Genomic DNA, 72,089 nt, shown 5'->3' with positions numbered 1-72,089 from the left:
ACATATCAATGTAGTCTTTAATTTTTTAGTCCATACATCAATTTTGTCCCCCTCCTCCTCGCATACGGCCAAACAAACACTATGTATTTGCAATAACAATTTCCAAAAATCGACAATCTGGATGCAACTGCCGACCACTGGCTTGTATACTTCCTTCTTCCTTCAAACATAGTGAGCCAAGCTCCAAACCACCCTGACATCACATTGAGCAAATTTTCATAACAATTAATTGTGCATTTGTAGGATAAAGTTCTATTAATCAAACCCTCTTGATGTGATTTTACATTGCTAAAGAATATAAGTCAAATATTGGAAACTAAATGAAATATAATAAATAATGAATGACACCACTCCTAATAACATCGAGGCCGTTTGGAATAAAATTTAATACTTAGTGGGCTTTGTAGGTGGTTAAGTTAGCGACAATATCTGTATTGCTGGTAGTGGGTCGCTAGCCCGACTCCTTGAAATTTAACATGGTATCAGAGCAGTTTGATTGACTGGGCCTGAATTACTGGGTATTTACCCTTACCCCTTCCCAACATATGGTGTTCATGTATTGGCTAATATCTGTTTTGTTAGTAGTAGGCAGTTGACCTATCTCTTTGAAATTTAACACACATATCATCTTACTTGCTAATGTTTTTGCAAAAGATTTTATTGTCCACAAAAAATTTAGACAATTGATCTAATAGTTTTATTGGTGGTTCGTTACTTTCGTTTTTCTTAAATCTCCATGTTAGAGACCGTTTAACAATGTCTTTAACTTAAGGTGAAGGTTGAAGCTCATCAAAAGGAACCAAACAAAATGAAGCTTGAAAGCTCATGAAGTCTGCTGATGTCCAAAATTAGATTCAACTTAGATAAAAGAAATATGGAGTTTTCAGCAGGATTAGGGGGTTGTGGACCTTTGGCAAAGAGATCTTCGGTCACAAAGTGATCCTGCAGAAGAAGGATGGAAGAAACAATAGTCAAGCTTTGGATACCATGTAATACTTGTCAAAGGCTCTCTGATGCTTAAGTCAGCGAGTATGGGGTACATAATAATTTTGATAGAATAACAATAAATGTGAAAAGTAGTTACCTTTTTACGTGGGCACTATTCCTCTCTTATAGAGAAATGAAAGTAGGGGTTTGCACAAAGTTTCAATGTGAGACTTTGTGCAAATCACCGTGGTAGCGACACGTGTCCAAGGCTTAGGGTCTATAGTTGAGGGCTTCGGCAAGCAATTGCCACATCGGAGGAAAGTGTCTTCGGTAGCTAAGATCATGACGGTTTCATCATGTTTGGGGATTCCCAGAAGTGTGTTTACCTTCGACAGGCTATGGGTATGTCTGCATGGTGGTCTCCCAATGCCAAATGTGCTCTGTTGATTATGGTACAAACAAAGTCTTAGCAAGTAAGCTATAAATGGTATAGCGAGGGGCTTGTAGTTTAAGTAGTTAAGAGTTATTCCCATGCATCTGAAGTCTTGTATTCAAATTCTTCTCCCTCAATAGCTCTTGTATTAAAAAAGGCATAAATGGTATAAATGATAAGCAAACAACGTGTATTTGATGAACCAAAAAAATTAATTAGAGTTACTTTATTGGTACCAATAAAAATTTATGTAGTTACTAGCCCCCAAAATTATGTAGTAATAGTTCTTGTTGGATTTTCTCAGCAAATAAATCTACAAAATAATTAATGACAATAGAATGCATCCACGTTTGGTTTTTCAGAAATGGTTTTAGAATGATCTTGAGGCACAATTTTAACCATTGGATCTCTCAAATGATCATGATTGATAATTTGTTGTGTTGAGAAAAAGTAACTGACAGAGGATCCAGCTCCTTGAGAACAAACACAACAACAAATATAAAAAAATAATAATACTAACAACAAAATCTGTTCATGAATACGTTAGAACAAGATGGTTCTCCAGCTTCTGCGCTCCTAAATTTTATACCCACACCGGCCCTGGGATTCTCATATATATCCTACTCCCATTCATTCATTGCATCACATAACCAAATAGTTACTAATAAAAACAAGACTTCAATAATTTAGCCCTTTGGTCTACCTTGGTCAATGGACTCCCAACTTTCTTATGTCTTGTTCTTTGCTTTCTTCCTCGTGTTCCTCTCTTCTTCTCCTGCACCCGCAGACGCAAGAGCCTCTCCATTACTTAGAAGTGTTTGTAAGCAAACCCGAGACTCATTCCATCAAAACTACACCGAATGCGTAAAAACTCTTTGGTCAGATGCTCGAATTCGATCCTCTGCATCCAACGATCTCAAAGATGTTGCTATAAGTGTTCTTGAGATAGCTGCAGAAACTGCTACAGATACGCAAGAGTTGTTTAACAGTTATCTGCAGATGGAGACCGGCACCAAAGCTATTCAACAGTGTGCACAATCGTACGGATCAGTGGCATCGGCTTTCCAAGGCACACTAGAGGGGGTGAAGGAGGAAGATGATATGGTCAGCAATATGGCGTCACGCATCGTTGATTCGATTGTGGTTTGCGAAAAAGCATTGAGTTCTGATGGGGTTGAGCTTCCTCAAACAATATCTAACAGAGTCCATTTGGTGAGTTTGTATAAGGACATTGGATGCACTGTCACTTCTCAGTTGGTAAGCATCTGGCTTAGGGCTCGTAAGCATTGAACCCTACATTCTAAGCCTATAACTTGGGATCTCCCTTCATCCTTGGCCACCCTTGTAAACCAAACAAAAAAAGAGAAGAATGTAGTGCCGAATGTATATGTGATTGATAAAATCACAAAGTGAATAAAGTTAAATAATGTGTCAAAATAAGAATATTAATCTCGATCAAGCAAGTTTACGAAGAAAATTCAAACTCGGGTGCAGAGTGAGGAGCACATCCGTTCTAGCCAACTTGACTAAACTCATGTTTATACTACGTGTTTCCCCTTTAATTAATTGTAAAAACATGTAAATCTTCACCAATCTCTTCGGAGGCAAGATATTTTTCTTGAAATAAATAAAAATGAAAAGTATATAGACCTTCCTATAGGAAAAAAGAAACCTCATCTATCCATCTCTGTCTTTACTTGTCTTGACACCCATACCCACCCAAACAATCCAAGCCTAATGGGTTAATCGAACTAACCTATTGGATCTCCCTAATTAGGCCTATATCAAGAGTGTAAGCTTATAGCTATCCATAATCTCTCATTTTAGTTCAACAAGAAGACAAGAGATTGAATAACTGCACACTATTTGGTGGTTCGGTACAGTCTATTTCAATTAAATTAAATGCATCTCTTGGGCCGTTGTTTGATTAACTTATAGACGTTGGGGTTGAGCTTATTAAATTTGACAACAATTCATTGTCTTACATCACACTACTACATTTTACACTTTGCGCGATGAATAACAAAACGTCGCGCAAAGTCTCATTTAGTCGCCCCAATTTCAGCGCGACAAAAAAGTCGTCGCGCATATTCCGTCGCGCGAAGATCGTGAAGAAAGCCTTTGCGCGACTAGGTACAACCCTTCGTCGCGCAAAAGTGTGCGACGGGTAAACCATCGTTGCACCAACGGTGTGGAGACGAAACAACTGTTCGTCGCAAAAGTATTTGCGCGACGATCAAGTATGCGGCGCACGTATATTTGCGCGACGACGGGAATTGCGCGACGAAACATTATTCGTCGCGCAAAATATGTTAGGGAGACGTATATGTTCGTCGCAGAACAATTCGCGCGATGAGAAAGTTTTCGTCGCACATATAATTGCGCGACGAACAATTATTTTGTCGCCCAAATATTTTGCGCGACGAAACATTTCGTCGCGCAAAACGTGTTTGCGAGATGTATGTGTTCGTCGCGCATGAATTAAAAGTGATAAAAAAAATTTGATTTTTTTTTTGTTACATGTTGGTTTGCGCGACGAAATATTTTCCGTCGCGCAAAAATAATATTACAATTTTTTTTTATATTTTTTATTTTAAATAAAATTGGTTTCTTTTTATTCATTAAACAATGAAATTGCAATAAAAATAAATTAGAATAAAATTTTGTTATAAAATAAAATAAATACACTAATCAAATAATGAATCAAAATCAACGAGTCGTCGCCAGTATGCGGCTCGGAGGGCGGGGCGTTCACCGGGGCAGTGGTCTGGTGGGGATGCCCGGGATGGACGGGCTCGGAGGTCGGCGCATCAAAATGCGGCACTGGAATGCCGGACCGTGCGAGGGACTGCAGAATGACCGACATCTGGCTCTGAAGAGTGGCCACCTGTGCTGTCAAAGCAGTGACCTGACTGTTTGACTGCGCCGATGAACGAGGTCGAGGTTCCCTCTGCCGGGCATTCCCCATCCCTCGACAATATGTCCCCGGCCTCCTCCCGAGAGTCTGATCCAACGTCTCCGTCAAGATCTGAAATCCAGCATCCTGTGGAGGAGCCACAGACTCGACCGGAGTCTCGGGAGGAAGCTGGGAGGCGGACTCCTGAAGAACCAACTGGCTCCTCTCCACCATCGTCGTCTGTTGAACATAACATAAAATATAAATTAAAACATGCATATAAATTGAATGCGTAACATAAGAATTAAAATTAAATAATACTTACATGAAGGGACTCGGCCAACTCATTCCCGGGTCGAACATAAACGTCACCAAAGACGTCGATCTCTGAGAACTTGGACCCCTCCTAAATTGAACAAGAGAAGAAAAATATTAGTATGAAAAAAATAAATTAATTAAAATGACATTAAAAATGAAATAAAAATTTTGTGATTATTACCCGACGCCGTGCATCCATCCTATACGAAAAGGGTCTGGAGCCGGAATGGTGGAGAAGGGTCTTCTTCTTCCTATTACCCTTATTCACTTGGGCTTTATTCTGTTATACAAAAAATGAAACGTATTAGTTAAAAAATAAAAAATTAAATAATAATGAAATAAAAAAATAAAATAAACATTAATAAGTAATAAGTAATAAGTAATAATTAAACAAATATAATTAAAAAAATACCGCAAATTCGGGCGCTTGAAAATGAGCGCAGAGCCACTCCCAACTATCCTCCCGCCCCTCAAGCTCCTTCGGGCAACCCTCCTGAAGAGCGACTTGCGGATCATCATAGGCCTGAAAATGGTGGTGCAAGTCGCTCTTCCACTGCTTGTACCTCTCAGCGAAGAGTCTGTTGACGTACGTCAACGACTCTTCGTCGAGATCCTCTAAGTTATAGTTCGTCTGCAATCAATTAATTAGATACGTTAAGTAATAGAAATATACACAATTTTAAAGAAAAATAATGAAAATGTAAGGTACATACCGACAACTGGCCGCGAACCTCCGCCTTGATCTCGTCAGGCATGACCCTCCAAGACTTCCATTGCATCGGCCAATGGGTCCGCACGACGTGGCCAATGTCGTGGGCCAAGGAGCTATGCAACTCCGCCGTCGGTGCAGCCCGATGGCGCTCGTCGTATCCGATGCTGATACGACTGTTGGTCACCCGGGTGACCTTCGCCGTCTTCAGCTGACGACACGGTCCTCGGGTGTTCTTCTTCGCTGCAAAGAAATAAGGTATTAATGTTAAATAAAAAAACATTGTCAAATTTCAATATAAAATTAACAATACAAAAGTGTAGTTATACCTGGCTGTGATCCCGAGGTACCAGTACCGTCGGTCGATGTCGTGTCGATGGTGTCGGTGGGCCAGTGCCGCCGCCTAGCACTAGCTGGCTGCGCCACGGATGACGCAGATGACACAGGCGCCTGGGACGCCCCGGGACCAACCACCACGTGGTCCAGCAAAGCAGGACCAGTGGCAGCAGAGGCCGACTGAGCCGGGGGATCCGAACTCGGTGCAGTCGTCATCGACCTACCACGTCTAATCAAGTCTGATATCTGCACATATAATTTCATTCAAAATTTAAACTAATTAATTAAAAGCATAGCCTGACCTAGGGTTTGGAATTTCGGAGTATCCGGGACTCCGATCAACGATCGGTCGAATCCTAAACGATCCTAGAAACACAAAGGTACAACTACGTGAGTTTCAGTTCGATCCAACGGTCCGAACATATGAAACCTGGAAATCGCACAATAGGCGAAATCCGATCAAGACTCAAACGGTAACCAAATTCAAATCCGAGCAAACCTACGCGCTCGTGACAAACAGGGGATTGCTCTGGGACACAATGCCCCACTGCCACAGCATCCCACGCGCCACCACACGCGCCGGCAGCACGTGGGTGTCCTAAGCGATAACATTCGCCGGAAAATTCTAAAAACTAGAGGCCAAGGTTCCTACCCTAGGTTGAAAACATTAATTGGAGCCACTTTTGTTCTCGGACCTACCCCGAAAAATGGCCGGAAGTGGCCGGATTTGAAATTCCCAAACCGGCCAAAACCTAGGGTTTTAATTCCTATTTCCTATAGCGAAAATTCAACAAATCCTAACCAACCATCAGCTAGAGCACAAAAAATAGTCCAGAAAGCATACCTCAGGCGTCGGAAATGGTGGCCGGAGGAGAGAGAAATCGGACGGCGAAGAATCGGAAAAAAACCGGCAGGCTCGACGGCGAAGGCAGGGGAGGCTACGGCAGGAGCGGCGGTGGCTGAGGTGACGGCGGAGAGAGACGGCTGAGCTGACGGCAGAGAGAGAGGGAAACGGAGGAAAAAACCAGAAATGGGGAAGAAGGAGGCTTCGGGCCGTTTCTGCAAATTTTTACGACTTTGCGCGACGAAGAACACCATCCGTCGCGCAAAATGAAATTAATGAATCTTGCGCGACGAAATATCCGTCGCGCAAGCTCTTCCAGAACGACAAATTTTGCATGGGGATTAGGTCTGTGACTTTTGCGCGACGAAACTGACATAGTTCGTCGCGCAAAAGGCTGTCATTCCGCCAAATTTTTGGGATTTAGGGTTTAGCGGGAGGCTGAAACTGAAGGGTTTGTGGATTTTGCGCGACGAACAAAGTTAACGTCGCGCAATAGGTACATTGCGTGACGAAAAAGTCATATTTCGTCGCGCAAAACGCTGTCTTTCGGCCAAATTTTTGGGATTTAAGATTTAGCGGGAGGCTGAAACTGAAGAGTTTGAGGCTTTTGCGCGACGAAGAGAGTTAACGTCGCTCAATAGGTACATTGCGCGACGAAGAGAAGTAACGTCGCGCAATGGGCCCCCGTGCGCGACGGAAGATAGTTTATTCGTCGCTCAAAACGCTGTCGTTCCGCCAAATTTTTGGGATTTAGGGTTTAGCGGGAAATGAAGGTCTGTGGATTTTGCGCGACGAAGAGAGTAAACGTCGCGCAATGGGAAACATGGTTCATCGCAATCTATTTCACTTTCACTTTGCGCGACGCATTACTCTCTTCGTCGCGCGAGTTCAAGATTGTGATTGAAATTTTTACTAAGTGTTCAAAGGGGATGGATGTGTGAAAACGGTCGCCCTGATTGCGCGACGAACATACTATGTTTCCGTCGCGCAATCTATTTTAATTTCACTTTGCGCGACGGTTATAAATATTCGTCGCGCAAAACCTACACCCTAAACCCTTGTAAACCCTAACCCCTAAACCCTAAACCCTAAAATAGTTTCAATGATCCAACCGGCAAACTTATTTTTTGATACTTGGAGATCATATACGCCAAAAATCAAAAAGACCAAACATTCAGATATCAGGGAACGGGACTAAATATTTCGACGGTTATAAATGAAAAGTCATGATTTAACGGTTATTTTAACTCCGATTTTGATCATTTTTTACAGCAACATTTGTTGACCCTATATGAATACAATGACTGAATTTGATCTTCAATTTCAGATTTTTACACTAGGGGATACCACATAAACGTTTAAGTTACATTTTGCAAATGTATGAACAAATTTTAGGGTTTTTGGTGAATATATGATTTTGATAGCACACGCATTCTACGAAACAAGTTTCAGTCATCCAGCCGTCAAATTTGGTTTTTTAGACTTCGAGATCATAGACAGCAAAAATCGGACAAAAAAAACATTCAGAGATTAACGGGGCAAAACTTTTTGACGGTTGTAAATAAAAAGTGATGATTGAACGGTTATTTTAACTCCGATGTTGATGATTTTTTCCAGCTACAGTCCTACAGTCCATATGAATACAATGAACTACTTCGATCGCCAATTTTAAATATATATGTGTGTATATACAATACTATAACGTTACCTAATATATATTTGCGCGACGAAGGTCTCCTTGTCGTCGCGCAAAAATACCATACGCGACGCATATATATGCGTCGCGGAAACTATGGGCGACGACGTGTATTCGTCGCGCAAACTTTACGCGACGCATATATATGCGTCGCATATGGTATTTTTGCGCGACGATGAGGATCCCTTCGTCGCGCAAGGATTTGGCGCCATAAATCCTCATTTAATTCAAATGGTGTATGCTTTGTATTTTTTGGAAAGGTTTTGTATTCATCATTTTTTATGCTTTGTATTTTTTGGAAAGGCTTTGTATTTCTTCATCAAAACTAAACTAAATTGATAATTAAGATTTGAATCGACCGATTTTATCGGTTTGACTAGATTGATGCCACTAATCATGAACCAAAGTGAAGAAAAATAAGTGGCACACAGATACTATTGGAGAAATAACTTATATTTTTTGTTTAAACATGAAGAAATAACTATATGGAGAATTAAAAAAATAATAATTGAAGAGTTAAAGACATGAATAAATAAATAAATAAAAACCAATCCACAAGCATGGGGTCGTAATAAGTACTGACTAAAGTATTGACATTCCAATGAAGTTTGTGATGAAATATGGAGAATGAATACACAACTACATATGGACAACTACATATATTCAAAGATTTGTATTACACAAAATGAATACACTAACATAATAAATTTACAAATAAATTCATTATTCATCATCTGAACTATAATAACTTTCGTTATCGTCGCTATCATCACTCTCGGTCTCCCAATCTTCTTCCTCCTCCTCCTCTATAACTGCATCATTGGTGTTGCTAGGGCCCACTGCAACATCGTATCGGGGAAGATCACCGAGGTCAATTGTAATTGACTGAATCGGTATTTCGACTGAAGCCACTCCTTCTATTTGAAACGGTTCTTGTATAACATTTGTATCTCGAAGTGTTTCCGCATCATTTTCCATTGAAGATTCCAAACGTTGGTCAGCCACATTGTCGACGTCGTTGTCACTTGGGTCTAGTTCTGGTATATCATACACGTTCCTATGATCCATCTTCTGCACAACGTTCCACCCGTTCCCGGCTTTAGGGTCATCTAGATACACAATTTGGGACGCCATGTTTGCCAAAATGTACGGGTCGTCATCATACCAAGTTCTGTTAATGTTCACAGACAGTACTCCATGGTCGATTTTAACACTTCCCGCCCTATTTGGGTTGGTATCGAACCATCGACACTTAAACATGATGACTTGGTATCGATCTTTGTAAAGCAATTGCACGACAGTTGTCAGTTTCCCATAGAAATCAATGTCCGTTCTTTCGCCTCCACCTGGGACATGGACATCGCTGTTTTGCGTACACAACTTGTCATCTCGTGCGGCCCCCAAAAATTTGACGCCGTTAACATTACAACCCGAGAACAATTTAGCGCGAATTGGGCCGAATGCCAAGTTAAATAACTCATCACTGTAAGTGGGGGAATTCGATGATTTCAATTTATTCACCTAATAGTATACAACACCAATTACATGTTAGTCTGACAAAATTAAATACTACAATTTATATTTGTCAATGACAAAACACTTATAACTTACAGAATCCAAAAACCATTGTGGAAATAATTCACGGTGTTTCCGGGCAACCAAATGTGATGGATGTTCTCGCTTCATCATCTGTTCATGCTCATCTAAGTAGGCCATATCTCATCACAATTGTTTAGTACGAACCAATGCGCTACCTCCATGTCATTTCTAGAAAACGACTCTCCTCGTCCAGGATCTCCAAATGGTCGTGCGCTTTGGGCAAAAACAGAAAGTTTTTCATTTCTCATACCTTCGTCATTATTGCGTTGAGGACGATTGAAAACTGTCTCCACATCTTTTAAATACATTCCACAGAAAGTAAGCGACTCATATTGAACCCAAGCCTCTATAATTGATCCTTCGAGCTTTGCCCTGTTGCGTACACTTTTTTTCAGCTCTCCGAGAAGCCTGCCAAAATAAAACGATATGATACAAATTAGCAAACTGTCGATAATGATGCATACACAAATGATAAAGATTATATACCTTTCTATTGAATATATCCATCGATAGTTGACAGGACCAGCAAGCAATGCCTCTTCTGGCAAGTGAACCATCACGTGCATCATACTTGTAAAGAAAGCTGGAGGAAATATCATCTCAAACTTGCATAGGACTTGGACAATGTCATGGCGCAACTGAAACATGTCTGTCATTCGCAATGTTTTTGCCGTCAGTTGGGAAAAAAATCTGGATAACAACATGATTGGCTTCACCACATCTTCCGGCAGTAGGTGTCGAATACCCACAGGAAGTAGGCGTTGCATGAACACATGGCAGTCATGGCTCTTAAGTCCAGTAAATTTACCCCCATCGACATTCACGCAACGTGCGATATTAGAAGCATACCCATCGGGAAATTTAACAGACGATACAAACTTTAGAAACTCCTTTTTGTCATTCGGTTTCATAGAAAAGAATGCAAGATCCCTTCTAGCTTTATCACTGTCCCTATTCATCCATAAACCCCTTCGTATGCCCATTCTTTCCAAATCAAAACGAGCTTTGATCGTGTCCTTCGTCTTCCCCTCGATATCTAGAATCGTGCCCACCAATGTGTCGAATACATTTTTCTCAACATGCATCACATCTAGATTGTGCCTTAATTTCAGTTTCGACCAATATGGGAGCTCAAAAAACATAGGCTTGTGCGTCCAGTTCAAATGTGTAGAAGGTCTGGTCCGACTAACTGTTTTCCCGAACGGAGCAAAATCCAAACGGTTCAGCTGTTCCAAGATCTCATCACCGGACCATTCTCTAGGTCTGAGGCGACGCTCTGTGTTCCCGTCAAACTCTTTATCTTTTTCTCGCCACTCGTGGTCCCATGGCAACCATCTCCGATGACCAAGGTAACAAACTTTTCCCGCGTGCCAACCAGAAGTTACATCTTCCTTGCATACAGGACATGCCATATAACCCTTTGTGCTTCACCCAGAAACCATTGCATATGCTGGAAAATCATTCACAGTCCACATAACTGCTGCTCGCAAAGTGAACATCCTCCCAGTTGATTTATCGTACGTGCGAACACCGTTTGTCCATAAATCCTTCAGCTCATCAACCAGAGGCCTTAAGTACACATCAATGGACCTGCCAGGATCCTCAGTTATCAAAACAGCCATCATCATGTATTCTTTTTTCATGCATTTTCAAGGCGGCAAATTATATGGGAATGCGAAAATCGGCCAAGTGCTGTGGTGTTGGTTTAGAACCCCATACGGATTGAATCCGTCAGTGGCAAGTCCCAATCTTACATTTCGGGGATCAGCAGCAAACTCGGGGAACGTTCGATCGAACTCTTTCCATGCCTCCCCATCTGCAGGATGCCGCATCACATCATCGTCTACCCGTTTTTCCTTATGCCATCTCATGTCTGTGGCAGTATGCGTCGACATATACAATCGCTGCAACCTAGGTTTAAGGGGCAGATAACGCATGACTTTTTGTGGTATCTTAGTCGTTCTATTCTGGGATGTCATTTTGAACCTCGACTCATTGCATATAGGGCATGTATCCAACGTTTCATGCTCTTTGTAGAATAACATGCAATTGTTTTTGCAAGCGTGGATTTTTTCATAACCCAATCCAAGACCGTGCAACACCTTCTGTGCATGTTTATGGTCTTTCGGCAAACAATTGTCCGTCGGAAGCATTCTCTTGAAACCCCCAAAAAGTAATCGAAACACAAGTTCGACATACGATACTTTATTTTTCCGTGCATTAGCTCCACAATGGCAGTGAGAACGGAAAAGCTCTCGCACCCCGGGTATAACTCTTGGTTGGCATTTTTTAACAGTTTTTCATACTGTTCACACTCTGCACTGTCTATTGGTGTAGGCACGTCATCTTCCCCTTCCTGATTGATGTTGGTCGATGCGAATGGAAAAGCATCCTGTATAATACCCATGACTTGATCATTAGGATCCACAATAGGTTCAACATTGTCCACTCTTGGGGCATTTGAAGACGAAGCATGGTCTACTTGTTCGCCGTGAAGGTTCCAAATGCTATATATTTCAATCATTCCATTCCTTACTAAATGAAATCTAACATTTTCAATTGTCTCCCACAACGTGTTGTTACACCTCCTACAAGGACAACTGATTCTAGTTGCACCCGAGTTGTGTCTACGTGCAAACTCAATAAAATCCTCGATTCCATCCAAGTATTCGTCTGCGCATCTATTCGGGTTCTGTATCCACCTTCTGTCCATAATTCCTGAAACCACAATCACGACACAACAGTCACAACAACTTCATACGAAGTTATAATGTCACCTTATGCCTCCGGTAAGGGCCCTATCCCATTCGGGAATGCATAGTCCTGTCACGTAACCTACGGCTACATGAGATTAGATTTCGACGTGGATTAATTTCGACAGCATCTCGACACAGTTCTTGAAGTGGGCATAGGTATAAATACCTACGTACCACCCGAAAAACGTACCGAGATGACACCGAAATCTCCACAATCGAAACCTAATCCTGTAGCCGAAGATTATGTGACAACACTATGCATTACCAAACTGTCCAAATAATGGGACAATTCAAGAATTAATTGGACCGCAGTCATGCATTACGCATCCATGCACGAAATCCAACTAATCTCGAACGGGAAACTACATGTTACTAAACATAAAAATAAAAGTACGAAGTTAATTTCAATTAACTTCGTACATCACAACACATTGTGCTATGTCACGCACAATTTCACAACATTATACACATATAACTTCACAAAAAAATTACAAACATAACAAACAAACTTACAATAACATACCTTCTCAATCGTTCTCCACCAATCACCAATCACAAATATCCCTAACGATAACAAAATTAATAGCGTTACTACGAATTTACATTAATACATTTAAACTAACGACAAAAAATACATACCCAATGAACGTACTGAATTCACAGCAGAGCAACGGCAGGGAGAGTGAGAGAGAGGCAAAATGCAGTGGGAGAGTGAGAGAGAGAGGCAGAATGCAGAAACTGCATTCTGCCTCTGCAATGGCAGATACTAAAATGAAGAAGAAGGACTTTGCGCGACGAACAACCCACTCCGTCGCGCAAAATGCCGTCGCGAAAACCCACTTTTCCGTCGCACAAAACAACATTTCCGTTCCACAATTACCTGCCGACATCAGGTTTTTTGCGCGACGAAAAAAATTTTCCGTCGCACAAACATTCGTCGCGCAAATAACATTATTCGTCGCGCAAGGTTTAAATTACGTCGCTCAAATTATTTATTTCGTCGCCCAAGAAATCACACTTTACGCGACAAAGGTAATTCCGTCGCGCAAAAAAAGTTTTATCCACCCTGCATTTTGCCGCCAAAAATAAGTAACCCTCGTTTTCTTACGCGACGGTACATATTTCCGTCGCGCTAAGTTGTATTTTGCGACGAACAATTTCGTCGCGCAAAGGGTTTTACAGCAACAAAAATTAGACAATTTTCTGTCCATCTTTACGCGACGAAACATTTCGATTGTCGCGCAATATTGTCATGCGCGACGATTGTTGTCGTCGCGCAAGATTCTGGCGCCAAAAAAAAAACCGGGTTTTTTCCCCCACCTTTGCTCGACGAAATTAGTGTTGGTCGCGCATAGATTGTTTGCGCGACGAAGATTTTTCTTCGTCGCGCTAGTGTTCTGCTGTTTGCGCTCCGGTATTTTTTTTCATCGCAATAGTGATTTTTGCGCGACGAAAACATGTTCGTCGCGCAAATAGTAAATCGTAGTAGTGTCATTACATGTCTGAATTAGAGGAATCGAACTCATAAGAACTAAATTCAACTCAACTCCAATCTAGTCTGAGTCGAGCCACCAACACGTCCATAATTTGCAGTTCTCAATTTAAAAAGCCTAAAAATTGTTCGCAAAATTTAAATCAAAAAAAAATTTCATCTTTGTTATTCTTCAATCTTCAACTGTACGTAAATGAACTTTGTTTTAGTTGAAAATTGAACTTCACTATAGAGACAAAATACAGTGTGTGATAGAAGGGATTAATAAGCTAGGCTTGATATTGATAGGAGGCCCATCCTAAGACCGAAGATTACAACAACCCAGCCTAAACAAAAATAGGATCATTAGCTCAACACAGAGAGGGAGGCCCAAAACAGTTCAATCATTATGTATGTCTCTCTCGTCTCATCACATTACGTAACGTATCACACAAAATGAAAAAGACGGATATAAAAAAACTCACGTCGCATGTCCTTATGAGATTCACACATATGTAACTGGTTACTTTCAAATGATGCGTGGCTGAAGTGCCAAACATCTCGTTGAGGAGCTATCAAGCATGTCCCGCTAAACCCTAACTCCTTTTGCAAATTTTCCCACAAAGCGTAATGGTAGGTGAACTACCAAAAGTACCAATCATGATTCATCCCAAACCGTGAAACACAACGCACATTTTCGGGTCTTTCTTTTTTAGGTCATTTTCAATTATAGAAAGAGTCCCAGAACCCAGAATTGTAGCACGTGTCTAAATATGTGGTTACCAAACGCTGGGTCTGCTCCCTTTTGTTCACCAAACAAGACACGTCTTGGTCATTGGATGTCTCTCCTCCTCTCGCTATGTGCATGCATTGTGTCATCAGCCGTTGCTCCATCGGGTTGCTTCACACGTGGTACGTGGGACCCACTCATATCATATTTTTGAGTTTTGACCTACTTTATTCGTGTCTCTGTCGAGTGTGCTATCCCACGCGGACATTGCCTTCCTAATCGTATTAAAGGGATTCGTTTTTTTATTTTTTTACTTTTTTTTTTAATACATTCTAGAGGAAAGAAAGCGACCTTGACTTGGATCATACGGAAACTTCTATTTCAAAATAACCATGTTTTGTGAAATAAACTATGAAATAATGATTTAACATAAACATATAATATGGAGGAATGGAACCTTTCAGAAGCGAATATTTCTTTTTGAGAGGGAGGAAGGGAGGGAGGGGACGATTATTTAGAATCGTTTCGAAATGTAGTTCAATGATTCAAATTTTATATATATATATATATATATATATTTTTAAGCTCGTACTAGACTTTCTTCTTTAAATAAATATAAAATTATTACTTAATATAGGTACGATTTTATTTTATGACTAGCTTATAACATATAAAAATAAAAAGGAGGACACTGTTCTTGGTACGTTTCTGATGAAAATAATAAAAATGTCTTTAGATTTAATTTGTTTATTTTTCACCTACTTGTACCAAGATACTTGAACATCCCCTCAAATTGTTTTTTTCTTTTTCTTTTATTTACCTTCAACTTGTTTTTTAATGGTGAAAAAAATGTCTAAGATTTTGTTCATGGGTGGCCTACTATGTGACACTTACCCATAGCCTTCTAAAATCTAATGATTGGGTCGTGCTAGGGAGACCAACTTTAGATACTAACTTGTGTACCAACTCTCTAATAGAGGTGGAGCCCACCAATACAATGGGTCCCACACTCTATTAGAGAGTTGGTACACAAGTTGGTATCTAAAGTTGGTCTCCCTAGCATTTTCCTTTGTTTTATAAAGAAAACTTATAGATTATATAGTTTTTTATAAATAAAAGTATATACAAAATCAATAAACTAAAAACCAAATACGTTTAACATAAAATAAATACATATTAAATGTAATAAATAATATATATTATAAAAATGAATATTCAACAACATAATTGAAAGTGTACCTATTCAAGTTGTGCCCTGCAATCTTTGAGAGAATACAAACAGACTTGAGAAAAATAATATTTCTCTAACATTGTAATTTATGGTGGTCGCATACATTTTCTTTTTTCTTCAAAAACTTTTCATTAAAATAAGATTTCATATTTCCCTCATGTATCGTAGTTACTAGTGGGCCATATATATGAGTTTTTTTTTCTTCAAAAACTACCCTCGGTTATAGCCCACCATAGCCTTGTTGGTGGTTTCGCCAGTGGACATGAGGCTTATTCATAGTTGTAGGGTTCTTTCGACTCTCTTTTTGGTCTCACCGATTTATACCATTTTCAGTCTTTTTAAACAAGAAGAGAGATGTCAATAGAGTCTAGCCCAGTGAAAAAGGACCTTGATTTGTAGACTAATGGAGGTTCGAACCTCCATGGCATTTGGTAGTGTGAGTGAGAACCCCTCTCCCCTTACAGTTTAGATTATCGATTGTACTAAAAATAAAAATAAAAGATTATCATTCATACCAATGGATGCTATTGTTATTAGCCTTTTTGTTTTTTGTTTTTATTTTGCTTGTGTGCCCACAGAGAAAGAAAAAAAGAAACTTCACTACTAAAAACTATTAAGGGGATTTCATTACGAATGGTCCTGAGCGTTTCAAAAGTTCTCATTTGAGTTCTTGAATTTTCAAATCAATCAATGTACTCCTTACTATTTTGGTCCACACATCAATTTGTTCATTCTCATCGCATTGTGTCAAATCTCCATTTAAATTGGTCATTGTGACCAACATTAAAGGTGTCGTTTCGTCCACATACAAACTTTTTCATGCATAACACAAAGCAATAGTTCACGTCTTTTGCTCAACAATATTATCTACTGCCCTCGATGCAAGCTAAATGTGAAATCCTAAATAGAGAGCAGATTACCTTACTAAGTAAAAAACATGAATTGTAGGACTAAAATCAGCTACATATATTAATGAAGATTTCCCTTAAAGTTAGTCACATAATGATACATCACCTTCTACTATAAAGAACAATTTTTTTTTACCATTGGCTCGTCAATTTCACGTGCCAACACTAAAAAAAATTTGATTTCACTTCGCTGACGTCACGCATGACGCTAGCCCTGACAGCTCCCAACGGGAAGACTCCACGTGGCGCTTCCCGGAAGCTCCGATCGATTTTTGTCCAGAAATCTGACTATCTTGAGTTTTTTGGCTTAAAAAATTCAAAATTTGTTTTAAAAAATACCAAAAATTTCTAGATTTTTTTCCCTATAAATACCTAAACATTTTATTCACTTTCCACACCAAATCTTCATATAACTCTTCTCCTTCCAACATTTTTTACTCTCGACTCATATTTTTCTACTACTTTCCATTTGTATCAAAAAAACAAATGGCCACTTCTGTCAAAGCTGGAGGCGCATAGACAACTCAGGAAGATATTGTGTTGTGTGAGTATTGGGTGAAAGTTAGTCATTGCCCGATCACGGACAATGAGATGAAGTTCTGTCCTATGTGAAGAAAAATTCATGGAGAATTTACTGAAAGACCGGGTTCGCCTTGGACGAAAATGGCCTTGGCCAGTACGTGGAAAATTTTAAATAAAGAGTTAGGGAAATGGAGAGATTCCTTGGCAAAAGCGAGGGACAACATTCGAAGCAGTCAAAATCTTGCCGACGAGGTAAAATATTTATAATTGCCGTTTTATTCAATTTAATGTTTTTTTTTCTTGCGTTTCCAATTTGTTTATATTTTCTTGCTTAATCATTTTTTTTTCTTGCATTTCCAATTATTTATTTTTAATAGATCCTACAAGCACAAATGTGGTTTGGTGCCACGGTGCAAGGCAAAAAAAGTTTCTTGGGTCACCAATGTTGGAAAGTTGGGAAGAATTGTTCAAGATTCAAAATTATTTCCAACGGCTCGCCGGTTCTGTTGAATAAGACGCCGCTTCACGATTCACCAGAAATCAATTCGCCATTGGACTCCCCAATGGATCAAGACTCACCACTCCCAACTGTGCCAAGACCTATTGGGAGAAAGGTGGCAAAGGCCAAGAGAGGGAGCACTTCAAACAATGAATGTGCACAGTTTTTGGAGCAAATAACTAAGAACGGAGCATTGAGAATTGAGAGAGACTTGAAAAGAGAATAAGCGGACAAGGAACGACATAAAGCATTTGCAATTCAAAGACCACAGACACAAGAACAAGACATGGAGGACAGAGAAATGAAAATCATGGCCATGGATACGAGCCATATGTCTCCTGAAACGAAGGGATATGATGAAAAGAAAACTTTTCCCTGACGACGGACCTAGCAATACGAATTGGTTCAATGATCAAAACCATTAGGTTGTATTGAAAGATTTGTCATATGTATTAATTTGTTGTATTGTTTCTCTTTCATTCAATGAAGAAAGCATTAAATAATATGACTATTTATTAAAAACATTTGCACATCAAAACAAAGTTTAATTTAAAAAAAACCTTAATTTATTGCAAACAATACACAAAACAAAGCATAATTAAAAGCATAATTTCAAACACACCACACACAAAATAAAGCATAATTCCAAACAAACCATTTGACTTCATCCATTGTGATTGCCTGTCATCTCCCACAAGTACTTGATCAAGTCAACTTGACGTCTCTCGTGAACATATGAAGATTGCATTTCCTAATAACGATCAATCATGGGGTTGTTGTATTGACCATCCTGAATTAATGGTTCATGCTCCATTGGTTGTCCATTTAGTCTCATCGGCCTTTCATAAATTCTTGTCAATGCCGTGTTCGTGGGATCGGGTTCGAACACCTCTGGAGCATCATAATCATACTTATCCACCACAATCATGTTATGGAGGATGATGCAAGTCATCATAATGCTCCGTAGCACCTCCTCATCAAGCATCTAAGCAGCACCCCTAATAATTGCCCAACGAGCTTGCAAGATACCGAAACACCCTTCCACGTCTTTCCTATAACCTTCTTGAAAGGCAATAAAGCTTTTTTCCTTCTCGGATTAAGGATTCGGAATTGTTTTCACGAATATCATCCACCTAGTATAAATTCCGTTGGCTAGTTAGTACGCACCCGAGTATACGGTATTGTTGATATGGTATATGATCTGTGGGGAATGACATCGCAATACATCGTTGAACATCGGGGATTGACCAAGCACATTGAGGTCATTCTGAGATCCGACAACTCCGAAGAAGGCATGCTAAAGCCAAGTGTCGAATGAAGCTGCGGCCTCCAGAATTATACTTTTTTGGCCCTTTCGATTCCCATAATCTCCTTGCCAAGAAGTTGGGCAATTCTTCAACTGCCAGTGCATGCAATCAATGCTTCCAATCATTCAAGGGAAACCTCGAGCCTCAACTTTTTGTACAAGCCTTCGGAGGTCCCTACCCATATGTTTGCGAAGGTACTCCCTCTTGTATAGATTTTCTATTGCATCACAGAATCTCACCAAGCACTCTAGGATAGTTGATTTTTCCATCCGAGAAATCTCATCAACCTGCTCTGCAGATGCCTCATAAGCAAGCATCCTCAAAGCAGCTGTAAATTTTTGCTCCGAAAGAAGACCCAAAACCCCAACACCATCATACTTCTAAACGAAGTATGTGTCGTAATTATAAATATCATGCATGATTTTTTTGGAACAAATGAGGTTGCATTCTATATCTCTCTCAAAAATGAGAAACAGGATACAACGAATTTGGGATAAAGTAATATTCCAAGAGATTCTTATCCCGAGACTATCTATGTATGTCCACATTCAGGCCACGACGACGGTGGTGTTGCCTTGATTCATTGAGCATAAACACCGTTACAACCATTTCTTCCTCCTCTTCATCGGCCTCACGATCTTCTTCAGCACATCTGCACTTGATTTCTTCCTCTTCTTGCTCTTGCCTCTCTAACACCCTCCTCAAGTTAGACATTGAGAGTAGAATGTGTTTTGTAAAATCTGAGAAATGAAAGAATAGAAAGGATATGGTGTGAGATGTATGAGTTGAGGGTGTAGTTTTATAGAGGGATTTAGAAGATAGAGATGACACGTGGCACGATTTTAGAGGGTGAAAATCTTATCTGAAATCTGATATTATAATTTTTTTTTAATAAATATCCGAAAATCTTATATGAAATAAAACACGTGGCAACCGAGAATCTCATCTGAAAATCTTATCTGAAATTTGATGGACACGTGGCAACCGAAATTCTTATCCAAAAATTTAATTCAAAAATTGTATCCGAAAATGTTATCTGAAATTTTAGGTGAGAATTTTATAATAAATAATGACACGTGGCAACCGAAAATATTATCTGAAAAGCTTATAAAAATTAATGGTTAAGTATAAAAAAAATAAGAAATAAAGTAAAGTGCATAGTATTTTCCCTTGCCCTTGCCCTTGCCCTTTAAGGTCGAACAAAAAAAGGCAAGGCTAACAGTATTCATGTGAATAGTGTCAAACCTTGCCTTGCCTTTGCCTTGCCCTTACCTTTTGGGGTGGAGGTGCTCTAACATTGTAATTTATGGTGGCCATATACATTTTCTTTTTTCTTCAAAAAATTTCATTAAAACAAGATCTCATATTTCCCTAATGTATCGTAGTTACTAGTGGGCCATATATATGAGTTTTTTTTTTTCTTCAAAAACTACCCTGGGCTATAGCCCACCATAGCCTTGTTGGTGGTTCCGCCAGTGGACATAGGGCTTATTCATAGTTGTAGGGTTCTTTCGACTATCTTTTTGGTCTCACCGATTTATACAATTTTCTGTCTTTTTAAACAAGAAGAGAGATGCCAACAAGCTCTAGCCCAGTGAAAAATGGTCTTGATTGGTAGACTAGTGGAGGTTCGAACCTCCATGGCATTTGGTAGTGTGAGTGAGAACCCCCTCTCCCCTTACAATTTAGATTATCGGTTGTACTAAAATAAAAAATAAAAAATAGATTATCATTCATACCAATAGATGCTATTGTTATTAGCCTTTGTTTTTTGTTTTTATTTTGCTTGTGTGCCCATGGAAAAAGAAAAAGAAGAAACTTCACCACACAAAAAAAAAAAAAAAAAAAACTATTAAGGGGTTTTTATTATGAATGGTCTTGAGCTTTTCAAAAGTTCTCATTTGAGTTCTTAAATTTTCAAATCAATCAATGTACTCCTTACTATTTTGGTCCACACATCAATTTGTTCATTCTCATCGCATTGTGTCAAATCTCCATTTAAATTGGTCATTGTGACCAACATTAAATGTGTCGTTTTGTCCACAAACAAACATTTTCACGCGTAACACAAAGCAATAGTTCACGTCTTTTGCTCAACAAGATTATCTGCTCCCCTTGATGCAAGCTAAATGTAAAATCCTAAATAGAGAGCAGATTACCTTACTAAGTAAAAATATGAATTGTAGGACTAAAATGAGCTATATATAATAATGAAAATATCCCTTAAAGTTAGTCACATAATGATACGTGATCTTCTACTATAAAGAACAATTTCTAATCATTCGGAAAACTAAATAGAAAAACAATAAGATTTATAGAGATTTTTCCTCATTATCATAATTATATAGACTAAGGGCAAGCACTCTTTCCATAAAATAATGAAGAAAAAAGGGTTGTTGAAGCTTGCTCTACATGTTAATTGAAATTTAGGCTTTGAATCGTCAATTCATAGGAAGCTTATGGCATGGATGACCTATTGTGATCGTATTTCTAAAAAACTTCTAAGACAAATTAAACCATATCCAATGGTCAAATGAGGGACTGATTCAAGTGTTCCAATATTCTAATTCCCCTTTTCATGTTCATGTCTTGCCCTACTATAAAATATTACACATTTTTATCTCTTACATAATCTTATTAGGCTCGCAAGAGGTTTATAACTCAAGTATTTAAGAGTATTTATTAATGCATATGAGGTTCTAGATTCGATTTCCTCCTCCTTCAAATATCACTTGTATCAAAAAGAGAAAAAAAATCTTGTTAGGCTTGAGTCGGACTCGTAATGACCTGAACCTAACCTAAAATTGGTTGTAAGATGTGATAACAGAAAAAAAAAAAAATTTTAAAACCCACCATAAATCTTGGTGGGTTTCAGTCTCATTCATATCCCTTCATTTTTTGGATAGGATCCATCATGAACAAATTATATGCTATTCTAGTTTCATCCGATCGTCATCCACAGTTTTAGGTGTGAAGATCAACACAAACAGGGTATATTGGTAAATTCACAAAGGAGCACAAGATGAATTCCCATAACGCAAAGGATAACCACGACGAATCAAGATCAACATCAGCACAAAAAATTATTTTATTTACAAACAAAATGGCAAAAGGCATTCTTTAATTGATCTCTGGATGTAAAGCAAAATGCAGACAGGTTAAAAAAAATATTTCTACATTTTTCCATAGATAGTCGCTGAGAAAAGAATGTAGACATCAAATCTTCTGAGAACAAACTACACCTAAATCCTAAGTGCTGCCTTGTTTCTATCTCTTTGCTTTATCATTTATATATTCTATTTGCTCTGTGTTTCGCTCTACAGTACTAGGATGACATAAACAACTAGAACAAAACTACGTGCAAAATACTGGGGTATATTTATATAATATATTAAAAATAAAAACCTAGTGACAAGAAAATGCTCTAATTAATAAAATAAAGGAAAAAAAACAAAAAAAATTGTTCATGAAAGTGTTAACCGGAAGAGGATGGGTTGTTGCCGGACTGTGACCAAGATGGTGCTGGGAAATCAGAAGAACCACCAGGATTAATCTGATTTCGCGGCGGGCGGAAGAAACCAAGTTGCTGATTCTGATCAGAGAAGAACAGAGGAAATGAAGCAGAGGCAGAAGCAGAGGATGGCAATGTAGAAGAGGAACTGGAGGATGATGGTGGATTTAACAAGGAAGATTGAAGTGAAGCCAGTTGGGAATTGTAGTACATTTGCTGTAGCAAATTTGTAGGCTGCTGTTGTTGTTGTTGCTGCTGTGCATGGAAGTCAGTGGAGCTCTGAAGCAACTGAGAGTAGTCAAAGTAGTCTCTGAGAAAGTCAGAGGAGCCATGAAAGGGTTGGGGCTGGTAAAGTTGTGGTGGTGGTTGTGGTGGTAGCTGCAATGGCTGAGCAGATAAGATTGGAGCTAAATGGGTTGGCGCAGAATCTGAATTGAAGTTTTGGAGATTTGGTGGCTGTGGTTGGGGATGTACAAGCCTGACATTTTCTGGGAAGTTGAGTTTGGCTCTGTTTCCTCTGAATCTTAAAGCAGCTTCATCGTAGGCTCGAGCGGCGGCCTCCGCCGTGTCGAATGTGCGAGCAGACTCTGCAGCCTGTGTGGATCACGTATCTCAGCTGCCATTCCCATGGCCTTTGTCTCCACTCCCCTGTATCTCCTCCTCCTTTCTGCGGGTTCTTCAAATGAAACAGTTTCTGAGCTTGATGGTGTGGATGGTACGGCAGAAGCTGCGGTGGCGGCGGAGGCGGTGGTCGTGGTGGTGACAGCATTTGTAGCTTCTTCTGTCATTGTATGTAAAAATATGTTGATAATTAGTATTGGAATAAGAAGATTTATATATACAAGTTATACCATATTGAGATGGTAAGCTTACATGGTGGAAGACACTGTTTCATTGTTTTTTTTTTTTTTTTTTTTTAAGAATAATTTTGAAGGTGGATTGTAATATTATTCTCTAGAAAGTTGATAGATTAGAAGTTCTAATCTTCCTTACTTATGCTATGTTTACAACAAACTCTATGCAGCATGCAATATCAGAAACATATATTAGCATGTTATCATATCAGAAAGAACTTAGGGAAAAAAATAATATTTACTGTTATTTTATGTAGAAGAACTCTCTTCAAATCTTAACAAAAAAGAAAAAAAAAAAAAAAAGGATGAGGAAGAAATTGTCTAGGATTAAAGATTGTTTAGATAAATAAGTTCAGAACAAGCTAGAGTTTAAGATGAACTTGAAGAACAAAATATTTTGCTTCGAACTTTTTGCAAAAGCATTGATGTTTTTAGAAGATAAAATCAAAGAAAAAGCAAGTTCAGATTAGGAAAAGAAATAGAAGAAGTGAATGAAAGTTGATGCTTTGGATGATTGAAAACAGACCTGTTGCACCAGATGAAGACTCAGATTGTGTTGTTGCTCTGAAATCACCATAGCTTCCTCTGTAAACTCTGTTAGCAGATTCCATGAATTGGGCCTGAGCAGCAGCAGCAGCTAAATCTTCTTCACGCCCTCGTTTTTGGCCAACCCAATTATGAGAACCAGAGGCAGAGGGACCAGAAGTAGATGAAAAAGCTGACAAAGGAGAAGCAGAAGGAGAAGCAGAAGAAGAAGAAGAAGAAGAATAAAGTTGTCCAAAACTAGACGTAACTCCACCGCTTCCAATATGTCCCCAGCTGTCACTGCCTCTCTGTCCAGAAACGACATGCGTTAAAGCAGATACCATTGCCGACATCTCCGTTGGCCGACTGTACCCCAAAAACATTGTCGGCGAAACGTTCTGGTGAGGTAATTGGTTCATTAATTCATGATTAATAGCAGCAGCTTGTGGCTGTTCTTCGTATGTGTAGGCTTCTTCGCCATGGTCATCGTCGTTTGAAGATTCAAACCTGTCGTATTGACCGCCTGAGCTCCTCTGGTTCGCCACCTTCAGCAAGCACATGTAAAACCCAGCTACTCTCAGCTAATTCAATCTGAAATGATGGCGATGATTGATGATGATATTCGAGGAAATTTAGGATGACCCAGATCGAGTTTTGACAAATTATGAAGACCCTTTTGAGAACAACGGCTATATATATATGGTGATGCACAATTCAAACTTGACGAGCCGCCATTAAAATAGTGCAGCTGGCTATTCCTATTCTTCAGAGACCTTGGTTCATCGAATACCATGCACCTTTATTGAGTTTTTCTTTTTTTCTTTTTTTCTTTTTTTGTGCAATTAAAACTTGTGGTTTTGCAATTTCTTATTTTAGATGTGATTTATGCCCAAACCCCCCAAAATATAGATCGCATAAACCGACTCTAAGGTGGAGATCATGTTCACACAGAAGGGCTTTTTAATTTGCATATATATGGGCTTTAAAGTAAGACTTCTGTCGGTGTACTTCTTTTGTAGAGAGAGAGATTGAGAGAGAGAGAGAGAGAGACAGAGAGAGAGAGAGAGAGTTCATGTTTGAATTGAGTTCTCCATTGCAAGACTATATGCCGACATGTAATGCTTGGAATAGCTTATAGTACCAAGTACTGTTGGGCTTCAGTGATTAGCCCGTAATTGGCAATTTGGCAACATGGGCTTAATTGCACGAGTATATTCTTTTCCTTTTTCTTTTTTTATATTATGGGAATGGAAAAGTATTATTCTTAATTATTCCTTAGTCATCTACTTTTTCATGTGGGTTTAGTTCCATAGTTTTTTACTTGCCTTGGATTAGAGAAATTATAGTATTGGAGTATGTTCACGTGTTACAATTCATCAACGTGTGAACAACATAATTAAGATTTCTCACTTTTAAAGTATAAAATCAATAATATCTCTGATATTATAATACGTGGACGAATTATACCGCGTAATCATACTCCAGTACTATATTATAATTACTAATAAATTGAGATGAAGAAGTAAAACCCAAGTAGATAAAGGTAACTTAGGCAACTAGTTCATGCGTCATCATGTTTGGTGCGACTTTGCTTATATTAATTTATATTGTAATTGTGAACAAGAGCAATGCTATGTCCTATTAATTTAAATGGTGGGAATTCTGAAAAATTCTCCTGCCTAATAAATTAAGTCCTGTTTAATTTGTTTGTTACACTTCACGTTCTAATTGGCATCTTTTTGGAGTTTAATATTCAAAGCATATATGGGAGCACAACAGCAAAATAATAATGAATATTTCTGTACATTTTAATTATTGTTCTTGATCTAGTCTCGATGATTGCTTTTGGAAGGTTTCCTTAGTCCAAAATGGATCAATAGATGAAAAGTCAAGGAAATTACGATGCTTCTTATTTTTTTATTTTTTTCTTATTTTTTTTATTTTTATTTTGGTAATGCTTGACTCTACCATTTCATGGTTCAAAGTTTGTGTAGTTCAGTCAATATGCGCCAATACAATTATCACTTTGTATTTAATTTTTTTTTTAAAACCTTCATGGTTGTTGTGCAACAGTGCAAGCAATTGCATAAATATTCTTTTTTATGAATACACCCAAAAAAATGTCAACCCCCTATTTATGATGTTGTGAACTATGGGTTTTTTTCGTTTTATCAATGAGAATTGGGGGTTTCGAACTTGAACTTTAAATTTAAATTCGATTTATTTATCACGCACTTTTGTTTGATCAAATAAATTACATAATGTAAGTGAAAGGATAAATTGGATTTCAAATCATATTTTCTTCAATTGAATTGAAGAAATTGAAGACTTTTTCTTTTTCTTTTTTGGGTGGGGTAGTTGACGAAAATGTAGTTCCCATGTAGGACTGTTATTATAGTGATTTCGCCGGTGATGTAAAATGCATGTGCTACACATCCCATTTCTTTAATAGGACATGGCATTTAAATTCAAATTGAAATATTCAAAATCAACTATTGTGTTTTGTTTGTTTGTTTGTTTTTTATTACTTATTTTATGGGTTTGTTTGTTTTTTTTTCAATAGTACAGTCAAAGCACGTCTCCCCTCCCACATTCACCCTAGTTGTGGTCTACGAAACTCCATAACCAGTTCACAATCAAACTTATACATCTCACCCCCAAAAAGAGTAATTATAGTAATGTACACGTAGTACAGTAACGTATTATAATATAAGAAAATATTTATTAATATTACTTTTCAAACTGAGAAATATCAATTTTATCGTCGATTCATATTCTAATACGTATTTGGCCGTATTATTCTATGCTTTCTTTATTAAAAAAAAAAACAATCAAAATATAAAATCCTGAAGTTGAGCTCCTACCATAGATGGATAAATTGATCAAACTTGGTCAAAAGGTTGACTAAGTCAGGCCCATGGGTGGGCGAATATCGCCATAGATGGAAAATTAACAAAAAGTCTACCACATAATATGAATGTTTATAAAATTAATCAAGAGTTGTAGGTTGCTGTTAAATCTGAACCTACTTGGTTTGGCCGAGCTAACCCATTGTTCAGACTTTAACGGACCCTAATCTTGTACACGTTCGGTGGGGCTTGTCGTTTTGAGGCTTGATGTGGAAGGGACCTTATAGCTACTAGGGATAATGACAATTAGTGATTTGTGGCAGATAATAATGTCAATGTTGACTTTGGTCAACCATTCATATGACACGTGGACTAATGGGTGCAACTAGGAGGGCATGACTTCAGGATTTTGTAGAGATTGTCCAAGAAGGAATCATTCATGCCTGGTGCACCCGTTATCTCCAGAGTTTCTTAAGAGATTTGTAACTTGATGTTGACAATTCACAAGTATATATGCCATGGTTAAGATTTTGTAAAAACTGATTGCAAACCAGCAAGCCACCTCAACAGGTATGGAATTCTGATAACTTGGTAACGTCACAATGGCACGCATATCAAGAACTCAACCTTAATCGAGATAGATACAATCTAGACTCCCAAAAGAATTCCCTGAGTCTAAGCACAACAGATATCACAGTAAGATCACATGAGAAATTTTTCACAACTTGCAAGTGATTTTTCACAACGACAAGCCTTGACCAAAAGTACCAAAATAAAGGGATAAGCGTCACATTGTAGTGAAAGAGCATTGAACCAATGACCACTAAAACAAGATTACTATACTTCACCTCACCACTATGTCTTCGTGAAAAATATTTGTGCTCATTAATTTTATTAGTTATGGCTGTTATAAAATAAATGAAGCCCACATAGGTAAAATTAGGTGGGAATTAGTGGAGATAAAGCTAGTAGGTATTAGTCAAAAGATGGGATAATGATGTTGGGGAGAAATCATTATGTCTCCATTAGAAGCCTTTTACTTTGCCTATAAATAGGCTTGCTTATTCACTTGTAAGATACACCAAATAAAGAGAAGAAAGAGTGAGGAAAGAAAGAAAGGAAGAGAAGGAAGAAAGAGGGTGAGTAAGTAGAGAGAAAAATAGAGTGGAGAGAAATTTCTCCAAGAGAGAAAAATTAGTGAGCCACATATATTGTAAACACTAAAGTTGTAGCCCTATTATTTTACATAGTGGAAAAGTTACTACTGCTGCTCTCCGGGGACGTAGCATAGCCGAACCTCGTTAAATACTGTGTTTCATCTACTTTACGTGCAGCTCAATATTCGCACATATCCCAGTTATTTTACAACACGTTATCAGCACGAAAAGCTCTCAGGTATAATTTTTGTGCTGCACTATTATTTATACTACTAACCATTGTATATATATATATGATAAGTTGATGATAATATAATATGCTATATCTATTCACTTTTCTATTACTAACCACTAACAAAAATGGACCCTTGGTAATACTAAACATATTATCAGTGGGAGACCGTTACTAATACTAACATTTTTCTTATTTTATTCGGTGGTGGTTTTAACCCCATATTTATTTTATTTACTGTATGGTGTAGGTTTATTACCCATACAAGCACGTTTACTTTATCGCAAATTTACTTTTACTTAAAGTATGATGTGGAATTAACCCTCATACTTTATGAAATTTACTTTACCGCACATTTATTTTATTTACTGTATGGTGTAGGTTTATTACCCATACAACAGTATTTATTTAAAAGGGTGGTGCGGGTTTATCGTCCACGCCTTTACTTTTATTTAAATGTATGGAGCAGAATTAGTGCCCATACAAGCACGTTTACTTTATCGCAAATTTACTTTTACTTAAAGTATGATGAGGAATTAACCCTCATACTTTTATGAATTTACTTTACCGCACATTTAATTTTATTTAAGATATGGTGCGGAATTAACGTCCATATAGCAAGTAATTTATTTTATCGCACATTTACTTTTACTTAAAGTATGATGAGGAATTAACCCTCATACTTTATGAATTTACTTTACCGCACATTTACTTTTACTTAAAGTATGATGAGGAATTAACCCTCATACTTTATGAATTTACTTTACCGCACATTTACTTTTATTTAACGTATGGTGCGGGTTTATCGTCCATACAAGCAATTCATTTACCAATAATTTAATTTACAAGCAATTTATTTTATGTATTAATTGTGTGGTATGATGAGTTTTTTTTTACAAGGATACAGATCAGAACCAGAAGTTTCTTGATCCTCATCATACAACTACATCAGGACTTGAAGATCCTTGATGATGATATTGATATGAGAGCTGGCAGTCTCTCCAGTACTATATTTGTAAACATGTGATCGGACTTGAGGGTCCTTGATTCTTGATATGTAAATAAGGACCTGGGGTTTCTTAAATGATGTAACAGTATTATATTGGTTAATAGTGCCGTACATATGAAAATAACTGTATTGGCAAATGTACTGTACACATGAATACTGCCGTATACATGAATAGTGATGTATGCATAAATATTTACCATTTTGGGTAAACTGTCACTATTCAAAAAGGGAACCTGCAGTTCCTTAAACTCATGGATGAGCAATTAAATGAGATGCCAGAAGTTCCTCAAGATATGGACAATTATGTAAGGGCTTGAAGTCTAGAAATATGTGCAGAAAATTGTAAAAATGTCCATACCATGAGAATATGTGATTTTGGCTTGAGGTTCAAAATCTAACAGTGTTGAGAACCTGAAGTTCCAACAATTAAATGGACAACCCTTGAGGTATTATTGCAAATTGTGGTATGCCACATATTTCTTTGGCATAAGAGAATGATGAATTTAATAAAGTTCGATTCTGTTATAATCGACACCTCAAGGAAGAAATATATTTTGTGAAATCCGGTTGTTAAGAATACACCGTGAAATGGATAATATCAGTATAAACCTCAAATGATGAATTGAGGCTTCCCACATATTTTGTTATATCTGGGCCGGAAGCACATGGATTCAAATATATGAGAAATCCCGAACTTGAGGTTGTGGGTATATAGTAGTTAATGCTCTTCACTACTATATTGTGATATTATCATGGCTTTTACTCAATTCATATTTCATGTCCATTTGAAAAGGGTGAATAAATTCTGAGGTTTGTGTTTAGCCCAGGCCAAAAGTTCCATACGTTGAAATATAAAATTTGGGAGAGTCGATGTGGTTATTTGAACCTATAAGGCACAAGGTTCCAAACCGTCATTTTGAAAAGACGTAAAAACCACAGGTGCAAGTTTAAGAATGTGCGCAATTATTATTATAGGAACATACAACAGATAGATTTTTTCCACCTGCAATGAAGGTGCAGGCCCTGTAAAATCTATAAAATTACATTATGTTCTGGAAGCCTCTGAAGGAAGAGGACGACGCCTCTTAAACTTAGCCATGAGCCTCTCGTGGTCTCCCAAAATTCTTTCATTGGAGACCTGCAGCATGTCTAGCCTTCTCAGTGTATCAACAGAGTACGAACTCACCAGTTTCAACAAGGCATTATTCTCTCCTTTAAGTTTCTCAACCTCCTGTTGAAACTCATGAAGCATTCTTTGGAGAGACGAATTTTCAGTTGTTAGCCTCTCAACCTCGTTTGCTCTAGCACGCAAACGATCAGCCATGTTAGAAACAGAAGCAGCACTCTGAATGCTAAAAGCCATTGAGTCATCAATAGCCTCTTCCTCAGACCTCCCTGCTAACAGCATTTCATCCATTGGAGTAATGAAATTCCTAGCTACTATGACAGCAGTAGCATCATTCATCATCACAGAATCATTAACTGTGAGATGACGATTTTGGGATACAAAGGATGGACGCCAAACTTTGGCGTCACTGGTTGTTGTGGGAGTATCATTTAAATTGAAATAATTTGGGCAGGAAGAAGAGGAAGCCATTTTTAAGAAGGATTCGAAGAAAGTCTTAAGAAAACTAAAGTTTCAGAAAATGAAGGAAGTTAAGTTGAAACGCAGTTGCTCCAATCAAGTTTTGCAAAGGCAATATCTATAGGAGGAAATATGGCTACAGTTTTTCAGGATCCCAATATCTTTTCGGATCCCCATATTCTCTTTTTCTTTTCCAGATTCCAAAACTTCACGTGGCCTCCATTAATGTTTGTCGGCACTTTCGGCATTTTCAAAGTATTATTTTCGTCAAAAGCCGATCTTGCTTTGCGGATTTCACGGAGCTATTTTTTTAAAAGCACCCCGAGAATCTCGCAATTTTCCTATGGTTAATTTGAAATTCACCGGTTCTACCTATTCCTCTTATTTGTGTATAAATGTGTTACTAACGAAATTTTCTTTGCAAAAGACATCCAGTTTTCTCCATACCTAGTGATGCGATATCTACTTATTTTTCTTATCAGTGAGCACTCAATATGCCCAAGAAGCAAAACTATCTCTGATCATCCATTCAGGAAGCGAGACTATCCCTGGTCATGTTTCCGCCACATCAGGGAACTGTGAAGGCAACCTTATGCTCTAATCTCCGGAAGTTCTTCTAGACTAGAAGAAATGAGAGCTTGTTGTTTGCTCCCACCAGCTTCCTTCCTTGATTGCTGAGCTTGTTGTCTGCTCCCACCAGCTTCCTTCCCTGATTGCTTACCTTCTCTTGCAATCAATATCACAATTTTTTTTTTTTTGCATTTTTTCTCTTTTTGTAACTCTCTGTTCATAAGAGATTTTATTTCTTTAGAATGAACATCTGAAGAAAGAATCCATGCAGTGATCCTAACTCTGAGGGTTATTTATTTTTGACAGAGAAAAGAGTTGTGATTTTGCTCTTGCAGGATATAACTAGATCATCAAGCGCTACATTATATTTACTGGGCTGATACGAGCTTGAATGATACTTGAGAAAAGTTTCTCCCACCTAAGGATGTAAGCAATATTTGTGTTATTATATGCTTATATACTTATTTTGATATTTTATCTTGAAAGGTAACCAAATGGGGGAGATAAGTCTGTTCCAAAAGAATGGGCTTGTATGTATCCATGAATTATTAATGCAAATTTTACAGATTGCAAGTTGGATACATTGACAATACACTGCACAGATTAAAGTCCCATAAGAACAGAATATGGGTATAGCAGTGATCAATATGATGTACGCCTGTTGCGTAGCAAATGATGTGGATTGAAGTCTCGAAAGGACAATCCTTTGGCATGTCAATATTGATATTGTGCACACCTAATGCGTAGCAAATTGTATGGGTTAAAGTCCCAGAAATTAATTGACATGTATGTATTAATCTGTGGCATGCCTGCAGCATGACAGATATATGGGTTCTAAATGTTCCAACTCCCTAAAATAGAGATTATCCACTCCCTACTGTAAAATAACGCTCCATTGGAGGTTATAATCCACATTCTCACATAATAAAAGCCCCATGAAGTGGCTTGGGTACCCAAAAGCAAAGAAATGCTTATAATTGATGCATGCACGTGCAAATGAGAATGATGGGATCATAAATTGATGAATGACAATTTTTGGTTTTAGAGTAGCTACTCAAATCATCAATGGGCTGTGTTAATTGGAACCACGTTCAATTATTAAATGTCGACAATATCATTGGCCAAAATGGAATGAGGTAATTCCATTATAGATGAGAATGAACGTGAAAGAACAAACCCACAGTACGAACCCCAAAAGATGTTAATATTGAAAGTTATACTTGGGTGTTCGGAATAGAAGGGAATATACCTACTTTGTATGACACAATATTTTTGGCATAAATAAGGAACGTTGGATTTTCTCCATATTTATAGATTCAATTGTGCCCCTTTATTGCACATTTATGGAGACCAACATATTATCTTTAAGGGGTATTAAATGCACAGAGCATATTGCCAGAAGCGATTCCCTAAAGATGTATAAATAGCTGGATTAAAGCTATGTAATGTGTCATAAAGTTTAATCCCTTTAAACAAAATTCTTGAAAGGATTGAAATTGCATGAAGCAAGTCCCTGAAGGACATGTGCCTGAAGCACAAAATCTGTACTCAATACTAATGTGCATGAATTGTCTCAGTGAGTACATGGATTATAATGTGTTTGCAACACATTAAAGCTTCTGAAGAGTTCAAGAAATATTTGTCTCGACTTAAGGATCGAGCATTATGCCAACGAGATTCTTGTTTATACTAAGAAAGTATTGAAGCATTTTTATGAGGATTATCCGTTGAACACTTTAATGATTTTCCAGAAGTATATTGGACCGGACATCATATTTTCCAGATATGGCTCAACTCCATCACCATCATTTTGGGATGATGTGAGGTATATTTGATGCTATCTCCGCATAACACCATGTACGGGCATATTCTCTCAAGTGAACTTGCAAATAGCCCAAGTTTTGTTGAAAACACGGACTCTGAAAATTTCTATGATTTACATAGAGATAGCTCACTGGAAATATATTTACTTACTCAACTACGAGAATTGTTAATGGCTACATCCTCCACTCACTCCGAAAGATTCTCACTCCAAAAGATAGTCATGAAGACATCAGGAGGAGATATTAATCAGGGGGAGCATCCAGAAGTATGCTATACAAATTGTTGTACTCTTTCTTCCATCAGTTTTCTACCTCACTAGGTTTTCTCCAAGCAAGTCTTTAATGATGCAACTAACATATCACATGTGGTCTTCAAGGGGGAGTGTTATAAAATAAATGAAGCCCACATAGGTAAAATTAGGTGGGAATTAGTGGAGATAAAGCTAGTAGGTATTAGTCAAAAGATGGGATAATGATGTTGGGGAGAAATCATTATGTCTCCATTAGAAGCCTTTTACTTTGCCTATAAATAGGCTTGCTCATTCACTTGTAAGATACACCAAATGAAGAGAAGAAAGAGTGAGGAAAGAAAGAAAGGAAGAGAAGGAAGAAAGAGCGTGAGTAAGTAGAGAGAAAAATAGAGTGGAGAGAAATTTCTCCAAGAGAGAAAAATTAGTGAGCCACATATATTGTAAACACTAAAGTTGTAGCCCTATTATTTTACATAGTGGAAAAGTTACTACTGCTGCTCTCCGGGGACGTAGGCATAGCCGAACCTCGTTAAATACTGTGTCTCATCTACTTTACGTGCAGCTCAATATTCGCACATATCCCAGTTATTTTACAACAATGGCATCAATTCATGACATATTTTTTTAGTATTTTTATATTAGATAATGTGAGGGTTTCAGTTTAAATTTCTCATAGGGTTCTCAAAATCTCAAAGGCTGTCCTGCCTCTACCTAGATCCCAAGCTTAAGCCTACTGCCTCAAAATTCGTCCTCGAGTGCATATTGCTACTAACACCTCGTTTGGAAAAATGAACGGACAAGTACTATGCTCGTCATTTAAAAGATGCATTATTTGAAATTTTGATAATCACATCTTCTTAATTTTAATTTTAATTTAATAATTCTCCAATAAGAGCCCTTTATATATAAGCATATTTGAAAGACATCTTTGTAGAACCCACCATGTATTATATTTCAATGATCTAAACGTCTATTTTAGATATTACTTCAAAGATCATTTCTGCAAAAAAAAACACTTGAATTCGAAACTATTTGACCACTCAATTAGGTGGTTGTTAGTATTGTCTTTTCTTGAAGCACCATAATCGTCTATTGTTGGTCTCAATTAGATGCCATAATGATTTTCAATTTGCATGATTTTTAAGAGAGGAAGATTTATGAATGAAGATTTGAAAAATAGACAGTTTAGATCGTTGAAAAAAAATAGTCAATAATCATAAAGAGTGTCCCTCAAGAGAGAGGGACTGTATATATATTAGTTCCTTAGTCTTGTAGTTTGAAGCATTGCAAAGAGAATTTATTTATTTTGGTTAAAAAAAGTTTAGGGGGAGAGAAGGCTACCCCATCCCAGGACTAGGGCATACCAAGGTCTCTTTGAAGATTTACAAAGGGTCTTAGCCCCCTTTTTTGGTTTTGACAAATTACCCACTAAGAGGGATTTGTCAACAACGGAATTCGAACTTAGGCCTTGATAGCAAAGAGAACAATCCTTACCAATTCAACCAACTTTTATTGGCAAACCGTTGCATGAAGAGTAATGTATGAGAGACAATAGCAATATAGTGCAGAGCGAATATGTCGTGTTAACGACATAAAGTAGAATTCTAGCCTTGAACTCATTTAGGTTTTTACTCATTCCTTCGGTTTACCACCTTTTGCCATCAATCGTATTACTTGTGCCTTCATTTTACATCTCTGCCACTTAAACAAAACGGCTCATGAGTTCCTTTTTGTTGAAGTTGTTGGAATCTCTAGCTGTTACTGATAAGGTTTACTGCTAGGATTCCTAGTTTTTAGGTTTGTTAATCACGTAGGAGTCCAATAATCCCTATACTTGAGGGACAAGCTTGTATTTCTGTTTTGATGTAGTCTTTACCACGATTATAGGACCTGTAAAATCGTGGGCTGTTGCATTTTCTTTCAGTTCAAGTGTAAGGCTATTTAATAGCCATGTTAGATGTTTTTCATTTTATAACAAGAATTCTCCTTAGCTTATGTAAGTTCTAAATTACAGAAGCTCTTTGCAAACTTCCTGATTCTAACATTTGGTATCAGAGCCTAGTTACGGGGCCTGATCAAAAGCTTGCAACCTAGGTGCTAGAGTGAGGAAACAAAAGCATGGCGTCTGAGAATAGTTTTGTGCAACCAGCCATTCCAAGGTTTGATGGACACTATGACCATTGGAGTATGCTAATGGAGAACTTTCTTCGTTCCAAAGAGTATTGGAACCTGGTGGAGATTGGGATCACTGCTGCAGCAGGGGGATCGGATTCCAGTGAAGCACAGAAGAAGATTTTAGATGAACTGAAGCTGAAGGATTTGAAGGCCAAGAACTATTTGTTCCAAGCCATAGATCGGTCAATATTGGAGACCATTCTGAAGAAGGATACCGCGAAGGATATATGGGACTCCTTGAAACAGAAGTATCAAGGAACTGCACGTGTCAAACGTGCTCAATTGCAGGCTCTTCGCAAGGAGTTTGAGGTACTGCACATGAAGAATGGAGAAACAGTCAATGACTATTTTGGGAGAACACTTACCATAGCCAACAAGATGAGAACTCAAGGGGAGAAGATGGATGATGTGGTGATCATTGAGAAAATTTTGAGGTCCATGACTTCGAAATTCGATTATGTTGTCTGTTCGATTGAGGAATCTAATGACCTGGACATCCTATCTATAGATGAACTCCAGAGTAGCCTTCTCGTGCACGAGCAAAGGATGAGTCGACATGTAGTGGATGAGCAAGCACTCCTAGTCACTTATGGAGTCCAGCAAGGAGGACGAGGTCGAGGAACTTATCGAGGAAGAGGAAGAGGACGGGGTAGGCAAGGGTTCGACAAGTCAACCTTAGAATGCTATAATTGCCATGAACTAGGGCACTTTCAGTGGGAGTGTCCTAGGAAACCTAAGGAAGAGAAAGCGAACTATGTGGAGACAAAGGAAGAGATGCTGTTGATGGCACTTGTGGAATCCAAGGAAGCAACAATGGAGCACATATGGTTTCTCGACTCTGGGTGCAGCAATCATATGTGTGGGAAGAAAGACATGTTTTGTGAGCTTGATAGCAGTTTCAAAGAATTCGTGAAGTTGGGTAACAATTCGAGTTTGACTGTGCAAGGCAAGGGAAATGTGCGAATGGAGGTGAATGGCATTATACATGTGATCACAGGTGTTTTCTACGTACCAGATTTGCAAAATAATTTGTTAAGCATTGGTCAGTTGCAAGAGAAGGGACTTACAGTACTCATTCAACATGGAAGGTGCAAGATCTTTCACTCTGAGAGAGGTTTAATCATGGAGACCAAGATGAGTCACAATAGAATGTTTGCAGTGTTGGCCCGCTGTTCACCAAAGGAACAAAAGTGTTTTTCCTCGCTCACCATAGATCAAGCACAACTTTGGCACTGTCGCTATGGGCATCTCAGTTGGAACGGGCTTAAAGTGCTTCAACAGAAGCAAATGGTAGAAGGATTGCCTCAGTTCATAGCCTCTCAAAGGGTGTGTGAAGATTGCTTGGTAGGAAGACAGCACCGAGATCCATTTCCCAAAGAAAGCTTATGGAGAGCTTCCAAGGTACTTCAGTTGGTGCATGCTGACATCTGCGGACCAATTAATCCTACTTCGAACAGTAATAAAAGGTATCTCATCACCTTTATAGATGATTTCAGCAGAAAAACATGGGTCTACTTCTTAGTAGAGAAATCAGAAGCATTTGGTACATTCAAATTCTTCAAATCACGGGTAGAGAAAGAAACTGGAGCATTTATAAGAAGCCTGAGGACAGATAGAGGAGGAGAGTTCACCTCACATGAGTTTACAAATTTTTGTCACGAGAATGGGATTCACAGGCAGCTGACTACAGCCTATTCTCCCCAACAGAACGGTGTTGCAGAAAGAAAGAATCGCACTATCATGAACATGGTGCGAAGCATGTTGTCAGCAAAACAAATTCCCAAAACCTTCTGGCCTGAAGCAGTAAATTGGACAGTGCATGTGTTGAATCGATGCCCTACCCTTGCCGTGAAGAACAAGACACCTGAGGAGGCTTGGAATGGACACAAACCATCTGTGGATCATTTCAGGATTTTTGGCTGCATTGCTCATGTTCACGTACCTGATACCAAAAGGGTGAAGCTTGATGCCAAGAGCTGTAAGTGCATACTACTTGGGGTAAGTGAGGAATCTAAGGCTTATCGATTGTTTGATCCTGTTTTACAGAAAGTAATTATCAGTCGAGATGTTGTGTTTGAAGAGGATCAACAATGGAGTTGGAATGACAGTCACAAGGAAGCTATAGTGGCAGATCTTGAGTGGGATTCAGATGAAGAAAATAGCACACAAAGGGAGGAAAGTGACGAATCTGGAACTGATGAAGTTGTGGGAGAGACTGAATCTGAGTCTGACAGTGGCGCATTGATTGAAGAAAACATTCAACCAGCCGAGATCTCACCTCGTATGGAACGAATTCGAAGACCACCAATTTGGATGAGAGATTATGTAACAGGTCAGGACCTATCTGATGATGAGAGTGCTAGCATGGCTCACCTGGCATTATTAATTAATCAAGATCCGACAACCTTTGAAGATGCTGTGAAGTCTGAAAAATGGAGACAAGCTATGGATCAAGAGATACAAGCCATTGAAAAGAACAATACGTGGGAATTAATGAAGTTGCCACCAGGAGGGAAAACTATTGGAGTAAAGTGGGTGTTTAAAACGAAACTCAATGAGAAAGGGGAAGTGGACAAGTACAAAGCACGACTAGTTGCTAAGGGCTACTGTCAACAATATGGAATAGACTATGCAGAGGTATTCGCACCAGTAGCTCGTCTAGACACCATTCGAATTGTCATTTCCCTTGCTGCTCAAAAAAATTGGGTGATCTACCAGCTAGATGTCAAGTCCGCATTTTTGCATGGGGAGATCAATGAAGAGGTGTTTGTTGATCAACCACCTGGATATGAACAGAAGGGGCATGAGACAAAGGTGTATCGACTCAAAAAGGCTCTATATGGACTTAAACAGGCCCCCCGAGCCTGGTATAGTCGTATAGAGTCATATTTCATCAAGGAAGGATTCAACAAGTGCCCTTATGAGCATACTCTGTTCATTAAGACAGCAGAAGGAGGTAAGATCTTGATAGTGTGTCTTTATGTTGATGATCTCATTTATACTGGTAATGATGCAATGTTTGAACAATTTAAGAAGTCTATGATGGTTGAGTTCGACATGACAGACCTTGGAAAAATGAGATATTTCCTTGGCATTGAAGTGATACAAGGTTCTGATGGGATCTTTATCAGTCAACGAAAGTATGCTCAAGAGGTCTTGGAGAGATTCAACATGGCTCAATGTAATTCAGTACTCAACCCTGTGGTTCCTGGTTTTAAACTCACAAAGGATGAAGGAGGAGTCGAAGTTGATAGCACTGTTTACAAACAGATGGTGGGAAGTCTCATGTATCTAACAAGCACACGTCCTGATTTAATGTTTATTGTTAGTTTGATCAGCCGGTACATGGAGCGTCCAACTGAGGCTCACTTGCTGGCAGCAAAAAGAGCTTTCAGGTATGTAAAAGGGACTATTGATTTGGGGATATTCTACAAGAAGGGAGGAAAGGATGAGCTTATTGGGTATACAGACAGCGACTATGCTGGCGATCAAGATGATAGGAAGAGCACCTCAGGTTATGTGTTTAAACTAAGTTCAGGTGCTGTTTCTTGGTCCTCAAAGAAACAGCCAGTTGTCACTTTATCCACCACTGAAGCGGAATTCATAGCAGCAGCATCGAGTGCATGCCAAGTTGTTTGGTTAAGAAGGATATTGAAGAGTCTTAATCAGGAGCAATATAGTCCAACCTTGGTGTATTGTGATAATGTTTCAACAATCAAACTCTCAAGGAATCCTGTGATGCATGGTCGCAGCAAGCATATCGATATAAGGTTTCATTTCCTTCGAGACTTGGTCAAGAGTGAAGTTTTAGAGTTGGTCCAGTGTTCAACTCAGGAACAAATTGCAGATGTCTTAACGAAACCATTGAAGGTCGATACATTTCTGAAGATGCGAGATTTGATGGGTGTTTGCAAGTTTCCAGGAGTAAACTGAATATCTGTGGTATTCAGTTTAAGGGAGGATGTTGAAGTTGTTGGAATCTCTAGCTGTTACTGATAAGGTTTACTGCTAGGATTCCTAGTTTTTAGGTTTGTTAATCACGTAGGAGTCCAATAATCCCTATACTTGAGGGACAAGCTTGTATTTCTGTTTTGATGTAGTCTTTACCACGATTATAGGACCTGTAAAATCGTGGGCTGTTGCATTTTCTTTCAGTTCAAGTGTAAGGCTATTTAATAGCCATGTTAGATGTTTTTCATTTTATAACAAGAATTCTCCTTAGCTTATGTAAGTTCTAAATTACAGAAGCTCTTTGCAAACTTCCTGATTCTAACACTTTTCACATTTATTCCCACACAATTATCGCACATGTTGTAAAAGCTGATACGCTTTCCGTTAGATTTCGGCGGCCGAAAGTTGCAGTCGGCAGAAGTAAAAAACAAACTAAAATGTAACTTGGGAGTTTATGAAGATTTGCCTATGTAACATCCAATCCAAAGCCAACGAACCCAACGGTACAATTTATTGAGTGACCCCATGTCTACTGTAAATGCATGCACATTACTACCAAGGCTTCAAATCAAATCATATTCTTATTCATAAAAAGAAACATAAAATAAAATAAAATCAAGCCAAATTCTTCTTCTTCTTCTTCTTCTTTTTTAATTTTAAACATATCCCCATTGCCGCATACTCTGCCTCCTCTTTAGGGCATTTCGTCAAACACCTTGTAGGCTTTGCCCCCATATACTTCCAAAAAACAACAAATTACCCAGACAATTTAATGGGTGGATCCCATATTGATTGAGGGCAAAGGACATCTTTCAAATGGGTGCTGCAGCCTGCAGACACCGCTGAAAATATCCTTTATGCACGTGGGTTATTTAAATATTATATATATATATTTTTTAAAAATATTTAAAGGAAGAAACCCTACATAATGAAAAGAGACTAGGTCAAATTGTCAAATAGCTCACCTTTGAAGACGGGTTGATTCTAGTTATTTATTCTCCTCGTATAATTTTATTTTATTTTTATTATTTTTAAAATCTGAACGTGCAATATTACTTTCCTGATTTTAAGTAGGTTAAGATTAGATAGCCACTTTGCGTTATCACATCATACTTAGAAAGAAGGCCAGATAATCTTAATTTACCTTTTATCCGCGGATTAACAATGATTTTGGACACAAATTAAAGACAAACTTGTGACTGTGTTCTTGTCCTACCACAACTAGGTGGTGGAGCCTATCGAAGCTTAAAAACAAAACTTTAATGTTAATCTTCAGCTGGGAAGCTGCCAAATTCTCTTTAACCTGAAAAGAAGCATAAATAAAGCATGCCAAGCATAAGAAAAATAAGCAATAAACAATATAAACAAGATCTTAATCAAAAGAATGATGATGTGATCAGGGACGTACCCCACTAGCATGCTAACCTGGGTTAAAGTCCAGGCAAATTGTTTTTTTTTTCCGAAGACTAAATTAATACTCTAGCCTAGGTCATTTAAATAAAAAAGGCAAAAAGTCATTTTTAGGTTTTTGTAATTTACCACTTTTACCATTAAGGTCATTATGGTTTCAATTTTGTCACTTTTATCCCTCTGGTTTCAATTTCAAGCAATTTAAGGACAATTTTCAATTTTTGATACTTATTAAGGGACATTTCAGTCCAACCTTGCAGTCCCTCCCCAACCACCCTATAGCCACCCAATAACCCCTCCAAAAACTTATCTCTTTTGTAAATCAGCAACGAACAATGCTCCATTTGAATTTTTGTTGATAAAAATTATGGCCATCTATACATAAACATCAACTAACAAAATCATAATCGAGCGGGTCTTAGGATTATACAAGGGAGATACATTTCTTTTTTTTCTTTTTTCTGAACCCAAAGAAAAATTCACAATTATAATCATAATCCATCTCATTTCTTCATAAAGGACGAAGGTAATCTCCAGCCAAAAAAGAAAAACAAGGTAGCCAAAGCAAGTCTACTCCGGTCTTTTGTAAGCTTCATAAAAGTAGCCTAGGATTACAACGTCATCAATTGCAGGTCTTACTGCACCTTGTGCCAGTGTCACAAGCTTTGATAGTTTCTTATTATGTAATTCAACATAATCTCTATTAAAAAATTGTTGATGAAGGTTGTATAAATGGTACATCTCTTTGTACATCTCCAAGGAGCATTGTTTGTTGCTAGTTTAGACAATGGGATTGTCAATGTTTACAACAGGGAGGAGTTCTTGGAGGGGCTAGTGGCTGTGGAGGTGGTTGGGGAGGGGCTGCAAGTTTGGACTGAAATGCCCCTCAATAAGTATCACAAATTAGGAATTGTCCTTAAATTGCATCCAATTGAAACCACAGGGACAAAAGTGATTAAATTGAAACCACATGGACCTTAGTGGTAAAAGTAGTAAATCATAGGGACCAAAAGTAACTTTTTGCCAAATATTATTAACTAATCCCACTAGGACTAGGCTGACCAACAAATAAATAAAAAGGACTAAACCCGACAATTATTAACTAATCCTACTACTATGCCCATCTATTCCAAAATCACTACACTAGGCACTAAGGGTGGGCTCGGTCTGGGCTGGTTCGGTTTTGGGCTCAACTTGAACACCAAACTATAGGCCTCGGTTTGGCTATTTTGGAAACCAAAACCAAACCATAATTAATGAAAACCGACCACTTCGGTTAACCGGACTTGGTGGGTTGATTTGGTTCGATTTGGGTTTTTTGGCTTTCTTAGAGAGAGAGAGAGAGAGAGAGAGAGAGAGAGAGAGAGAGAGAGAGAGAGAGAGAGAGAGAAATAAAAAGATGGAGAGGAGAAGCAGACAAAAAAAGAGGGAGAGACGGAGAAGAAGAAGCAAAAAAAAGAAGGGAGATGGGGAGAGGGAGTGAAGATTGACGTAAGAAGAAGGAAAAAAAATAGAGAGAGAGTGACTGATGGAGACAAGACAAATGGAGAAATGGAGAGAGAAGAAAAAGAAAAGATTGAAACTATGTATTTTATATATTTATATAATATTTTTTAATACCATCGGTTTGGTTTGGTTAAACCGTGGTTTTGAATATTGCAAATCGTACACCGAACCATATATTTCGGTTTGGTTTGGGTTCAAACCAATAACCAAAAGAAGATAGAAAAAAAAATCAAACCAACCTAAACCATCGGTTTGGTTTGGGTGGTTTGACTGGGTTATCGGTTTGAATGCCCAGCCCTACTAGGCATAGACATTCCCATTTTCCTTTACCAAAAAAAGAAATCCCTCTATCTCTTGCGCAGTAGCAGACCATCCGCTAGTGGCTAACTCCTGCTCTTCAACAAAAAGGAAAATTATGCATGTCCTCTGACTTAATTAAAGCAAACTAAGGTAATATTTCATTCTTCATCTTCTTTTCTTTTGAAATTTTGGAGATTATTTAGGGTTTATGAAGTATCAATGAAATTTTAGGGCTCATTATGTCCCCCTTTGTATTTTTTTGTTATCAATGAAATTTACTCGTATTGTTGAGTTTTCAATAGGCACGTAAGGTAAATTTAGTCCACGCCATTTTGAAATCCTAGGTCCATCCCTGGATGTGAATATTAATTCATGACCAAGTCACGTTTCTTCGGAAGCAAAAAAACTTATATGTAATGGGAATACCATTATTTTGCTATTCACGGTCAATAACACAATGACACGTAAAAAAATTATCTTAAGTGTTATTGTGTTATTAATCGAGAATACCAAAAAGTAATATCTCCGTTCCATTAGAATTTCTGTCCTTGAAAAGAGGTGAGGTCCACTGATTAGGGTTATATGAGAGTTTCTCTAATTTGAAAAAAAGTTCCATCTTTAAAGGTCGATTTCATGATCTTTTGCCGCACCATTTTGTAGTCAAATTATTAGATGGGTTGTTGCTGTTATCATCTTTTATCATTGGGGTTTTCTTTCACGTGCTCGCACGTGTTCTTATTCATTTACACTCTTTATTTTGTAAGAATAATTTTGTTTCATAAATAACAAATGTTTTCTCTCACTAGCTAGAATACTTCATTTCTTTAAACAATAACTCGCTTTAATTTTTCATATGTGAATTAAACTAGTTGGTCAAAATATTATGCTGATCTTTTTGTATACGAGTTCGATCATCTTTTCTATACATTACAGATTTACAATAATTTAAGATATGATTGTTAAAAAAAAGGATAAAGAACTAGCTTCACTTTCCTCGCACTTGTTCTCATGCATTTACACTCTTTACACAAAATAACTTTTTAATTTAGGCCCAAAAATTCTTTACTCAAATTTTACAGAATATAATATATAAAAAACTTTAATATCATTCTCTAAAATATATTTAGAAGGACGTTGATTGTCGGTTGGTGGTGAAAAGGCCAAAAGAGGGTTAACCTCAAAGTTTATATCTCAATGGACAAAAATCCAAAAATAGTGATATAAACATGACTTTGGCGATAGATCTATTTTTTTTATTTTTTTTATTTTATAAATTGTGATAGGTCCAGATCTTCGAAGCATGCCAAAATAGACAAGTTGGGATGAAATTTCTTGTTCTTTCGGAAAGATTGTTTGCTAGACTTCAAAAGATACCATTGCATCCGTCGAAACTTTATTTCATTGTATGACTCTTCGTTGAGACAGCGAGTATGGCGGTCCAAATTCCGTACGGCCTACGTCCCTTGATGGATATGAATAGTCCAACAGAAATTTATATATCCTTAGGAGGAATAGTAGGATTTTCCTTCCTGCTTGTTTTGATTATTGACCATTTGATGGAAAAGTCATAAATCCAATATGTCGTTAGATGAATTTTAATTTCGAGATTTTGTGTAGAGAATGTATTAAATCTCATTCGTCTAATGGTACATAATGAGATAGTAATACTTACTACTAATTAAGGACGGTGAGCAGATATATTCTTTCATCGTATTATAATAATATGTGAGTTGATTATATAATGTGACGGTATTCTAGTAACACGGAAGGAATTGGAAATTTATATATGGGTGGGTTGCTGATATCTCATCCACATAAATATTTAAGTGAATTTTCATTCATTTCTTCTTAAGAATGAGAAAACTTCAACGTTCTTCCTCATGAGAGTGGTTGAGTGAATAGAGTGGGTTGGGCTAATTCTTGCTTCCTAGGCTGCGCTAATATATGTGCGTGGCCGGTCCAAAATTAGCACTAATAATTTTTCTTTTCGTCAACCTTTGAAATGAGGTTGCCTTAGGCCATTTTTAGTTATGAACCATAGGCCAAATTTAGCTTTAAAATAATACAAAACACATCTCTAATTACGGGCTAACAAAAAATTTGGCCAAATTTATAGTGTCACATTTGGCCTTTTAACTCTCCAAGCAGGCTACTTAGGCCATCCCCAGCCATGTGCCATAGGCCAAATATAACCCTAAAATAATGCAAAACTCATCTCCAGCCGTGGGTTAAAAAATTTTTTAGCCAAATTTGGAGGGCTACATTTGGCCCTTTAGCCCTCCAACTAGGCCAAATGTAGCCCAACTTTGGCATATACCAAATTTTTTTTGTGGGCCCAGCGCATGTGCTTTTCAAGAGGAGAAAATATCACGCGTGCGCAAGAGTACGAAACATCTCATGCAACTACAGATCCAATAGCCAATATTAAAGGCGCATTGACATCATCAATGACGTCAGCTAGTAGTTAGGTTTTTATTTTTAATAACCTTTTTAAATGTTTTTAAATTCGTTTTGTTTTATATTATATATAATTGGTTTCTAATTATTGGAGGTCAGAACCATTGATTGAAAAGTTATTTTTTATTTATTTATTTAAAACCTTTTTAAATGTTTTAAATTCATTTTGTTTTAAAATATATATATAAATTAAAAAAATATTGTCTCTAAATCGTAGTTTAATTAAATTAAACAATACATAGTTGTAAAATATATTAGTGTTGTACCATAGTTTTTCTCAAACTAATAAAATATGAATGACCCTAAAATATAGCCATGTATGGCTAGAGATGGAAAAATTTAGCCCTACACTATTCTTTAAAAAATTAATATTTTGAAGGGCTAAATTTTTAGCTCTAGACTACATTTTGCCCTATGACTGGAGATGGCCTTATAGCCCAGCTTTGCCCTAGGCTAAATTTTTTGTGGGTTCAATGCATACACAAAACATCTCGTGCAACTGCATATCCAATAGCCAATATTAAAGGCTCGCTAACATTATCGATGACGTCAGCTATCTGTTAGTTTTAAATATATATATAATTAGTTTATGACCGTTGGAGGTTAGAACCATTGATTGAAAAGTTACTTTTTAAAAAAAATTTTTTTTTTAACCTTTTAAAATGTTTTAAATTTGTTTTGTTTTTAAAAAAACAAAAAAAAACGTACACGTGTTATATAAGAAATATTGTTCTCTAAATAGTAGTTAATTAAATTAAACAATACATAGTTGTAGAATGTATGAGCATTATACCATAGTTTATCCCAAAATAATAAAATATGAAGGAACTAAAATATAGCCTTGCATGGCTGGAGATGGAAAAATTCAATCCTGCACTATTCTTTTAAAAAAATTAATATTTTGGAAGGGCTAAATTTATAATCCTGAACTACATTTAGCCCTATGACTGGAGATGGCCTTACTTTCGCTCTTGAGTACCACACAATAATTTTTCAAAGTAAATTGCCGTACACCCCTAGACTTAGCACCCTAATCAAACTTAACTCCCCAAACTAAAAGGGTAATTTAGCCAATTCAATACCTGAATTAATTAAAATGTCCAATTTAGCCATTGTCATTAAGTTTTGTAAATTTCATCCAACTATTCTTTAACTATAAGGGTAAATTTGTAATTTTGAGTAAAAATCATCAAACAAAAAGAAAATAAATGATAAATAATAAGAAAAATACAATAACATTTATAAAAAATTCTGATTGATGGGAAGGAGAGAGAAAGGGGTGGGTGATGGGTTGGAATTTTTCGTTTTTTAATTTTCAGATTTTTGTTATTATTATTGTGTTTTAAATATCTTAGTTTTTAATAATAATAAAAATTTCAAATAGTAAGTCGCATGAATGACACATGACTTTTTAAAAAGAAAAATGGATGAAATATGATAAAATCTAATGGCAAGGTTGAAATAGGCTATTTGTTTTTCTTTAAGGACTAAATTGGTTGATTTTTTTAATTCGGGGAGTTAATTTCAATAAGTGTCATAATTCAGAGAGTAAAACGGCTGAAAATCATAATTTTTTTGTCTCTAACGAAACTGATAACCAGATGGGATTGATAATTCCAACCCTATTATCATTGGACTCAAGACCAAAAAAGATTTTTTTATAATCGTGTTTCCAATGATGTCATATTGCAATAACTTATTACTTGTGACATCGTGGAAAACACGATTAAGATTACTTTCGTTCTTAAAAGCAATGTGAAATGCAAAGAGAGAAGAATCTCCAAATCTTACCAATGAAGTTATGATTAAAGATAAGTACCAATAGTACATATAAGCACGTTTTTGTTAAATATTTTACGAACCAATTTATGGGTTATGCAATGTACATAACCACAATATTATCAAAGCAGGGGAAGATAATAATTAGTAAGATTTCATTTTGTACTTCGTATCAAAATTATTGAGGCATTGAGCCCCTTGAAGTGACTAAAGCATTTTCTAATTAGTGGTTGTGAATTGATCTTGCATGAAAATATGAACAAAGTGGACATAATAGCGGAAAGCACACTTCACGTAAAAATGGGACCTCCATGCCATGGGCGGCTCGCTGATACAATAAGGAATTAATTAATTAATTATTATTTTTTTATAATACAAATGATAGTGAGGCCCGGGAGAGGAAGGTGGAATTGAATCTAGGACATCTGATGTCAAATGCTCTTAATCACTTTAGCTATAAGTCCATTGCCTTTACTATTCTTTTTATTTTTTTATTTTAAAGCCCCTTGCCAGCAAGGAATTAATTTGATAAAGGTTTATGCTAATTTACACACAATTAGGACTAAATACAGAAACTCGGAATTCAAAAGAGAGTTCATTTAACTTCTATGCAAATATTCTGTAGCCCGTTGTGCATTCACAGAAAAATCCTTTGCTATTGACCATTCAATCTATCACCATCAAACCATTCTTCACATTCCATTAGATGAAAGAAAGAAAAAAAAAAAAAGGCAAAATCTAACTATAGATGAAAGATACACTATCACATTCAAAATCTAGAGGATTGCGACTATCCGAAATTGTTTTACATAAAAAAAGACATGGTGGCCAATGAAAAATCAAACTTAAGAGTCATAGTCCATTAACTCTAGCAAAAAGATAGGTTAAGTGTTGAAAATTTGTCCTCATCCAGGTCAATTGTCAAAGCAATTTGTACAATTCAAACTCAGTGGCCATGACTTGTGGGCACTACACTGGGCATAAACATTCAAGACCTGACTATCCCCTCAGAAAATTTTGAACCTTAAATACTTCGGATCATAGACAAAGCAATAAAAAGTTGAGTCAAAAGGTGAACTACATGAAACCTCAAAAGCAAAAAGGAACTGGTTGCAACTGTTTCAACCATAACCAGAAATGGACAAATTCCAAGCTACGTTCGAACTTGAGTCCTCTTTCAATATTAGAGAGAGAAGTACCGATAACTAAACACTAAGTACATTTAGGTATTGCAAACTCCTCTAGAGAGTGCAATTAAGGGAAAATTAATATAGTTCAATCTCACAAGACAAGGCATGCACACGTGTGTAACAAGAGATGAGAACACAAATATGACTTTTGTACATACAATTTTGGCAAATGCCTTTTATATACATTTTCTTGCAGCTACGTAGCTCTGAATCCGAATAGAAGATGCTATACACTGAAGTAATGAGCTTTTCATTAATTAAGGCATAGCCTGATTACATATTTATACTACTCAATCAAACCATAGTTGTGTAACTAATCATAAACTCGGAACTAATTAATCACAGCCTGGCTGTGTAACTAATTTAAATAGACTGTCAGAAATGTTGACTAGGATGAGCAGATGGCTTAGCAAGCTCAGACTAAAATTATACATGCTGAAGTAGCATATGATACTAGAATGGACAAAATGAGCTAATCTCAGAAGTACATAACTCCATTCGTCTCACTTCTCGTCAACAAGGACATGATTCAGACATTGGAGATAAGAGGTAGAGGTGAGAGGGGACTTAACTTCCACAAGCCATGCATTCCTCTCGATTCTGCAGAAAACACACTTCTGGCATATCAGCATTAACATCACCATCCACCTTGTTATTATTATCCTGCTCCACCAAATAAAACAAGAAATGTTTTGTTAGTTGTAATTATACAAGAGTGAAAGAAGGAACTACTAGAAATTACTACAAAGAAGAGAAATAGCTCAAATTTATTTCCATAAAATCTCAAGGTACCAGTGTATAAGTGTCATGTGAATGGTATGGTACTACTAAAAACAATGGAAACATCACTGCTAATCATGGATTTGTTAGAAAATGAACTATGACGGCATCAGTTCAACTTTCTCAACCAATGAATACAGGTTGTGCCATATGATTTATATGATTTAATATTTATAACTACTTAAATAAATAAAACCTGAATACATTACGTTATTAAGCGCAGAGATATCAACAGTGAATTTGATAGCATCCGCTGCAGCTCGTGTTCTTAGATAATACATTCCCGTTTTCAAACCCTTGCACATGGGAAATTGAAATCAGATGGAGTTTTAGATCATTTTTAGCGATGAAATATATATTAATTAACTAGTTGAATAATTCATAAATGTCACCTTGATTGATAAATGTTCTTACCTTAGACCAAGCATAGAAGTGCAGGGACGTAAGCTTTCCAAGGTCAGGTTGATCCATGTGAATATTCAGACTCTGACTCTGATCAATGTAGCACCCACGATCAGCAGCCATGTCAACCAAGGTCTTCTGCTTGATTTCCCAGACAGACCTAATTGCATGTAATGACTTTAGCATCAAGCTCGATACGAAAAGACTAGTTAAAGTTGAAAATCAGGAAGGAAGAGAAGAAATCAGTACTTGTAAATAGCTTTCAACTCCTCAGGAATCTCAGGGATGTTTGAGATTGAGCCGTTCTCATAAATTATTTTGCTCTTAACAGCATGAGACCAAAGACCCATTTCCGTTAAATCATGAAGTAGATGTTTGTTCACTACAACAAATTCGCCACTAAACACAAGAAAAGTTAGACGTGTAGAGTGCTGAAACCACTCCTTTAGAGTTACTAAGGTATGAAGGTTCAAACCTTAAAACTCTGCGACTATATATGTTGGATGTATAAGGCTCAAAGCACTCATTGTTACCAAGAATCTGGCTGGTTGAAGCGGTTGGCATAGGTGCTACAAGAAGGGAATTCCTCAGTCCATTTTTTGAGATCATTTGCCTAAGAGCACCCCAGTCCCATCGATCTGATGGTGTTACACCCCACATGTCAACTTGCAAAATTCCCTAAGGAAAAAAAGGAAAAATAGTATTTATATTTTCTAACTAGAAATTGGAAACTGGCCACAACAATACCGCAATTAATTTACAAATGAAGATCTGCATTTCTTAACTGAGCATATAGAGAGAAGAAAGAAAACAAAAGGTAGAAATGGGGCACATTGGAGTACCAAAAAGTGGAGTTCACCAAGAAATGTATGTATGCTGCACTAATTTGTTTTCCTTTTTGAGCCCTTCAGGCATTAATGTTAGGAGTTGAACAAAACATTTATATTAATGCTTCTACTGTTATTTCCCACAGTTGTTTTTGCCGGTAACCAAATAAAGTTTAATAGGAACATATGTTTTGCACTATTGCAGCTTTAAAATAGAATGTGAATAACTGGTCTAGTGCAATAACTTAATTTCTAACAAAAGTTTAAGCATAGGTGAAGATAAAATGTTTTTGTGACCAGTTTAATCATTTCCTTTTGTCTAGTACTAATACAATAGACATGTTATAAGTTCTCTTATAGTAGCACAATCTAAAGAAGAAATTTGTCAATTACAATGGCCAAGGGCACCCCTTTGACAACCCTACATCAAATTTATAATTCCCATACCACATGCAATTGCCATGTATCATACTAGAAACATACAAATTTATTTAAAATATGCAGGCAAAACAAAGTAGCTCATATGCAACAATCTCACAACAAACGGTTACTGATCTGATAGAGAAAGTTATCAATACCCTGCTCACAGGACTGCCATGATATGTCTCATAGGGACCATCTAATGCGGCCAAATCAGTAGAAGCTCTCAATGCATGATAGTAAATAGTTTCAAAAATGTCTTTGTTTAGCTGTTGGGCCTGCAATTAACAAACCAAAACACTCAACCTAACTAAACCAAAGAAACTCCAATACAAACCTACAAAGTAAGACGATACCTCTGGCGAATCAAATGGCATGCCAAGAAGAATGAAAGTATCTGCAAGACCCTGAACTCCAATACCAACAGGTCTGTGCTGTAAATTTGACCTCTTTGCAGTTTCAATGGGGTAGTAATTGACATCAATTATTTTGTTGAGATTTGCAGTAACTATTTTAGTAACCTAAAAGGCAAAAATGGGCAATGATCAATCAAATTATAGCTCTCCAGTCCTTGTACATGGAAAGCAATTAAGGGAAGAAAAAAAAAGGCCAGTACATCTACGTATTAGTATTGTGTTCGTCTGCAAAAGGACGAACAATAGTCACACTAACAAACCTTGGCTAGTTTGTCAAAATCAAAGTACCGGTTCTTTGAATCTCTAGATCCAATCATCTTACAAGAGTTTGTGTCAATAGACGCCTGCTGGAGAAACATGCATAAAAAATGTTCAGCTAACCTATATTAATGAAAAAGAAAAAACAAAAATGAGATTCCAAAGACACCTTTTCCTTGACATATCGGGGTAATGCAATGGATGCCAAATTACAAACTGCAGTTTCTGTTGGACTTGTGAACTCAATAATTTCAGTGCAAAGATTTGAAGACTTGATGGTACCCAGATTCTGCTGGTTACTTTTCCTATTACAAGAATCCTGGATGGAAGAAAAAAAAAGGAAACTATAAAGAAAGCACTGGAAAAGCTGTGAAGCTATGGCATGCCAGTTCTCTTAGAATACCTTGAAAAGCATAAATGGAGTTCCTGTTTCAATCTGCGAATTTAACATCTCAAACCACAGTTTCCTAGCAGGGATAACCTTCTTTGCCTTACCCTAGTCCATGAAAAACATAATTTTCAAATCACAATAATCCAGGAAAATATTATATCATTTCAGTGCTATCACAACAGCAGAAGAACAAGTTTACCTCGTCCTCATATTGGGTGTACAACTTCTCAAATTTTTCTCCCCAAACATCAGCTAAGCCAGGAGCCTCATTTGGACAAAACAAAGACCATTGCCCATCACCTTGGACTCTTTCCATGAAGAGATCAGGAATCCAGAGAGCATAAAATAGATCTCGAGCCCGATGTTCTTCCTGTTAAAAAAAATTTGATGAAAAATTATCCTACACAATAGGTTTCAAGAAAAATTGGGGACAAAAATCATTGGGGTACAACAGAGTATCTGGAAACCCATTAAGTACCACATTTGGAGTAAAGTCGCAGCATATAGATTTTCAAATTATTAAGCTAATCCTATTTCTGCTTCACCTTGCCATGGTTCTTTTTAAGATCTAGAAGATCAAATATATCAGCATGCCATGGCTCCAAATATATGGAAAAAGCACCTAAAGGGAAACAAAATTGATGATGTCAAACATCGAAGAAAAATAAATTAAATATTACAAGAGCTCTAGATCTGCTTTCTTTGAAATAACAATGTACATAAACACAGAGATGCAAGAACTTTTGAAAGTACCCTTTCTTCTGCCTCCCCCTTGATCAACATAACGAGCAGTGCTATTAAACACTCGAAGCATAGGCACAATACCATTCGAAGTACCGTTTGTCCCACGAATGTAGCTACCTGTTGCACGAATATTATGAATGGAGATACCAAGCCCTCCAGCTGATTTGCTAATAATAGCACATTCCTTCAATGTATCAAAAATTCCTTGAATACTGTCGTCTTTCATGCACATAAGGAAGCAGCTACTCAACTGCCAATTAACATTTACAGTGAAAAATATATATACATATAAACATGGTAAATATAAAAGTCCAAGCAGTAGAACTTCCAAATTGCAGAAATTATCTAATCATACATACTTGGGGCTGTGGAGTTCCTCCATTGAAAAGGGTCGGAGTAGCATGAATGAACCAACGCTGGGACATCAAATGGTAGGTTTGGAGAGCAGACTCGATGTCATCCTTGTGTATACCAACAGAAACCCTCATCAACATGTGCTGCGGCCTTTCCACAATCTTCTCATTTACCTTTAAAAGGTAGGACCTCTCTAGAGTTTTAAAACCAAAGTAGTCATAATCAAAGTCTCTTTCATAAATGATCTCACTGTCCAGGCGTGAAGCATTCTGAAACAAATGAAGAGAAAAATAAGCCAGTGGAATCCTCTTTTTTCTTTTTTTTTTCTTTCCCCTCTCTGTCAAATGTCAAGAGTATGACTCATCACTCGTTATGAAGTTAACTACATTAACCATAAATTTATTCAACTTTACTTTACAATTATAAGCACATAATCAGTAGCTAACTCAGCTGCATATGCTCATAATTACCGGTGTCAAAAATATATAAGCATTGTTAAAAGTTAGAATAGAAAATGTTCCATCAGATTAATTGAATAAAATTATATGAGTACCTTCATAATTATTTCATGAACATCATCAGCAACCAGAGGAGCCTTCTTCCCAGACCTTTGATCAAAGAAGTTGTACATGACTCGAATCCTGCATCACTCATTGATAAAAATTACTTCCTTTAGCAAGCAAATCCAATCTTCAAGCCCCAAGAAAGCCTCAAAACCCAAGGTAAACAAAACAAAACCAGTTGGGGTAAATTAAACACTCACGTTTCCGAAAATGACTCCTTTGTACTCTTATGCAGATTCGAAACAGAGATCCTAGCTGCCAACTACACAAAATTTTTACATCAACCACATAAAACAGCAAAAGGAAGGCAAACCCATTATAGCCCAAAATTTCAAACTCAATATAACACACATAAACAACAACATTAACAGCAAGAACAAGAGCAGCGGCATTGTTAAAACTTAAAACTATGCACAATAACTCGAAATTCAACAACCCATATAGTAATACTAAGCAAGAGGACCAACCAAAGCATAATCAGGGTGGTTTGTAGCCATAGACGCCGTAGTCTCAGCAGCCAACTCATCAAGTTGTGTGGTGGTGACACCATTGTAGACCCCAGCACAGACCTTGTGTGCCACGAGCACCGGGTCACAGTGCGCGGCATTGAGCCCATAACTAAACCTCTGTAGACGGGCAGCAATCTTGTCTAATTGCAAAGGTTCTTGGCGCCCATCCCTTTTAACCACGTACATTTCTGTAAGCCTCAAAAGAAAGTTTGAGATGATGGGTTTCCAGAGTGTGAAATGAATGTGAATTGGGACTTTCGTCGAACGAGTTGCAGGGACAATTGGTGTGTGACCACATGAGTGAGTGTTGGGGTGTTTTATACACACTACACAGAGACGTGGGTGTGCGATCGAAGAAGAGTGTAAGAGAAGGAAGAGTGCAAGAGAAGGAAGAGTTCAAGAATCGAGAACCAAGACTGAGTTAGAACCGGTGGTTATTTTTCTTGTGTTTCTTCCTTTTGTTCTGTTTTTTTCCCTAAATTGGCCGTGTTTTAATAAGGGCACCCACAATTCTCCTTAATTTTTTAATTAAAATTTAACTAAAAATACTTAAAAAGTTATTTTAGGACCTCCTTATAAAATTTCAATTCCAACCATACTCTCTAATTTAGGGAATCATAAATGATTTATTTCTTTTTTTAATTTAACATAAATGCTTCATTTTCATTAAAATAATTAGCATTAAATAAATATTTAAAATGGCATTAAAGTGAAGCAGTATTTAATTATAGGGAGCCACTAGGAGTCATTTCTCTTTCATCAGATTTAGGAGCTCTTAGAAGTCTCAATATTTTAGGAGTTGGATAGAAAGCATGGTTGGAGGTGGGTTTTCTCACTTCCTCTCTAAATTTTATCTAATGAGGTGGTTTAAATACCTAATAAATGACTTAACCCACAATCTATTTGTAATATAGTGGTGAATAGTGTATTTCGTATGCCTATAAGTACTAGGCATCAAAGATGAATCAAAATACCAAGCCTTGATACAAGTTTGTGAACAGCATTTTTATGGCTTTCTCTACCACTAAATTCTCCTTAGTTACACAACACGTTATCAACACGTGTTTCTAACCAACCAACAACCAAGGTTTTTATGATTTTCAATCTTGGTATTCCTCTTCCTTTATAATTCTTATTGTATTTCAATTCATTTGTTTCATTAACATCCATATATGCTATCTTATGAAGTTTATGGCTAATGTTTTCTTTGCATAAGGTTCCTCAAAAGTTGAAGACAAGAATGCATATGGTTGTTATAAAAGAAATTTTAGTTATGGCATTTGCTAACCAATTGTGCAAGAATCTCAATATATATATATATATATATATACACACATGTATACTAACATTAATATGAAAATTTAATTAGGTTTGGTATAATATTTTGGCTTAACTGCTATAGTGCCCCTTGGAACATTGGTCAATTCTCACTTTACCCTTTCAAAGTTAAAGTGACCTACTTTGCTCCCTTGACCAATGTTTTGTGTGTCACTTAACCACTTTCCGTCAGCGTCATTCCAAGTTCCATTAAAATGATGACGTGGCAGGGGTATATTGGTCAATTAAACTTAGCTAGGATTTTTCCCACCAATCTGAGGTTGTGGCATGTACTTGTGGACCCCACCTCTAACATCTAATATAGGTAAAACGTTCCAATTTATCTAAGCTACCTAGCGAACCAAAAAACCCCAAATTGGCTTCCTCCTTCCATAGAAGAAGATAAAACCCTAGAAATCAGAGGTTGGGTTTCCACGAAAATTGAAGATGAAGCCTGAAATAATTGATGGAGGGGAAGAGTTGGATGTGGCGGCACCGCGTTGCTTTGGGAAGATAGCTCGCTTACAAACTTCATGGATTGAGGCGAACCCACTTCGAAGATTCCATGTTTGTCCAAACTTATCAGGGGTAACTTATGTTGTGGAAAGTCTGTGAATTGGGTTAATTTTTTATTATTAATTTCTATTAATGGTTGATGCAGAGGAGGAAAAAAGGATGTGGGTTTTTTGTTTGGGTGGATGTTGAATTTCCACCTAGAGAGAAGGCTCTGGTAAGTTGGCTACTTAGAAGATTGAAGGAGCGTGAACAGGACGTTGGACATCGTCAATCAAGAGAAAGAAAGTTAATGGGTTGGCTTATTCGTTCATGGGGTTTAGTAATGTTGTTGTTGTTTTGGCAATTTCTGTAACACTTGCCACAAAATGTGGTCATTGCAATGGAGGAATTAGGCAGATTTTAGAAGTCCATATTTTGCAACTGTATGTAAAATATCATGTATTGGTTGGTATGTAATGATGGAGGAACATGGTTTGATTTTGCAATTGGATGTAACAATGTATTGGTACTTATCAAATGAATGTGGTTTTTGAACACAATGTGGGAGTTAGTTTTTGGATTTTGATACTTTTGTAATGGTATCAAAAGCATTACCAAAACAACTGTACCTCCAACACTTGCAATAGTTCATAACATTGATCATGGGTTTTGTCTAAACAATTTATAACATTGATCAAATCCTTACAGTTTATAACATCCATCAACTCTTCACAGTTTATAACATTACTAATAAACTTAACAATTGGACTTGCAAAATAATAGTTCAATCAAAAGCCCCATTTGAAAGGGTTGTCCTTAACACTTGTCCTTAACAGTTGGACTTGCAAAATAAAAGTGGTATGAAAAGGTCTTCATAAGAGGCATTTTAACAAAACATAGAACACTTGCACAGATTCAGAATCTTCAAGGCTGATAACCATCCAACAAATCCTTCCGATTGGTAAATTTCTTTCTCTTGGCAGGAGATTTGAACCTCTTTTTGTTTGTACCACTGGCAAAAAGGTGTGATGAGCTTGCACTTGGTTGAGATCCATACACAGTTTGAGAAGTTTGGGCAGGTTGAGAACTTTGGCTATTTTGAGAATCTAGACAAGCTTGCACAGATTGAGAGCCTTGCACAGTTTGAGAACTATCTTTCTTTTTGGGAAATTTAATCCTCTTTGCGGAAGACTTGAACCTCTTTTTTTTTTGGCAGTTTCTGAACCTTGGCCAGTTTGAGAAGGTGGGGCAGTTTTAGAAGCTTGGCCAGTTTCAGAAGGTGGGGCAGTTTGAGACGCTGGGGCAGTTTGGGAAGCTTGGGCTTTTTCAAAACCATGTGGAATTTGAGAACACTGGTCAGTTTGAGAACACTGGCCAGTTTCCAACCTTATTCTCACCTAAAAATTGAAAAGGATACCAATTTACATCAACTACATCCCATACCTCTTCCTCTTAATATGTATCAAAGGAAAGTCACTTACAGGTTGCTTGGCTTTTGATTGTCTTGTAACCCTTTTGGTTGATGTCGTATCTTGGGCAGTTTTCTTCACCTTCGGTTTACATAGGACCTAACATAAGAATAGAATCACTTGAAAATAAATAAATAATAAATATCCAAAACAAATATGCATCGCCAATGTCTTTTGGGAAGAGATAAACCTGACTGTTGGTGCTTTCTTTTGCCTTAGGGCAGCTCCTCCTATTATGGCCTCCTTGTCTACAAAGTGAACACTTGGTTTCCAAGTTATACCTCTGCAATGTGGTGGCTGTAAGATTAGACACTTAGACCTCTGCAACTTGGTGGTTGTTCACCTGCTGACCTCATCCTCTTCTTCCTTGGTCTCTAGGTTGTTTCTGATAAAATGGTGGCATCAAAAGAGGCCTATGACACTTAGGCCACAAGTCTTCACTTGTCATTGGATGAACCATTGGATTGTAAGCTCTTATAAAGGCTTCCTTCTTGTAACAATTATCAACATAAGCAATATGATCCCTATTTAATTGGCCAATGGTAGCACAAGCATGCTTGCATGGGATCCCAGTGATATCTCATCTCCTACATGAACAACTATGCTTGCCAAATCAACCACAACCTGACTTCCATCATGGTTTTTGACCTCATATAAACTCTCCCCAGCAAGCTTTGGAATGCACCAAGCTGATTCTTTCTTCATTTTCTCCAAAATCCCAAAAATCCTTAGACCAATGTCATGTTTCCATCTCTCATACGATGCTCTTCTAGTTGCCATCAACAACATAATACAGTATCTAATCTTCTCTAGCATGGTTAAAATGGAGTTGTCTCGGACTTCTACAAGGGCACCATTAAAAGTCTCACACATATTATTCAAAAGGATGTCACACTTGGAATGAGTTTTAAAGTGAGCTCTACACCATTGTGATGGATCTAAGGCCACCACCCAATCAAATGCAGCTTGGCTTAGCTGTCTAATATTTTTCATCTCAGCATCCCACCATGGGATAGTTGTGCTCCTTGCAATTTTCTCCATTTGCAATTTCAACACTAATCCTCTGTGACCAGCAAGCAAAAAAATTTCTTCTAAGTGTTTAAAGCAGTGTCTATGCTTAGTGTTTGGAAAATTATCATGTACTGCATCAATCAATCCTTTTTGCTTGTTTGTGATAAAGACATATCTTGTGCTGTTTTTGATTCCAAGGTCCTCTACCAATAGTTGACAAAACCATGACCATGTTTCATAATTCTCCACATCAGCCACTGCATACGCAACAGGATACATGCCATTCTTAAGATCCACACCAACAACAAATAACAATTGTCCAGGGTAATGACCTTTTATATGACAAGCATCAAATCCTATCACTGGCCTACATCCCTGCAAAAACTCTTGTTTAATTGCAGTCAAGCAAATGTAAATCCTTTGAAACCTTGGCCTTTCACCCCCCAACTCACATTTGAAAATGACTGTGCTACCCACATTTGTCTTTCTTAGTTCAGCAGCATAATCCCATAATAATTCATATTGTTTTTCATAAGTCCCCTTAGTTATGGATGTTGCCTTCTGCCTTGCCTCATATATTTGGGATTTAGAAGCTATTACTAACAAATCTTCTTGTACCTGCTGCTTAAAAGTTCCCAATCCCAATTATGCTGTCTAGACAATTGAGTAGTATATCTCTGAGCAAACCATGTTGAGTTAGCATGAAAGTTGTGGTCAACTGTCCCACAATCATGCACGTCAACCAACTTCTTCACTTAAACCCATTCACTGCTGAAGCAAAACAAACCCAGTTACAATTCCCTGCACACACTGCCCTCACACTATCACAATCATTGCATTTGAATTTAATCATCCTCCTGTTCACAATTGAATAGTTCCTAATTGCTTTCCTAAATAGGTCAATGGTTGCAAATCTTAAACCCAGCTTAAACACAGGGTTACGCATGTCTGTTTCAAGCCTAAATTCTTGAAATTTAGGCAATTTCCTCTTCCTTTTCTTCTGCTTCCCATCATCCTCATCATATGAGCTACTATCCAAGCTCTGAACATTACTTTTAGCTACATCAGTTGACTCCCCATCTTCATCTACAGGGGCATTTGGGTTTTCAACTACTTCAGGCTGGTCTACATAACTTTCAAATGCTTTATCGTCTTTTTTCAATAACTCACATTCATTTTCACTTTTCTCATAAGCACTGTCAACAAAATCAGGGCCATATTCCTTGTCTTCTTCTTCACTGTCTTCATTCCTGTCTTCCACATCAGTCTCACATATATCAGCCCTATTACCCTCATAGTTCAGGGGCCCATCATCATCTCTTGAAACCCAGTCTTCAACTCTGCAAACAGGCCCATGATCCTCAGTAAAAGGACGGCCTTATTTATCATTGTTCAGTGGCCCATTGCCTTCAGTAAAAGCCCATTTTCATCAATAAAAGGCCTAATATCCTCATTCAAAGCCGCATCTTCCTCTTCACTATCCTCATTTAATGCCAGACCTTCATCTTCACTATCCTCATTCAAAGCCACACCTACCTCTTCACAATACTCATTCACTGTAACACCTTCCTCTTCAATGTGTTGTACATAAATTAGCACCACTCTCTCATAAGAAAGTGGTACCTTATCACACAAACTTAACAGCTCACCATCCGTGTTTATATCCAGCAACTCATCATTTACTACTCCTTTAAGTGATACTTTCCCCATGTGCCCAAGCAGTTTCACTTGCTCCCACATTTCTAACATATTTATATACTCCACAGTATACCAATCCAAATATCCTACAGACCCACCAGTATAACACCACTTATTCTGTTTGTTTTTCACAATTCTACCACCATGATGCACTTCAAAAGTGACCAATTCTTTGTCCTCTACACAGAAACAAAAAGGGTTTGTCTTTAAGAACAGCAAAATAGTATTCTAAGCCACTTATTAAAAGTAAGACAACAAACATGGTTTGATTAACATATTCAAAGCCAACTAGAAGAAAACAAAAACGGGACCACATCAGGAAAGGTATATTGCATTAGAACCCACTCTCCCGACAACACATAACACAAAAAGACCTAAAGACTATCAATTTGTACACAACATGCGTCATTATCATGTCAAGATTCTTTTCCACATCATAGGACAAGATTCCTTTTCAGAAAACAGGTCCATTTTCAGAAGAATCACTTACTGTACACAGGTTGCCCTGCTCCTGCTTCTCGCCAAATGGGCATCGTCGTCGAGTCGCGTCGCTTCTTCTTGCCTTCAAGTTTTCGAAACCAACTGACATCGCTCTCCCTCTCTCGATCCTTATTCTCAAACCCTAGCTCTAAAATCCCCAAATCTCAATTTTCCCTCGCAATTTGATTTTATGTTTTCATTTTTGAGTTTTCACAGATTATAGTGGTTGTTTTGTTAGAGTTGGGGTCCACAAATCCACATCAGCAACCAATTGGATCGTTTTAGCTTTATCATATGTTAAAGTTGGGGTCCACAAGTACACGTCACAACCTCAAATTATTGGGAAAAATCCCAGCTCAATTGAATTGACCAATATACCCCTGCAACGTCATCATTTTAACGGAACTTGGAATGGCATTGACGGAAAGTGGTTAAGTGACACACGAAACCTTGGTCAATGGGGCAAAGTGGGTCACTTTAACTTTGAGGGGGTAAAGTGAGAATTGACCAATGTTTTAGGGGGCACTGTAGCAGTTAAGCCTAATATATTATAATATAATATGATACATAATTTAGTTGAGAAATCCCTCAAATAAGCTTATTTGAAGGACACCCTTGTAGGGTCCACTCTGTATTGCATTTCACTAATGCAAACCTATTTTGTAGATATTAATTCAAAGATCATCTTTACAAAAAATCACTTGAATCCGATATCATTTAATCACTTAATTGAAAATTGAAATTTTAGTTCTTGAAGCACCGTATTCATTGATTTTGTGAGACACAATTAGATGTCGAAACAGTTTCTGATTTTTCTAAGTTTTTGCAAGGATGATCTATGAATTTAGACTTAAAAAATAGATAGTTTGGATATTTGAAAAAAAAAATCGTAAGGAACTGTGAGAGCAAATCGTGGGAACAAATATTTTCATCTCCAATCACAGCGCGCCACGTTAAAAAGAAGATTATCTCTTAAATTAATTAATTGAACCAGTTTATCTGGCCAATAATTAATAGGGATAAATATCTTAATTAATATGATATTATCTTTATTTAATAAGATAATATCATTAATTCATATATTATCCTAATAAAGAGAAGATAATATAATTAATTCATATATTATCTACATAAAAAGAGATAATATCATTTAATTCAGATATTATTGTTTGGACCCAAATTCGGCACACCCAAAACCAAGAAGACAAGCCCAGGATGAAATTGCCTGCCCAGCCCAAAGACTTGAGGAAAATAAAAATAGGAGCCAGACAGATTGGGCTTCACACCAAGAATGTGGAAAACAAAGCTTCAGCCCAAAGAAAGGCCCAAAGAGGAAACTGATGGGCTTCAAAAGATCAGCCCATGAATTATTGATTAGGTTCAGACCCAAGGATCAAAGACACACCCACGTGATTGTCTCAATATTGAAGAATCAGCAATTCCAACTAAGTTTAAAATACGAAGGGAACATTTCTGAAACACTGCCGACAGAAGATCAAAAACCCATCTGTGTTCGAGATTTTGCTCCAAGTCAATATACCATCTTCCAAGGAATTCACAGACCACGCTTCCTGAGCTAAAGCAGAAAATAGGGAACTGTTCAAGAGATACAAAAGAGAAGAACCAAACCGCCATAAAAAAGCCCACACAGACAATGACATCGGTCGAATTAGAGAGGTACCACCCAGGAAACCAGGGAAGAAACTGCTTTAGGAGGTGACTGCGTGGAGTTTGTCTGCCATGACTGATAAAGATTTTTTTTTTACTTTACGTTGTAAGAGATCTTTTGTGCCGCCCATTATTTTAACATCACAGGTCTCTTATAAAAGACGAAGGCAGGCAAGGAAGCAAGGACATCAACACAACAACATCAAAAACATACACTCAAACTCATCAAACAAATGAGAAGACAGCTTTAGATCAGAATTCTAAAGTTCAGACTTAGAAAATAAGTCTTCTGAAAACGAGATCCCCCTCGTTACAAATTTGGTTCAGCAAAAGCCAAGACAAACACAGTTTGAGTTTTCACAAAATATGAAAACCTCAACAAATTTTATAGCATAGTTCCAGCCTGCTAAATTCTCAAGAATAGTCACTTCTGTCCCTTCAAACTGAAGAAGTCGCAGTTCTGCCCGCTCAAAAAGTCTCCCAAGGCTTGAAGTAGATTGAAGCTCTGCCAAAATCAAACTTTGGTATCGATTTATAGCTGAAGCCAAGAATCTGAAGTTGCGGACAGTACAGTCCAGCATAGACGTGCCCAGTCCAGCCCGGATCAAAAGTTTCTACCCAGGCAGAAATGGGATTTCAGCCATCCTGTTTGCCCTTCTAGAGTTGATTTCTCCCTGTTTAATTTTGTAAAAGGCAGTTCTGCCTGAAACAGTGCTTTATTGTTATCTATTCTGGCCAGAACAACCATTTTGATACTGAGATAAATTGTGAAAGTCCTCACCAGTCTGAGGCAAGAAAAGAACTTACTTGGGAGATATTCCTCACCCAAATTCACAATCGTTTGTTTTAGAAGTCAGTAACTTGAGGCGCAAGTTATCCACTCTAAAAATAAGTCTGCTAGAATTTACATTGCTAGCAGTGGCACGCTCGCACACCAAAGAAAGCTGACCTGTCGACCAACAAGTGGTCTCCAAGTCAGTGGGGAACTTCGCCCTTCCACCTCAAGAGTGGAACGCGCAAAACGGGTGAACAATTTGGCACGCCCAGTGGGACTTCTCAGTATATATATTCTGACGGAATCATTCACAGATTGACAAATACCGGAAGATCTAGTCAGAACACCAGATATGGAGAAAAACAAGATGGTCCTCAGGGAGGGCCTCGAATCAGAAGAAAGCGATGCTAGGCATTCTGCCCACGGCAGTGCAGGAAGTAGACGTTCCAGGACTGGCTCCAAAAGGATGGATCAGGTGCAGGAGTCAGTACTCCGACAAGAGATCACAGTACAAAGGAGCCAGGACACTCTCAATAACATGACAGCCATGATGCAATGGCAGGTGAACAGACAATTCCGGAAGGACCGGGAATCCGCCTTGGCCAGAACCCCAAACCCAGATCCTGTAATCCAGCAGTTGGATCTCCCCTATGGGCCTCCGCCAGGACTAATATGGCCATACCAGGAAAATCCCCTAGTTGCACAGATGGCTGGAGTGCCCAACCACAGAGAAATTCAGGCTGGTCCGAGGGAAAGAGCCCTTCCTAATCAAGAGTATGAGGCCCCAGCCCAACCAGACAACCCGGCACTGGCTCAAAACCAGCCGGAACCTCAGCCCATTCCATATCATGCGCCCCCGCTTGATCAACCTCTGGCACTTCTGCCTGAGCCACCGGCAATATTACCATATAGATCCAGAAGGATGGACCCTAATCCATTCCCTCCACCTGCAAGAGGGAGGAGAGGCCGAGGAGGGAACAACCTTTTTGCTAATCATGACAGGAATAGACAGGGGGCAAACTGGAGGAATCATCCAGAAGTCGAAGAGCAGGAAGAACACAGGGAGGAAGTTCCACCCAGACCACTCAGGGCAGAACCCAGGTTTGATTATGTTCAGCCAGAACAGGGACAAAATTTTCCCCCAGTCAATGCTTTAAATGACGTAGGGGCATTACGAAGAATGGTCAGAGAGATCATGGAACCCGAGGCTAGAAGAGGGGAAAGGCCTACTTACAGAAAGCCATACCCAGCCTACATCGATCAAATACCATTGTCTCCAGGTTTCAAAGTGCCAAACTTCACTTTGTTCAACGGGGAAGACCCCCATGCTTCCTCAGTCGAACATATAGGCAGGTTCTCCGTCCAATGCATAGCTATAGAAAACAACCCTCTGCTGAAATTAAGGCTTTTTGGCAACTCTCTCTCTGGGCAAGCTTTTACCTGGTACACCAGCCTGCCAGCTAACTCTGTTCAAACCTGGGAACAGATGGAAAATGTCTTCCATGACTACTATTACAGGATTCAGCCAGAAGTCACCATCAGTGATCTAGCTGCCCTCAAGCAGAGTGAAGATGAACCGACGCAAGATTTTATAACCAGGTTCAGAAGGCTCAAGATGAAGTGCCGAATCCCAATGGAAGAAAGACACTTCATCCAGATGGCCCAAGCCGCCCTTAAAATCTCCCTCAGGAAGAGGTTCGACGGGATATTATTCGGAGATCTGGCAGAACTGGCTGATAAGGCATCCAAATATGAAGAGCTACTCAGGGAAGAGCAGCAAAGGAGGAACTCCTCCAAAGGAACATACTACAAAACCCCTTCCTCTTCAGTCCACTTGATCGAGGTGGAATCACAAGAAGATACAGAGGAATCAGAGGAGAAAGAGGTTTCAGTGGCAGAAATGGCAAAACTAAAACATCCCATTAGTTGCAAGGCCCTCACAAAGCCACCTAAAGACCAAAAGCCGCCACCATTCACAGGAGGATTCGTTCCAAACAAACCAACACAAAATAAGGTTTACTCCTTTGATTTAACCAAGGTCGATGCCTTGTTCGACGAAATGCTACTACAGAAGGCAATAGAAACGCCTCACAGAATACCGAAGCCAGAAGAACTCAAGGGCAGACAGTATTGCAGGTGGCACAACTCTTGGAATCATTCCACCAATAGTTGTGTTGTTTTCAGGGACGTGATACAAGAAGGAATAACGGCAGGAAGGCTTAAACTGGCAGAAAAACCACCATTGGTCATAACGGATCCTTTTCCTCAACCTCAAGTCAATATGGTCAACTTAAATTGGCCAGAACAGAGGAAAACCCAACCAATCACAGATGCCGGTTGCAGCAGAGGCAGAAGTATCATAAGAGAGACCAGTCAAATACCAAGAGCGACCATCTCGGCTGGGGTAGTGCTCTGCAGTAGGTGCAAATGTGAAACAGAACTAGAGGTGGTTCTAGACAAACAAAATCAGCCCACACCTAGTGTCTTTGACAGGATTGGAACCTCATCCCAAGACAAAACGAGGCAGAAGAGCTGTCTTAAACCTACACAGTACAACGAGAGGAAGATGGAGCAGCCCAGAAAGGAAATACCAGTCAAGGCACCCGGGAACGAAAAACCCTTGGCAACAATCATAGAAAGAAGATGGTATTCCGTAGGAAGAAGTGGTAGACCAACTCTGGAGCTGACCAGAACTCAGAAAAGGAGAATCCAGAGGCAATACTGCACATATCTTAAGAGCCAGGATAATGCGCAGGTGCGTTCACAACCCAGTTCTGCCCGGAAAGGAAGAAATCCTGAAACACTTCCCCAGACAGAACAGAAAGCTTGCCAGTCAGGGGAATTGCCGAAAACAGAGCAGCCAGCCAGGTCTCCTATCCATATAGCCTCGTCGTCCGACAGCCATCCTAACACCACGCTGACATTAGGGAAATCCGGGTCTACCCCATTACAAAAAGACGACGACTACGCTGAGGAATATGAAGAAGAGCAATTAGACTATGAACCTTCTGCAGATGATCAGAAAGAGCCCCTCGAAGTAACAGAACAGGATGACTGGACGGAAGAATATGGGGAAGAATTAATGGAATTTGGTGAGGAATTAGACCCAGAAACAGAAGCTTTTGGCGCAGAATTAGAAGACCTCCTACAGGGTGATTTGGCAATTAACATGGTATTCATCCTACCAGGTAAATTCAGGGCTGTCGAAGGACAAGAAAACACTCTGGAAGGAGATGTTTTTTCTCAGGAAAGCTTTGAGTGTAGATTGGCAGAAGCAGAGGAGCCACCAGAACCACAAGCAGACAACTCCAGGACAGGCAGAACAGCCGACAAACCAGCTACAGAGCAGCCTTGGTTTGCCAAGCCAACCAAAGAAATGGCAAATCACCTCAGACCTTTGTTTATAACGGCAAATCTTGGTGGTATTCCTGTTTCCAAGATCATGGTAGATGGAGGTGCAGCCATTAATCTATTACCCCACAGAATGCTGACCAGGTTAGGCAGAACAGAGAAAAATCTGATTCCAACACGGTTGACCGTCACCAACTTCGCTGGGGGCATCACCAAAATATATGGCATCTTAGATGTGGATGTCATAGTCGGAAGAAAAGAGTTGAAAATAGCATTTTTTGTTATAGACACTACTTCCACCACCTACAATGCACTACTTGGTAGGGATTGGATCCACCAGAGCCTTTGTATTCCTTCCACCCTCCACCAGCAGTTAGCACTATGGAATGAAGAAGGCTGCATGAAGATTATAGAGGCCGATCCACGGCCATTCCTGCCCTCTGCCATGTGCTTTGAAGCAAGGTACTATCATGATGACCTCGGTCCCTACACTTTCCTTGGAGTCAATCAGAACGGCCGCCCCCATGGTATCACGGCCCAAAGACTCATTGAAGAAGGCTTAGCCAGTTCTCTGGAGGACTGGAATAGACCTTTTTGTGCTGAACTTCCAGAACTCTGATGTTTAGTCCCAATCAACTGGATAAGGATCGAGCTGCAACAATCCGATCCATCACAAAAAGATTGTTGACATACTGGGAAGAAAGGAGGCTTTTCATACAGAATCCAGCCATCAATATGGCAGAATTCACCCATGAAAGCACAAAAGAACAAGAGGAGGAAATTTTACAGGAGGAAGTATTAGATTTTGCACCGGCAGCACTAGATGACTCCCTGCCAGAAGTAGAAGATCCTCTACAGGAGATAAACTTAGGGACAGAAGAAGATCCAAGGCCTACTTTCATCAGCACACTGTTAAAAGAACCACTCAAGGCTGAACTCATCGCACTTTTGCAGGAGTTCAGAGATTGTTTTGCTTGGCATTACCACGAGATGCCAGGATTGGACAGGCAGTTAGTGGAGCACAAACTGCCAATTAAAGATGGCTGCCTTCCAGTCAAACAGGCCAGAAGAAGAATGTCTATGGACACAGAACTAAAGGTCAAAGAAGAGATAGAAAGGTTGCTCAAGGCAGGATTCATCAGGCCAGCCGTTTATGCCGATTGGTTAGCAAATATTGTACCTGTTCTCAAAAGAAAAACAGGGGCAGTTAGAATCTGCGTAGATTACAGAAATCTGAATGAGGCATCTCCTAAAGACGAATATCCTATGCCAATGGCAGACATGCTAGTAGATGGAGCCGCTCATAACCAGATGCTATCTTTCATGGACGGCAACGCAGGTTATAACCAGATTATGATGGCAGAACAGGACATCCACAAGACAGCCTTTATGTGTCCAGGACATATAGGTGCTTTCGAATATACTGTAATGCCTTTCGGTTTGAGAAATGCAGGAGCCACCTATCAAAGGGCAATGAATTCTATTTTTCATGATATGATAGGACATTCTTTGGAAGTATACATAGATGACGTGGTGATTAAATCCCCTGAGGAAGGAAATCACGTAGCAAGTCTGAAAAAGGCATTCCTGAGAATGAGGCAGCACAAGCTAAAAATGAACCCCAAAAAATGTGTTTTTGGAGTCCAGGCAGGGAATTTCTTAGGATTCTTGGTCCACCAGAGAGGTATAGAGGTTGACAGAAATAAAGCAAAATCCATCATAGAAGCTCTACCACCTCGGAACAAGAAAGAACTTCAAAGTCTCTTAGGAAAAATCAATTTTCTAAGGAGATTCATATCTAATTCTGCAGGAAAAATCCAACCCTTTTCTCCCCTGTTAAGACTAAAGCAGGAACAGACATTCAAATGGGAAGAACAGCACCAACAGGCTTTCCAGGAAATAAAGCATTACCTCTCAAATCCGCCAGTTCTGTCCCCACCAAAAAGGGGCAGACCCCTCAAGCTTTATGTATCTGCATCAGAAGTATCCATTGGAAGTCTGCTAGTTCAAGATAACAAAGAAGGGAAAGAACAGGCAGTCTACTATCTAAGCAGAACATTGACAGAAGTGGAAAGAAGGTATTCCGCGATAGAAAGGCTTTGCCTGGCCTTATATTTCACTGCAGTAAAGCTCAGACACTACATGCTGCTACACACTATTTACATCATTGCCAAAACAGACTTAATCAAATACATGCTAACAAGACCAATGCTGAGGGGCAGAATTGGGAAATGGACTTTGGCTTTGACAGAATTCACCCTCAGATATGTCCCCCAGAAAGCTGTCAAAGGGCAAGCTGTGGCAGACTTTTTGGCAGATCACCCGGGAAGAGGAAATTGAAAACATGGATTCTTTGGACATAGCAAATGCAGATCTGTTAACTAGAGCTCATGTTTGCCTTAACAATCCAATCTACTCAATTCATCTCACACCTTGGAAATTATATTTTGATGGATCGAAGACAGACAAGGCTTCAGGAGCAGGGATTGTTCTGGAAGAACCATTGGGGGTCAGGCATTGCTATTCTTTCCAGCTAGATTTCCAATGCACCAACAACAGGGCCGAATATGAGGCTTTGATTATAGGGCTCGAAATGTTGGTAGAATTAGGAGTCCAGTCCGTGGAAAGCTTGGGAGATTCCATGCTTGTCCTAAAGCAGATTGCTGGAGAATATAAGTGTCTGAATCCCTCTCTGGCTGTATATCTAGTGGCAGCTAGAAATCTGCTAAAAGAATTTAGAGAAGCTACTTGGGAGCACATCCCGAGGGAGAAGAACTTCGCAGCCAATGAACTGGCTCAGGTAGCATCAGGCATACAAATGCCTGAAGACTGCGTCCAGAGGATCATCAAGGTAGGAAGGAAAAGTCTACCGTCAGTTCTGACTAGAGGAATGGAGATAGAAGTCAATTCTGCCTTGATTACTAAAAACGATTGGAGGGAACCTATCATGACTTACTTGCAGTACCCCACTCTACCCTCTGAGAAGAAAGTCAGAATCATGGCTACAAACTATCTCATGTGGAATGAAGATTTGGTCCGAAAAAGTAAGGATGAAGTGCTATTAAGGTGCCTCGGAAAGACAGAATATATGAAAGTCATGGGAGAAACCCATGAAGGGGTCTGTGGGGCCCACCAAGGAGGAAGAAAGATGTGCTGGTTGATTAGAAGGTATGGCTACTTCTGGCCAACCATGTTGAGGGATTGCATCAACTATTCCAAGGGATGTGAAGCTTGTCAAAGACACGGCCCAATCCAGCGGGCTCCTTCAGTCCCCATAAATCCAATAGTGAAACCATGGCCTTTTAGGGGATGGGCAATGGATCTCATTGGCAAAATCTATCCAGCCAGCAGCCAGCAGCATTGTTTTATCATTGTTGCTACAGACTATTTCACCAAATGGGTAGAAGCCAAGCCAATCAAAACCACAACTTCTCAAGAGATCATCACCTTTATAGAAGAACAGATCATACAGAGATTCGGCATTCCAGAATCGATCACAACTGATAGGGGTTCTTCTTTCATATCTAGGGATATGCTAGATATGGCAGAAACATTCAAATTCAAGCTGCTTCAATCTACCCCCTATTATGCTCAAGCTAATGGACAGGCAGAATCAAGTAACAAGGTGATTATCAATATCATCAGAAAGATGCTGGAGAAGAATCCGAAGCAATGGCATGAGAAGTTGTCAGAAACTTTGTGGGCATACAGAACTTCAAAAAGAGAAGCAACTGGCATGACTCCCTATGCTCTGACCTACGGCCATGATGCAATTCTGCCCATGGAGATAGCAGTCCAGTCTCTTAGAATTGCTCACCAGCACGATCTCACAGGAGAAGATTACTCTCAAGCCATGCTACTTGAATTAGAAGGATTGGATGCAAGCAGGATTGACACCCTCAACAAAATCTTGGCAGGAAAACAGGCTGTGTCAAGGGCATACAACAAAAGAGTCAGAGATAAGAGTTTTGAAGAGGGGGAAATAGTCTGGAAGGCAATTCTGCCCCTTGGAACACACATAGCTGGATATGGAAAATGGTCACCTACATGGGAAGGCCCTTTTATAATTAACCAAATCCTCGGAATGGGGGCATACAAGTTGCAGGACCGAGATGGAGTTGTTCATTTTGCCCCAATCAATGGTAAATGGTTAAAGAAGTTCTATCCAACCATGTGGGATTCACAGGCTGTACAAACGGATCCTGGGATAGAAGAGGAACAAGATTGACCCTTTTTGTTTCTTGAAAAGGAATCTTGTTTAGATTTGTTTTTACTTTAAAATTGTCCAGTTTTTACTTTCACAACCGTGTCCGGTCATTGCATCAAGAATAAAAAGCAGTAAAAATGCTTTGAAAGCTTATATAAAAATAGCCACCTTCGCGGCAAATTATTCGAACAAAAAAGAAGAAGCTAAAATCCTAGCTTTCTAAGAGTCTCCTGCAGGTTTGCTTTCTTGACAGACAGTTCTTTCTGGAGCAGCACCCCCTGGTGAATTGAAGCCTCTGCAATTTCCAAGGCTGGCCTGGAAGCTGCAACCATACTCTGCACAAGAAAGGTGGCTATGGTTTTGGAACTTAGCCCAGCCCCCAAGCTTGTTCTGCACCTCCCTACACTCTGCCAGCTGCTTTTGGAGTTCTTCAATCTGCTTCTCCAACTTATCCGCGGTAGCCTTGGCCTCCTTATATCCAGCCACCATCTGATCCAGTTCTGTTTTCTGCCTAGCAAAGTCAGCCAGATTGGCTTCATGTGTGGCCTTACAGAACTCAGAAGTTTTGAACGTAGGCCTAAGATCTTCATAGCGATCATGCAGATTAAGCACATCCCTGGCCAGGCTTAGGCCCATCTCAAGAATAGGCCTCGGAGCCATGTTCTGTCTATGCAGCAGATCCAGGTCCTTCATCAGCTGATCTAGAGCCCCTGTATCTTCATCAAATTCCAGCTTAGTGGACTGCCAGATTTTTAACCTCTCCATGGCCTCCTGCACTGCTCTAGATTTTGCCTTGCTCGGAGGAGAGCTGAGTTTCTCCAGCCTCTCCAGTTGAGCATCCAGATCCATGGCTTCAAATTCTTCCAGCTCTGGATCAGCAAAAGAAGCCGTGGCAGATGATCCTGGAAAGGAATGAATAGGCATCTGCAGAGGAGAACATAAGTTAAAAACCAGACAGAAAGTGGAAAATAAAGGAGGCTCAAAGTTATAAAAACTTACAGCGACAATGGGAGGTTTTAGGGGGCTGGATACCGCAGCCAGAACACCAGTAGCCTTAGGCACTTCCGCCTGGAAAGACTACAACTGTTAGAACAGACAGGACAGACAGAACAGCAAGAAAACATGAACAGTCAAGGAGAAAAATTACCACGACCACAGGGGCAGCTGCAGTCGTTCTCACCTCAGCCTCCGGGACCACAATGGTTAGTTCTGCCTGATCCACGGGGTCTGATGCAGATATCTCCACCTAATCCTCGGCCTCTGGAGCGGCAGTAGAGTGTTCTGCCTCAGCATCCTCAAAAAGAGCCAGTTCTGAGCTGGTCAGCTCAGCACTCGGACCCTTTTGTTGCTTCTGCGCCAAGGCAATGCTCTCCGCTATCACCTCAGCAGGAATTTCATCCTACAAAAAGGGGGTCAGAACAGAAGGAATGAAGCAAAAGAGGAACTAATGCGAGTCACAGACTAAAACTCACCTCGTCTTCCACCGCTGCCACCTTCTCTTGGGGCACCTCCTCCAGCTCTTGCAGCTCTTTTTCCTGCTCCACCTCCTCAAAGGCTTCTCGCAGTTCATCATCCGTCCCAGAAGTAGTAGCTGGGATTGCTGCAGCTTCTTCTGCGGCAAAGTATTCCACTTCACCC

The 72,089-nt window shown here is 38.5% G+C and overlaps 4 protein-coding genes and 1 pseudogene across 6 annotated transcripts; 2 read left to right on the top strand and 3 right to left on the bottom strand.

Moving 5' to 3' along the window:
- LOC109950782 lies at positions 2,687-4,606 on the bottom strand. The gene is made up of 3 exons (XM_020570900.1): positions 4,582-4,606; positions 4,116-4,496; positions 2,687-2,701 (listed from the first exon to the last, which is right to left on the bottom strand). Exons 2-3 carry the CDS (start codon positions 4,488-4,490, stop codon positions 2,687-2,689), a joined length of 390 nt encoding a protein of 129 aa, XP_020426489.1. The 5' UTR covers positions 4,491-4,496; positions 4,582-4,606.
- On the bottom strand, positions 22,266-24,989 carry LOC18766887 (annotated as a pseudogene). The gene is made up of 2 exons (XR_002269519.1): positions 24,074-24,989; positions 22,266-23,474 (listed from the first exon to the last, which is right to left on the bottom strand). The product of XR_002269519.1 is annotated as an ethylene-responsive transcription factor ABR1 (transcript).
- On the bottom strand, positions 48,459-54,576 carry LOC18768453 (ribonucleoside-diphosphate reductase large subunit). 2 transcript variants are annotated; one of them, XM_007200755.2, is made up of 17 exons: positions 53,939-54,576; positions 53,672-53,733; positions 53,462-53,549; positions 52,914-53,177; positions 52,564-52,804; positions 52,356-52,432; positions 52,010-52,180; positions 51,823-51,915; positions 51,589-51,738; positions 51,422-51,508; positions 51,102-51,266; positions 50,904-51,023; positions 49,974-50,176; positions 49,748-49,897; positions 49,511-49,658; positions 49,306-49,392; positions 48,459-48,979 (listed from the first exon to the last, which is right to left on the bottom strand). In XM_007200755.2, exons 1-17 carry the CDS (start codon positions 54,164-54,166, stop codon positions 48,884-48,886), a joined length of 2,430 nt encoding a protein of 809 aa, XP_007200817.1. In that variant the 5' UTR covers positions 54,167-54,576; the 3' UTR covers positions 48,459-48,883. The 2 variants fall into 2 exon arrangements, with proteins under 2 accessions (XP_007200817.1, XP_020409462.1); XM_020553873.1 differs by having other exon boundaries at positions 51,422-51,505.
- On the top strand, positions 68,589-69,309 carry LOC109950781. Its single transcript, XM_020570899.1, has 2 exons — positions 68,589-69,095; positions 69,274-69,309. Exons 1-2 carry the CDS (start codon positions 68,589-68,591, stop codon positions 69,307-69,309), a joined length of 543 nt encoding a protein of 180 aa, XP_020426488.1.
- Positions 69,435-70,472, top strand: LOC109950780 (uncharacterized protein K02A2.6-like). The gene has a single exon (XM_020570898.1). The coding sequence runs from the start codon at positions 69,435-69,437 to the stop codon at positions 70,470-70,472; it is 1,038 nt and encodes a 345-aa protein (XP_020426487.1).

This window comes from Prunus persica, chromosome G8, assembly GCF_000346465.2.
Source record: "Prunus persica cultivar Lovell chromosome G8, Prunus_persica_NCBIv2, whole genome shotgun sequence".
NCBI classification, from domain to species: Eukaryota; Viridiplantae; Streptophyta; class Magnoliopsida; order Rosales; family Rosaceae; genus Prunus; species Prunus persica.
This window is presented reverse-complemented; position numbering and strand designations above follow the sequence as displayed.

Excerpts from the sequence above, each read along its gene's own strand:
- LOC109950782 (XM_020570900.1), bottom strand. The coding sequence starts at position 4,490 with ATGGTGGAGAGGAGCCAGTTGGTTCTTCAGGAGTCCGCCTCCCAGCTT.
- LOC18768453 (XM_007200755.2), bottom strand. The coding sequence starts at position 54,166 with ATGTACGTGGTTAAAAGGGATGGGCGCCAAGAACCTTTGCAATTAGAC. Across the intron at positions 53,734-53,938 it reads ACCACCCTGATTATGCTTTG|TTGGCAGCTAGGATCTCTGT; the intron begins GTTGGTCCTCTT and ends AATTTTGTGTAG. Across the intron at positions 49,898-49,973 it reads TATAGTCGCAGAGTTTTAAG|TGGCGAATTTGTTGTAGTGA; the intron begins GTTTGAACCTTC and ends TCTTGTGTTTAG.
- LOC109950781 (XM_020570899.1), top strand. The coding sequence starts at position 68,589 with ATGGATTCTTTGGACATAGCAAATGCAGATCTGTTAACTAGAGCTCAT. Across the intron at positions 69,096-69,273 it reads GCGTCCAGAGGATCATCAAG|ATTTGGTCCGAAAAAGTAAG; the intron begins GTAGGAAGGAAA and ends TGTGGAATGAAG.
- LOC109950780 (XM_020570898.1), top strand. The coding sequence starts at position 69,435 with ATGTTGAGGGATTGCATCAACTATTCCAAGGGATGTGAAGCTTGTCAA.